At 41.8% G+C, this 71087-nt stretch overlaps 6 protein-coding genes across 8 annotated transcripts; 4 read left to right on the forward strand and 2 right to left on the reverse strand.

Moving 5' to 3' along the window:
- Nucleotides 1-2085: 2085 nt before the first annotated feature.
- On the forward strand, nt 2086-9867 carry LOC117594573 (putative pre-mRNA-splicing factor ATP-dependent RNA helicase DHX32). Its single transcript, XM_034292578.1, has 11 exons — nt 2086-2235; nt 2511-2592; nt 2875-3032; nt 3980-4228; nt 4713-4806; nt 5660-5809; nt 7478-7669; nt 7955-8089; nt 8280-8470; nt 8721-8911; nt 9228-9867. The coding sequence occupies exons 1-11, from the start codon at nt 2122-2124 to the stop codon at nt 9424-9426; spliced, it is 1755 nt and encodes a 584-aa protein (XP_034148469.1). The 5' UTR covers nt 2086-2121; the 3' UTR covers nt 9427-9867.
- A 4092-nt stretch (nt 9868-13959) lies between these two features.
- LOC105009333 (interferon-induced very large GTPase 1) lies at nt 13960-24040 on the reverse strand. The gene is given in 4 exon segments (XM_029120470.2): nt 13960-17480; nt 17483-19454; nt 20049-21081; nt 23845-24040. Coding segments are annotated over 3 exon segments (5694 nt in total). The 5' UTR covers nt 20985-21081; nt 23845-24040; the 3' UTR covers nt 13960-14694.
- Nucleotides 24041-36174: 12134 nt separating this feature from the next.
- Nucleotides 36175-39731, reverse strand: bccip (BRCA2 and CDKN1A interacting protein). Its single transcript, XM_010868758.5, has 6 exons — nt 39546-39731; nt 38725-38880; nt 38436-38528; nt 37823-38010; nt 36993-37161; nt 36175-36430 (listed from the first exon to the last, which is right to left on the reverse strand). Exons 1-6 carry the CDS (start codon nt 39681-39683, stop codon nt 36260-36262), a joined length of 915 nt encoding a protein of 304 aa, XP_010867060.1. The 5' UTR covers nt 39684-39731; the 3' UTR covers nt 36175-36259.
- A 204-nt stretch (nt 39732-39935) lies between these two features.
- On the forward strand, nt 39936-44072 carry uros (uroporphyrinogen III synthase). 3 transcript variants are annotated; one of them, XM_010868781.5, is made up of 9 exons: nt 39936-40101; nt 40687-40771; nt 41077-41160; nt 41259-41355; nt 41519-41593; nt 42490-42564; nt 42757-42840; nt 43042-43127; nt 43434-44072. In XM_010868781.5, the coding sequence occupies exons 2-9, from the start codon at nt 40709-40711 to the stop codon at nt 43653-43655; spliced, it is 786 nt and encodes a 261-aa protein (XP_010867083.1). In that variant the 5' UTR covers nt 39936-40101; nt 40687-40708; the 3' UTR covers nt 43656-44072. The 3 variants fall into 3 exon arrangements, with proteins under 3 accessions (XP_010867083.1, XP_034148426.1, NP_001297941.1); XM_034292535.1 differs by lacking the exon at nt 39936-40101 and adding an exon at nt 40137-40333; NM_001311012.1 differs by lacking the exon at nt 39936-40101 and having other exon boundaries at nt 40610-40771; nt 43434-44008.
- Nucleotides 44073-44275: 203 nt separating this feature from the next.
- mmp21 (matrix metallopeptidase 21) lies at nt 44276-51044 on the forward strand. The gene is made up of 8 exons (XM_010868769.4): nt 44276-44910; nt 45280-46807; nt 47048-47200; nt 47557-47696; nt 48313-48454; nt 48694-48957; nt 49582-49754; nt 50314-51044. Exons 1-8 carry the CDS (start codon nt 44755-44757, stop codon nt 50620-50622), a joined length of 2865 nt encoding a protein of 954 aa, XP_010867071.2. The 5' UTR covers nt 44276-44754; the 3' UTR covers nt 50623-51044.
- A 174-nt stretch (nt 51045-51218) lies between these two features.
- Nucleotides 51219-58123, forward strand: tex36 (testis expressed 36). Its single transcript, XM_029120504.2, has 5 exons — nt 51219-51359; nt 51451-51573; nt 51732-51809; nt 51998-52216; nt 58007-58123. Exons 1-5 carry the CDS (start codon nt 51294-51296, stop codon nt 58121-58123), a joined length of 603 nt encoding a protein of 200 aa, XP_028976337.2. The 5' UTR covers nt 51219-51293.
- The last annotated feature ends 12964 nt before the right edge of the window (nt 58124-71087 follow it).

The raw sequence follows: 71087 nt of genomic DNA on the forward strand, positions 1-71087 counted from the left end.
CACCAACTTTCAGTTTCACAATGAATCCTTTTCTGGGAAATAACATTGTACGTAGGCTTTATGATGACCGCTAAATGTCAACTACATTAACAACACGAGAAACGGTTATTCAAAGGCCCTCCAGTTTGGTTGCTTCCCATGCTTTAAATACATTGTTTCAGTAGTTGATACATTGAAGTTTATAATATTGTATCGTCTGGCGGGGCAATGTGGCCTTACCAAGGTCGCTACAATATAGCAAATTGGCTACTCCATTGTAAAAAAAGAAAAAAAAAAAAGATTTATTGGCAATATCGCAGTATTGCAACTGTCCCTGGTCTCCCCTACTCAATCGCCATAACATTCAAGGGCTTAAGGGGTTTCATGAAATATACACAGGTTGCAAAATGTATTTAAATACAGTCACTCCCCTTTTGCAGCCATTCCAGTGTACAGGGAAGGTTGAAACACGTGCCAGGGAGGATTGTAAACATGTCTAAAATATACATAATTAATCAATCAAATATAAAAAATGAGAAAGATGATTTACCATTCACATTATTCTGAGTATTCATTTCATTTTTTTTAAATAATGATAACCTTTTTCACACTACATGACAATATAGCCAAGAATATACAGTGAAAGAAAATGTGTTAATGTGTAGAGAAAGTTTTCAGATGAAATCAAAATGGTTGAGTTTGAGGACAACATCCCCAGATAGAGAGAGAGGGAGGGGGGGGGGGACTTTGTAGTCAACATTGATGGAATTATTCTGACTCAGAGATGTGGCACGTGTAGAGGTCACCTCCATCTGTGCAGTCCTTATGGGCCCAGGCTTTACAGGACCAGCACTGGAGCCAGACCTCCCTTTACCTGGCTCTTCAGATACACAATGCCTGCACAATGTACTGATTTGCCCTGTTTTATTTCATCTGAAGCCCTCCACCAAAGGAAGTGGGACTTCCCATATCAGCCTTTCTCTTTCTGATATTTGGCATGCTGTAAGCAAACATTTGTTTCCATAGATTACTAGCATGCAACTGATTATCATTAACTTAGCATGTGACCTAGTTTATGTAGGCCTTTTGGTTTGTAAAATCTAAATTAAGTAACAAGGCGCTACAACAGTTCTAGTATCACCAGCTTTTCCTTCAGGTAAACTAACCTGATGGCTAAACACATTTTAGTGATTTCTATTTTTAGCATAAAATAGTGATTCTAATAATATTTCTGTGGATTCTGAGACATTTGACATTCCTAGAGAGTATCAAAAAAATACATTTGATAGAAAACCTAATAAGAAATGTCACTCCGTTCAACACAATGGTTAATGGTTTCTAGCGACACATTCACACTCGCTACATACATGCTATACCAACTCTCAGCAGACATGTAGCTTCGTGGTGTCGTGGTTAAAGACAGGGAGGGCAGCCAAAATACCATGACTGGTTTTTACTGCGGGCTGGCTGAACTAGGCTTGCTTGGTTTCTTGTTCCTAAATATTTTTTAGTAATTTATAAATGCTCAGTCTACTGTTCTTATACTCTGTCCACTTTTCATATATATATATTTTTTTGTTTTGTACAAAATTGCTGCACTAACGGACGAGAACAAATTCTAAACTCTTTCTGAATCTGATTGGCCATACCCGCTGCAGGACTCCCGGGCCTGATAAGAACCCCGGGTTGCGATGGCGTGGTGTTATTCAGGAGTCCCCTGTGGTCATTAAACAAAATGCTGCAAGAATCTCAATGCACATATACATGCGTCCTCATTTTGCCAAACGGCGAACAGACCCAAGAATCTGAATGCACATGTACATGCATCCTCATTTTGCCAAACGGCGAACAGACCCAAGAATCTGAATGCACATGTACATGCATCCTCATTTTGCCAAACGGCGTACAGACCCGTTCTCTAGATGGGAACGTGGGACCCGTTTCCCCACGAAGTCCGGATTACCGCTGATACTCGGTTCTACTGGATAATGAGTTGCACCCACCATTAAGAAAGAAAAAACATTTTGTGGGTCTGGCTTTGAGGTCCGGCGGTGAATGTGAACGGACTAGAATGTGTTGACACATTGGCACCGTTAGTTAGCTCCGATCTGCCCTCCTCCGCCCAGGTACTGCACCGACGACATGTTGCTCCGGGAGATGATGTCCGACCCGATGTTGGAGCACTACGGGGCCATCGTGATCGACCAGGCCCACGAGAGAACTGTTAGCACCGACGTCCTGCTGGGACTGCTCAAGGTGGGAGTGACTCGGCCGGAGTGCTAAATGGCACCCTATTCCCCACGCAGTCCACTACTTTTGAGGTGCCGTTGTTTGTTCTGTGTGTCTGTACTGACTTCACCAAGTGCAGTCTTTCCCGGTCAAACGTGGAGCACTGCTGAGAGGAAAACTGAGGCCCTTACATTTGTTGTGTCATTTTGTCGTGTAGAGTGTAACTGTGATTGTGATGCAAGGCCGATCCTGGGTTTGGTGTTTGTCTCTGGTTCCAACTGACTGTGGCTGTGACCTTTCAGAACATCCTGGTGCGTCGGCCGCACCTCCGTGTGGTGGTCCTGACTGTGTCGTCCATGACAGAGCGACTGCTGGCACACTTCGGTACAGTGAGATTCCCCTTCATATTGAATGGTGTATGTATGGATTATTTCATTGGGGTGAGGCACGTTAATGCGATTCCACTTCTTTCCAGAGTGTATTATAATGATGGATGTGATGAATACTGGAAGCATTTCAGGGATGGCTACGCTGAGCTTTTCGTTACTTTCAACTCCAAGGCCGAACTGGGGCCAGAGTAAAACATGGAATGGAATCCCAAGTCTGCCCACCATCAGTAGGGTGACATTATGGAATGGACTAACCGAAATGTGCACTGCATTGCAGGTAGTAACGTCCCTGTGGTCAGTCTGGAAGCCGCCCGTCCAGCCGAGGTGGTCTTCAGCCCCAGTAAGGACTATTTGTACTCTGCCCTCAGGCTGGTGCTGAAGATCCACCAGACCAGGGAGGACGGAGATGTGGCCGTGTTCTTGGCTTCAGCTCAAGTAAGAAAAGTTGACGTTGTTGAATAGTTAAAAAGGGTGTACGCGTGTGTTTCAGTTTAGTGTATTATTATTATATTTTTTTTTGGGTCCTACGTGCTCTAAATGTTGACGCTGTCATTGCCAACGTTGTCTTTTCTGTTCATAGACGGCTAATATCCTTCTGGGTTGGGCAGAACGTTGTCTTTCCTGTTCATAGACTGCTAATATCCTTCTGGGTTGGGCAGAACGTTGTCTTTAGACCTCAGTAGCAGCGGGCGGTATCTTTGGCAAAATTGCCTCACGTCACCCCGAAACCTGACGTCTGACAATAGGCACTCTCAAATCTGGCAAGAAGACATGTCCAAATAAATAACGAAAACCATCGGGTCAGAACACTCTTCATTTAAATGGCAAAGCAACACTCCCAAGTCCTTTTGCTGTCACAGTCTGTTGGAATGAGTGTTACAAAGCCCTTTTAAAGGCCCGTTCTCCGCGACCCAATACATGACAATGACTTTAAAGCTCTGCCTTTCAAAGGAGGTGTCGATTCAGCATTTTCACACCAGTCCCCCGCCCCACCCCCTTCTCTGATGTCGACCTTTGACCTCCGTGGTATAATGGTGATTGGGCAGAAACAGTCCTCCACGTGGGCATTAGATCTGTGTGTGTGTGTGTGTGTGTGTGTGTGTGTGTGTTTCCTCCAAACATTGACCTGTTGCGTCCATGACCTTTGCCTGCCGTACAGTGCTGTCTACGTCTCAACCCCAAGATGAAGTCCTAAGCAGACAAGGCGCTGTATGTTAATATGGTCTCAGCCAATACAATAACAGCTTTTTAAATCTCTGAAGTGCCTGCTCATGGATTTCTTTTATGCCACATTTAGTATGTTAGACCTGTTATTACTGTGTAAGCACTCGTGCTATTCCCTTTCCATAAGAACCTCTGACACTGTGTTGTCCTTCCCACAGGAGGTGGTCTGTGCCCAGGCTGTGCTCCAGAGGGAGGGAACCAGGCTAGGAGCAGACCTCGGGGACCTGCTCCCTTTGAGGCTGTACCCTGGCCAGGTTTGGGGCCCCCCTCCCCTGGTGGAGGAGTTTAGGGGTACAGGCACAGCCAGGTGTCGGCGGGTCTTCCTCTCCACCCGTCAGGGCGAGGACCTGTTCTGGGCTGTGAACTCGGTCCGCTTTGTCATCGACGCGGGTGTGGAGAAACGATGTGTGAGTTTCAGCCTGGCAGAGGATAGCATTCACAAGCTATGTGTTAGCTTACATGCAGGCAGCACTTTGGCCAAATGTATGACACAGCTGTTACCATAGAGATCCTTTTAAGACAATAGTTATATGGTGGTTAAAGGTGCCGTCTGGGACCTTTGTGACTAGCTATATTTTTTTATATTTGGGCTAGTAGGCTAATCAATTTTTTATATGTGCCTAATATATAAGTAGAGTCACTGTCATAACTCAGTTAGCCATAAGCATTTCAAGTCTGAAAGCAGGAGGTCTTGATGACAAGGGGAAACATACATTATCAGCACAAATGGTAGTACTTTTTTAGGGACCCCTTTTTGGCTCAATGGCTCCACTTTTTCCAGGCAGTGGCCGAAAACCGAATAATGCAACTTTAATAATAAGCAGGTATTGAATGGTTCATAAACAGTTTTTAGACATAGTAATGCTATGACTGACCTTTGACCTCTGACAGGTGTACATCCCCAGGATAAGAGCCAACTCTGAAGTCCTTGGACCCATCAGTAGATCCCAGGCAGAAATCAGAAGGCAGCTCATTGGATCAACAGGTATCACATCTCATGTTATCTTGTCTGGTGATGATGTGGGGAAATATCTACATGCAGTCAGATATCGGGATGTTATTTATGACAGTGTATCGAATCGTTGTGGCGATACACAAGAAACAGGGTTGCTTGTTTGGTCTACCTGCACCAAAATTATTTCATCCATAACCTGTTCTCCATGTTTTCAAATAGGGAGCCAATTAGTTTTCAGTTAGTCGCTCTGGGGCATCTGCAGTAATGACTGAAATGTTAATAATGTAGTAGGAAGACCATTGTGAAACTGGCCACACATGTCATTACCAGCATCTAAGTATTGCAGTGATATACAGTAACTGTGAGGTCACCACCCATTGACTTGAGTCATCTACCAGATAATGCCTCAGTGTTTCTCAAACTTGTCCTCTGGGACCGCCGGAGATTCCACAATGTTGTTGTCGTCCATAAATTACCCCGCCTGATTAATCTGTTTAGGGCTTGTTGATGAGTTGAATCTGGTGCGCTAGCTGTGGAATAGTTGAATAGTTTTTTAGTTGTATAGTTTTTCTCTTTCGATGTTGGCAGTAATAACTATGGCTGTTCAGAAAGCCAGCCAGTCGTCTCAGAAATCCACCCCTCTGGTCTGCTTATTGCCTTGGCCCAGAGGGTGACGTCAGAGGTGATAATGCCTAAGACTATGGAATAAGCGAGACATGCAACTTCCTTTTGTTCTTTTTCTGTGGATGTCAATGAACTAGGTAGGCTGGAGCCAACTGCTACCAGTTTGTTGTCACCGTGTGAAAGCGACAGGAAGTGCGTACAGCCACTCTGAGCGTGCGGGATTCATTCACGGTCCGTGTGTCCGTCTGTGTTTTCTCAGGAAAGTGTTTCTGCCTGTACCCCGCGGAGACCCAGCTCCCCACAGAGATCTCTCCTCAGATCCTGGAGTCCAACCTCACGTCCACTGTGCTGTTTCTCAAGAGGATGGAGATAGCAGGGCTGGGACACTGTGACTTCCTCACTAGACCAGGTTAGACCACAACGCCAACAGGCTGTTTTAGACAGCCAGACCCCATTGAGATTTTTCTTCTTTAAATGGTCGAACTAGGAAGTGATAAATGGTCGGGTGGTGATAAATATCCTAATTGGTCAGTTGGTAAAAGCCCTCGTACAGGAGAGAGCCGGGTGGAGCTTCTGAGGGCCCTCTGTGCTCCGGGGGCGGCCATGTTTAAGTCAAGAACATGTTAAGTGTTTTCTAAAACAAGATTTGTCTGATACGTTATCACCCCTCTGAGCCTGGGTCCTCTCTAGGTTTCTTCCTAAAATTCGACCTTCTTAGGGAGTTTTTCCTAGCCACTGAAATTCAACACTACTGTTGTTTGCTCCTTGGGGTTTAAGGCCAGGTGTCTCTGTAAAGCACTTTGTGACAACTGCTGTTGTAAAAAGGGCTTTATAAATAAATTTGATTGAAATAGATTTGATTGATGGTTATCTCCAAAGGACTATGTGGTCAGAATATCCCTCTGAAATTGTGTAAATAAGTTATGATAATGCCCTGTGTGTGTAAGAGCTTTCTGAAAATGTGCCTGGAATTTCATGGTCCTTTCGGCCAACAATGATGTCACAAAGCTGATCTGATTTTTAATAGACCAATGGCTGTTGACCTGGGTAAGGAGGTGGGCTCGAGACCAGCCTATCAGCCACTCATGGCTGTGTAAATAAATATCTTCTGATTTGTTTCCTAAAGCCCCAATGATCGGACTGACTGAGCATGCCAAGGGAAAATGGAGGCTCAGGGAAATGCATATATTTGAATAATTTTCATTCAATAAATCCACAGTCAGTTCGTAGACAAGGAATCCCCAGGGATGTTTAAAAATAAAACCTGGACGGTTGGTACTTTAACACGTCTCACTCTGCTAAGACTGGGATATTGTCGGGTACAGAATGTGAACTGTATGTATTTGGATGAGAGAACTGGCCTGGGACACTGGGACTGGATGACTAGACCAGATTAGCGGATGAAGTAGGTCCAGGTTGGAGGGTGTATTTTGGCCAGGGTCGAGTGTTTCCAGAAGGGGTTCTGCTCTCACTGCACAGAGCTGCTTAAAGTCAGTCAGCCATGCGTTAGTGGATCTGACAGCAGCCCGTCGGGGACCATTGTCTGGATCCTGGCCGGCCCGGCTGTCCCTACATAAACCAGCCCTGCGTGGGGACAGCCACGTTCCAGGGCCAGGCCCAAACAGCACCCTTCTGTCGGCACAGAACGCTTCCTTTCAGCAGAGCCGCGGGGGACAAGGAAATGGGTCGCTGTTTGGGTTACAGACACGCCGGGGAGGCCAGCTCGTTAGCGATGAGACAATGGCGTCTGTTTAGGCCATCGGGCCGAACCGCCACAGTGAACCGGAAGTGGAATGTTGTCAAAGGTTCTACTGTAACACATTAACTGGGCTTATCTTACCGGCTGAACTTTCATGATACTTCTGTGTTTTGACCTGGCATTTACACTGATTTTATATAATTTTGCTGGTTGATTATGGAGTTTTAAGATTAAAGGCACATGGCATCTATTGAGGAGTTGAGCCATGGTCATAATACAGAGGAATCTAAACTTAATCATCAGTAAAATATGATCATCAAAATGTGTATGTGTTATCTAATGTATGTATTTTATTATGTAACTGATATATTCCCCCAGATCCTGAGGGTCTCATGCAGGCATTGGAGGAGCTGGATTACCTTGCGGCATTAGACGACGACGGGAACCTATCAGAGATTGGGATCATCCTCTCTGAGCTCCCATTGGAAGCTCAGATGGCCAAGGCTCTGCTGGCGTCCTGTGAGTTTGACTGTGTCACCGAGGTGGTGACCATCGCCGCTATGCTGTCAGGTATGGACACACCATTTGGACCAATCAGCAGCTCTGACCGAACTTTGTTACAGTCAAAGTTATTTTATTATTTTTTTATTATTTATCTGTAATGATTTGGATTTCTCTGGGACAGTGTTTTAAAGGTCACACTGGTAGTAGTTGTAGCTTTTTATTCAGTAACCAAGACCAGTCTGGTAGCAAATGTAGCTTTTTATTCAGTGATAATTTGTAAATAAAATAAAAAGCTACTGTGTATTTTCTGCAGTGCAGGTTTGATTGAATTGAGACCTCTGTCTGTTTTAGCACCGAGTTGCTTCCTGGAGCCACCTGTTGGCAGGGCCCAAGAAGCTTTGCAGTGTCACAGAAAGTTCCAGCACCCCGAAGGGGACCACTTTACACTCATCAACATCTACAATGCTTTCAAACAGAGAGGACCATGTAAGTTAGGTACTAAGGTCAACCGGACCGGTTTCTCACTGTCAATCTGCAAGTGTCGTATGTACCCATAGCTCTGTCCTCCCTTCTCCTCGCTCCTCCTCACAACCCCTTCCCCCCTCTCCTCATGTCTCCTCTGTTCTCGTCCCGTCTCCTGCACGCGGGTTTAACTGTTGTAATACCATTCCTTCAGACTCCAGCGTGGAGAAGTGGTGTCAGGACTACTACCTGAACCTCAGAGCCCTCCAGACGGCCGACACCATCAGGTCTGAGCTGACGGACATCCTGAAGAGGATCGAGCTGCCCGTCTCTGAGGGCTCCTTCGGGACCAAGAGCAACACGCTGAACATCAAACGGGCTCTGCTGGCCGGGTTCTTCATGCAGGTGGGTTGGCGAGGGAGCGGTAATGTTGTTTTTAAAAAGTATTACGTTACCTTGAACAAATGGCGGCTACCGGAATTGAAAAGGTACAATTTAAACAATTATAACTAAAACACTGTAAACTCAGAACAATATTCAAATGTTTAATATCACAGGGAGTGGTAAACAACACCACAGGCTTGTAGTCACTTGTACTATAAGCATTTGCTTAATTATACAATATATTAACTTGTGTTCTTATTTTTTTCTCTAGATTGCCCGTGATGTTGATGGATCAGGAAACTACTTCATGTTGACACACAAGCACATAGCCCAGGTCCAACCGTCCTCCAGCTATGGGGCCAGGACACACCAGCTGGGCCTGCCTGAATGGCTGCTGTTCCATGAATACACTCTCTCCGAAAACAACTGCATCCGAACGGTCTCCAAAATCTCCCCCGAATTGTAAGTCAGTGGCCTGCACCCTTCTAATGACAGCATTTTTGCTTATTTATGTTCCAAAAATACAAACTAGGCACAAACGTGTTTCTGACTTGTTAGGTTGTTGATTTTCTTTGAATGGGATAATCCTGTATTACAAGTCTGCTTTCGAGTACTCTTTCAACAAGACCACACCACCGGCCATTACTAGGCCATTCTTTTGGAATTGGAAAGTATATTACAAAAGTGATCTGTCAACTTTGCAGACGTACTTGGTAAAAGAACATAAAAGCATTTTATACTAGAAAATGGATCATAGTGTTTTTAATTGTCCCTTCAGGTTCATTCAGATGGCTCCACAGTATTTCTTCTACAACCTGCCTCCTAGTGAGAGTAAAGACATACTACAGCACATCCTGGATGGGGTTTTATCTGGACATGCCAAAGACAGGCAACAACAGAATCCGACAATTGCCAGTGAAGAGGTCAAAGACTGCAGCGCAGTGGCACAGTCCAATGACAGATGTGTGCTACAGTGACCTCTGGTGGAGGACCTCAGTACTGCAGAGATAATCTCAACCACAATCAGATAGTGGCTGTAGCGATGGCTTTCACCTCCGGTACTGTTCAGACATGAGCATTGTATCCCTCACCAACTTTCTCTTGTTTTTGCTTCGTAAATGTTGGTTGGTTCTCCTCAAGTAGCCTATATTGAGCACCTTGAGTAGTCAAGGAACACTGTGACTCACATAGTCTGGTTTGAACCCAGTAATGTACTCCTTTATTCTGGTTTTGGATTTTCTTTTTTATTGTGACTTTATGATCTTGTACAATATCAAATATTCTTTGTGTAAAATCTGTACCAAGATATTAATGTAATCATGTTTCCCTAATTCTGTAAATACAGCTCTTTGCTATTTGAAAAATGCCTAAATTGATGAATTTAACCAATTAAAACTTTTGGAAAACTGTTATATAAAGTGTTGGAAATAGGGGTGAGTGGTGTAATGTGAGGCAGTGGGTAAGTTGAGCCACCCCCTATCTAGACAGCTGTTCACAATTTTGTCATGTGACCATACATTCAGGAAGAACACCATTTCCAACTGGCAGTGATGAAGAAAGCCTCATGGGAAATGTGGTATGTTTTTTACCCCCAACATTTTTATTGTTTTTATGTCAAGTATAATGACTGTTAAAGCGAATTTATCCAGGTCTAAAAATATGACCACCTGCCTAATATTGTGTAGGTCTCCCTTTGGCCGTCAAAACAGCACGGACCTGCCAAAGCGTGGACTCCACTATACCTCCGAAGGTGTGCTGTGGTATCTAGCACCAAGACATTAGCAGCAGATCCTTTAAGTCCTGTAAGTTGTGAGGTGGGGCCTCCGTGGATTGGACTTGTTCGTCCAGCACATCCCACGGATGCTTGATTGGATTGATATCTGGGGAATTTGGAGGCTAAGCCAATACCTTGGCCCCGTTAGGTTCCTCAAACCATTCCTGAAAAATGTTTGCTTTGTGGCAGGGCGCATTATCCTACTGAAAGAGGCCAATGCCATCAGAGAATACCGTTGCCATGAAAGGGTGCACATGGTCTGCAACAATGCTCAGGTAGGTGGTACATTTCAAAGTAACATCCACATGAATGGCAGGATCCAAGGTTTCCCAGCAGAACTTTGCCCAAAGCATCACACTCCCTCCGCCGGCTTGCCTTCTTCCCATAGTGCATCCTGGTGCCATGTGTTCTCCAGGTAAGCGACGCACACGCACGCGGCCATTCACGTGATGTAAAAGAAAACGTGATTCATCAGACGAGGCCACCTGCTTTCAGCAGTTTGACGGGTCAGCATGGGCACCCTGACTGGTCTGCGGCTATGCAGCAGCAAACAGCGATGCACTGTGTGTTCTGATGCCTTTCTATTAGTACCAGCATTAACTTTTTCAGCAATTTGAGCTACAGTAGCTCATCTGTTGGATCGGACCACACGGGTCAGCCTTCCCTCCCCACGTGCATCAATGAGACTTGGCCGCCCATGACTCTGTCGTCGGTTCACCTCTTTTCCTAACTTGGACCACTTTTGATAGGTACTGACCACTGCAGTTTTGCAGATGCTCTGACCCAGTGTTATTCATTTCACCTGTCACTGGACATGTTATGGTCTTACGTTAGTGAATGGCCACTTTATAAAAATGTATGTCAAAGTTTAGCCCTCACTTGCTGATTTCCATAACATGAATAAGTGTTAAAACGTCGTGCTGATTTGAACTCTGCTCTCATCAAGATAAATACCAACTAACAATAGACTAAGTTGATCCTTCTGCATTTTCCTCCATTGTTTCCTCAGTGTGATGGTACAGACATCCTTCTGCATGGTGTCACTGGCTGAAGTGTAATGTTGGCTCCAGGGATCAGCCTATTGCCTCCCTGGCGCATCAGCACATACAACGGCTGCGATGCCTGCCCCGGAGGAAAACCTGGGGATAAACCTCATAGTGGCCCCCGGGATAAACCTCATCGTGGCCCTGGGGATAAACCTCATAGTGATCTCCCCAGCGCATCAGCATGACAACCGTCTGGATTGAGGTGAGCAGGATACATCACTGGAGTGGGCACCTTCCGTTCTTGGTGTTTCGTCGACTAGCCCATGACACCCCAAGAGGGTTCGACGGGGAATCTGGCGTCCCAGGACCCCTGTCGCCTGCTCACCTCAGCCCAACTTCCACATACACCAGCCAGATTTCCTTCCTATTGCGCCTGAGGACCCCACAACCAGTTGCTATTCCTCTGCTGCTTCTGACAGGCTCTTTACTGTGTGATGTAAGGCTTGACCACTGAACCCAACGTCTCTGAGAAACCGGGTTGTAGAATGTGCTACGAACCCTGGGCCTCCCACTAAGCTAGGGACTCACAGTCCAAAGTGGTGATTGTGGGGTAAATGAGCCGGATGCTCTGGGGTAAGTTGAACCAATGTTACTTTTCTGATGTATCAAATGTTATTTCATACATAATTTCTTACTTTAATTGTAGAAAAGCTATCATGCCATGAAACATTTGTATACCTGTGGCATGTCAGTATCACGTCATTGCATAATGTAATGGCATAGATGTCAGGAGATATTTCAAATTTACTGTATAACACACACATTTTACACAAAAGATAGGTTATTCTGGCTGCTTTTACAACATTGAGATCTTGGGCAAAATAGCTGATCTGATTGGTCAAAAGTGTTCGATCAGAATTGGGCTGTCTGTGTAAATGCATTAATAAAAATTACTGCTCTTGAACACAACCAATAACCTAGGCTAAACAGGAAATAGTTGCAGTGGAATTTACTTGCCCCATGATGAAGATATTGAATAGAGGTTATGCATAGACCTTGAGAGTGTGCCAAAAGCTTTCTCTCAAGAAACATTTAAAACAGCGCTGCCCAATACAGTTAAGGTATTTGGGATGAACTATTTTCTTCTAAATAATGAATTATTTCCAATTGTTTATAAGGACATGGATCAACACACCCACTGACTGGGATCAACACACCCACTGACTGGGATCAACACACCCTCTGACTGGGATCAACACATCCACTGACTGGGATCAACACATCCACTGACTGGGATCAACACATCCACTGACTGGGATCAACACATCCACTGACTGGGATCAACCTAACCACTGACTGGGATCAACCTAACCACTGACTGGGATCAACCTAACCACTGACTGGGATCAACCTAACCACTGACTGGGATCAACCTAACCACTGACTGGGATCAACACATCCACTGACTGGGATCAACACATCCACTGACTGGGATCAACCTAACCACTGACTGGGATCAACACATCCACTGACTGGGATCAACACATCCACTGACTGGGATCAACACATCCACTGACTGGGATCAACCTAACCACTGACTGGGATCAACCTAACCACTGACTGGGATCAACACATCCACTGACTGGGATCAACACATCCACTGACTGGGATCAACCTAACCACTGACTGGGATCAACACATCCACTGACTGGGATCAACACATCCACTGACTGGGATCAACACATCCACTGACTGGGATCAACCTAACCACTGACTGGGATCAACACATCCACTGACTGGGATCAACCTAACCACTGACTGGGATCAACCTAACCACTGACTGGGATCAACACATCCACTGACTGGGATCAACACATCCACTGACTGGGATCAACACATCCACTGACTGGGATCAACACACCCACTGACTGGGATCAACCTAACCACTGACTGGGATCAACACACCCACTGACTGGGATCAACTTAAGTTGGGCCACAGGACCACTTTTTTAGGAATCATATTATCAAGGCCCTTCTTTCATTGGTGCATTGTTGTCACCGCATCTGAAGGGATCTCCTGAAATATGTGTAGATGTAAAAGTTTAACTTCTGTCTCTTTTCCCCTTGTTTAGTGGACAACTTAAGTAAAAATTGGCTCAACTCATCCCACTCTCCCCTAACCCACATCACAGCTGTAGGGGGGGAAATGGTTTAAAATGCCTGATCAATATGATGTTGTCTTTGTTTTTGTTTTGTATGTTTTGAAATGTTCCATTTGTAAATATTTTGTTAATGTATATAAACATGTTTACAGTGGGCACAGCCGTAAAAGAGTTCCAGGTCTCAGTCTTTTATAATAAACGTTGCTGGTTTAACAAGGTATCTGGTAACCATTGATGATTGCAATTTGGTTAAAATATAATGTATGAGGGAAGTCTGGGCATCTCTGCTTAGACTGCTGCCCCCCCGACCCGGCCCCGGATGAAGCGGAAGAAGATGTATGTATGTATGTATGTATGTATAATGTATTCATCTTCTATAGCACTTTAATGAATAAATGAATCTCAAAACACAAACCTGCACAGTAGCAACATATGAGCAGCCTAGTTCTGGATTACATGGAACTATGTTTTTCCTTTATCTCTGAATATCACACAGAGCCAATCATTAGCCTCATAAATAAAAAAAGATCATATGTTACAGCATGCACTCAAGAATAAACAACACCAAACAGAATTGATCTTCTTGGATTTATTTTAATAACTGACATACAGCTCATGCAAACAGTTCATAATCAGCTATGAAATGTGGACTATGTTATAATCATTAACAAATGTTATATCTTAAACATAACATATCTTAAACATTGTATATTTCCTTTTTTTACTAATAGGCCAATCAACATTTTTCATCTGGGATCATAAAATATATCAGTTATTTCTATCTCTCAAAAAGTGTAAATGAACTCAACAAAAATTCCAAAGGACAAATAGTAAGCCTATATCTTTCCATCTCATGAGCAGTTGGTTGTTATTCTGTAGTCTAGCAGTTAAGATTGTTGGGGCAAAATTTTTGTTGTTGCTGAAACTAGATTATAATAGTTGTACAAAAGTCTCATAACAATGAACATTACTATTTTGGGAGAAATGGAAGATACAGGAGTACTATATGTAATTCACTTCTTTTCTTCAGAACCATATTTGTCAAGCCTGGATCATCTCAACTACGCTTATTTTGAATCACATTGCAACCTAGAGAAATACCAAAATAATGTTGTAAAATCCAGATGAAGCATTTACTCTCGTGCTGGGAATACATGACCAAAAAACAAGGAAAAACTGTTCAACTTTTGCTATATAAACAAATTTTGTTAAGATGTTAAGTTCCTATATAATTCATGCAGAACATAAGTTTTTCCCAACTAAATGTTTGCCTACTTCATGTTCCAGATTAGCAGGATGATGAAACTACATCACATGTTGCAATTAATTTTTTATTGATTGAAAAAAAGAGAACATTTGTTGGTTATTTTTTGGCTGAACATTTAGCTCTATTAGTGCATCTTCCTTTGTTATTTTTTTCCAATCGTCTGGAATTTTACCCCAGGATTCAAATCTGCACTTGTACCTTTTCTCTAGGTCTGACTGGAATGTACAGATGAACCACTTCCAGTAGCACTTTTCACTTCCATCTGCTGTGATTTTCCATTTGTCCAAGGGGTCGCCAGCCTCTTCGTATTTACTGTAGGGAATCGTTTTCCCAGATTTTGAGTGATAAAACCTCAAAGTACTTCCTACTGCAGTGGTACAGAAATCGATGAAGGCTATGTCTGTGTCCTTGTACTGCACACCAGACAGAATCCCACAGCGATGGAACTCCATACTGTGGCGACATGAGTGATCAGGGATTGTGTTCGTACAGATAGCTGCGCAAAATGGACACTGCTCCCAGCATCCACTCAACTGTTTGCATAGAATTTCCCCTGCTCTCTGTATCATGTCGGTCATGTCAGACTTCCCAAAGCCTTGCTTTCCATTTTTCTGAATTTCTTCAAGTGAATTTATCATTTTTCCTCTAAAGAACCCAAACCTCTTTATGTCTTTCTTTTCGTACCCTCGTCCTTTTTCTTCAAGATCTTCTTTTTCTATGATTTTGAAATCTTCTCTTGATAATGTCATTTTCCTGCCGAGTTGTGAACACAGCTCATCTAACCACATTGAGGGAGTTCCGTTTTTCTCATTCACAGAACATGTTACCTCATCGCATGTCTTCAAAGTGTCATCAACAACAGATGACAAGTTTGAAAGGAGCATTTTCTGTGTTTCCTCCGAGTCACAACAGTTCTTCACCTTTTCTTGTATGAATTTCTCATGAAACTTTTTAGGGAAGTGTATGTATGTCATGTAGTCATTAAACTTTTCATTGCATGCAAGATAATCCAGAATGTGGTTTTCCAGGTTGGTCCTGTTACCATTGAAAGCAGGATAGTCACTTTTCATTTTATCAGCAATGTGCACACTTACATTTTCAGGTACAACCTTTAGGATTGCTGACTTAATGTGATTGCACAAGAAGTGGACGAAGAATTCGACAGAGGAGGCATTCTCACAAAAGCTCTTAAATATCTGAAAAGAATCCTTTTTTTTGCTGTTAAGATAAGTGAGTAAATCATTATTTTTCTTGAATGTGTGGTGCATTCTCTGGAAGTGGTTCACTGCTTCAGAACAAGCAAAAATTGAAAGATCTACAACATAATGCATTGTGAGCTCAATGTTTGGATCATTTAGAAATTTGGCATTTTGTTTGATCAGATCCAAAATTTCATGAACATAAGACTCATTGAAATCAAGTTCTTTATTCTCCTTTTGTTTAATGTTTTTTTCAACATCTTCCAGGATGCTCCTTGTGAGTTCTTCACCTTTTTGTTTCAAATCATTTTTTGATGACAAGGGTGTCTTTGACCACATTCTTTTCCAAAATCCTTGATTAAATTGGACATATTCCTCTTTGAACTGAAATGTCACCCTGTCATTTTGTACCATTTCCATTATGTTTTTTACCTTTCTGAAGTGGTTGAAGATAATTGTTTTCACTTTGGTCTTGATATCCACAGCCTTTTCCATAGGCTTCTCTCTGGACACCTTCTCTTCCAATTCCCTCCATAAGATGTTAAATTGCTCCTTCATTTGTTGATCACTTAATTTGCTGTCCTTATCCTTCAACCTTTCTGCCAGAGATCTGCTTTTTGTTAACAATTCTGCCTCATATTCTGTCCTTTTTGAGTCTAATTGGGATTTAGAACGATTAATGTTGAGCATTTCCTCACAAAGCTTGCATGTCTCATTAATAAGTTCATCCTTCAGGTTCTGGATTCTTAAATCAGTGTTGCTCCTCCAGTTCACCAGGATCTGTGTATGTTCTTCATTCTTGAAATATGTCTCCATTTCTTCTGTGACGGTTTTGTAAATGTCTTGGAAGTCCTCAGTTAGCTGTGAAACTGACACGTCAGCTACCAAGTGGCTTTTGATTTCATTTAGCCATCTCTGTTGTGTCTCCAGGGCATGTTTCCGCAGTTTCCAGGACCAGTCTGCATAGTGATTCTCCAGCTTGTTGTACACCATGACCTCTAAGGTGTTTCTGAAACTGAAAATGAAGTTCTCTCTGCGCAGCGCCTTCCAGAGGTCTTCAATTCTCAACTTGAATTCGGACAGTGTGGACAGTTTGCATTTAGTTTGCCACTGTTTTATGTGGAGTAGTTGGGTTTTGAGCTCCTGGACGTTTTGGCTGTAGGATGGATTGGGAGGTGCCATTGGAGGATCTCCTTCCAGGAGGTTTTTGAAGTAAAACACTTGGGTGTTTATGTCAAATTGAATGATGTCACTGAAACATTGAGCTTCTCGATTTTCATCTTTGGCAGCTATGCGAGCAATTTCATTAAGTCTCTTTTCAAGAAGTCGTCTTCCCTCTTGGTTTTTATCATTTGCTGTTGTTTCAGCAACGTTCTGGTGGACAAATATGCAACTTGGTTTAATTTTTACGGATGCCATGCGCAGAAAAGCCTGAGCACAAATCTGAAGAATGTCCTGCATTTCAGATGGGTTTTCTCCCATGATGTTGATCAGGGTCAAGTCACCTATCCCTATAATGAATGTTGCCAATTCATTGTCATGTGTCAGTGTTGCTTCAGAACTGAGCTCTGGTGATCTTAAACCTTCTGAATCGATCACCAGGACAAAGTCATACTGCAGCTGGTTTTTCATCTCTTCATCTACTTCAGTAATTGCATAAATGCTCCACTTGTGCATCGCCCAGCACTTACTGCAAACTGAAGTCCAAACATTGTGTTCAAAAGAGTTGACTTCCCAGAGCTTTGCACCCCAAGAACTGAGAGAACAAATATATTCTTGTCCCCAAGCTTTTGAATCAGTTTGCCAAAAACAGCCTTAAGCCATGTCAGAGGAACATGGGACACATCTCCGTTCATCAACTCAAGTGGATAGCCCAACATAAGCATATCAGCTCCAATAGAAGGAAGGTTGTCAAAAAAAGATTTGTGTTCCCCAGTGTACTTCATGTCATGAGGAGCTTCATATAGCTGAGATATTTCTCTCATGATATCATTAAGAGTAAAACCAGAGGCCTTTATCTGTGCTGAAATTTTGCTTAGCTTTTTATCTAGCTGAGCTGAATTTTTGTCCATTTTGCTCCTCTGCGTCATCCATATTTTGTGGTATTTCTCCTGTAGACCTGAGAGAATTCCTGCGGTGTGCTGGTCAAGGGACATGCAAAGCCACTGTAACATGTACAAAATCTCCTCGTCCTCAGAATGAGACAAACTTTTTAATAATTTTAACAAGAAGTTGTTCAAGGGGAGAGCAGCGTTTAGTTGCTCTTTCCGACTAGATTTAAGAGCCATCTTTATTTCACTTGCATGCTGTTCTAGACTGGTATCTGCTTTATTTGGTAAACGACACAGCAGTTTATCATTTTTACACCACTCCTGCCACAGTTTGCCTTGTAATGGCAAAAGTTTCTCCTTCAAGGTTGAATCCAGAAATGGTTCCCCAGATGTTTCCTTCAACAAGTACATCAACAGTTGACTGATCTCTTTCCCATCCTTACAGCTTTTCTCATCCTCATCTAATTTGAAATTGTTCTTTTTCACAATGTCCAAACACATCTCCAGGCTGCATGTTTTGGTTTCACTTGAAATAAATTCAGAAATCTTTTGAACAATCTCTTCTGTTAGTTCAGCCTCATTTCTGTTTTTGGCTGCAATTTTAAATTTAATGTTTGCGTTGCTACTGTTGGTCACCTTCTCAAGCTCAGAAAACAGCGTTATCAGAGGAACTGGGACTTTGTGCAACTTCTGTGCGACCTTTAGTTCTTCACTCTTCAGAGGTCGATCAGGGAGCAGGAGAATCATGGCATTGCTCACTTCCTGTAGAAACCGCACCTGTCTGGGGAGTTGGCAGGCATCGCCGTGGAGGTTGACAAATGCAACGCATCTGTCAAATACATCGTCATCTCTCCCCCCTGGACAGTACCAGGATATTTCAGCAAGCCCGTTTACAAGTAGGCTGTTATTTGTGCTTCCAGTGCAGTGACGATTGAAGAACACTGGATGTTTCTTCTTGTTGATAATGTTACTCATAATTTGAGACTTGGAGTTGGGAGATGATCCCAACCTCATGATGGTCACAATAGGCACAGGCACATTAAAAATGTGTTCCGCAACATTTTTGTTTGTCTTCTTGATCTTTCTCAGAGCCCACGCAGGAAATTCTATATCCTCAGTCCAAGGGTTGGGAATTAACAGAGGTAAAGCGAACTGACAAGTGGAGAGTTTACCGTTGAGGTACTGTCTCACAAAATTGTCAGAGCAGTGAAAAACCGCCATGTGAAGATCCATTGGATGGATGTGGGTCTGAGGTGGGACTGCCTCGGCCGCTTTAACATGTGAAGTAAAGAAATCATCATCATCATCTTGTACATCCTTATCATCAGCATGGGCTATATTTGCAAGGTCTTCAGGTGATCTTAAGAACAAGTGACGGGCCCTGCAGTCTAACATCATAACCATATTCACATACTGAAACCATAGATCTTTTTCAGTTAACTCCTGACTTTTAGGAAGCTTCTTTATGAGGAGTATGTCTTTCATTTGTATCTTCTTTGGATATGAATCCCATAGCCCTAGTCTCTGAAATAGGTCCTTAAACGCCACGTCTCGGATGTCTTCCCCCTGAAAAAAAATCATGTTCATCATGTTAGTCAGGTCTTCCCGTAAGCTTACGCTCAAGTTAGTTATATTTTCCCACGTGGTGCCACCACGAAAACAGATTAATCCATTGTTTTTTGTTAAGTTTATTGATGTCACCTGCACTTAACCAGTTTGTTTTTCCATGACTTCAAGAAAAACAATTGATTAATTAAATGAAACCTTGATGTACTTTATTAATAGATATATTGTTAACCTAATTACAACGTGAACAAACCTGGTGGGTGCAGATGACATCACTGAACTTCTGGTTGAGAAAATGAACTGTTTTTGTAGTAGCCAGTTGAGGATAAGAAGAAATATTCAAAACAAAGTAGGGTAAGTTGAGTGCATAGAGATAATCCACATACCTGAGTTGACGAGTAATGTGTTTTTGACAAAACCATAAGGGTGTCGATATAATTAAATTGAGCATGAATGCTTATAAAACTTTATGCAACTACAATTATTGATACATTACCCGTAGTTGTGGTCAAAGCTATTATCTATTGCTATCTGTGCGTTATTGCAGTGCATTATAGGAAGAAATGCAGGATATTGCGTTTAATCATATCATACCCTGTCTGAGATTACGTCGATGATCCCTGGATTGGTGGCGTCAGGTACGGTGACATCCTCAGGAACCTGCTCACGTCTGCTACATGTTGGTGTGTCTGAGAATTCATTGTCTGTTGACTCCTGTCGAGACGGATTCTTCTCCCTGGTCGTTGTGTTGCTGTCACTTTCCTCCAGCATCTTGTCTGTTGACTCCTGTCGAGACGGATTCGTCTCCCTGGTCATTGTGTTGCTGTCACTTTCCTCCAGCATCTTGTCTGTTGACTCCTGTCGAGACGGATTCGTCTCCCTGGTCGTTGTCTTGCTGTCACTTTCCTCCAGCATCTTGTCTGTTGACTCCTGTCGAGACGGATTCTTCTCCCTGGTCATTGTGTTGCTGTCACTTTCCTCCAGCATCTTGTCTGTTGACTCCTGTCGAGACGGATTCTTCTCCCTGGTCGTTGTCTTGCTGTCACTTTCCTCCAGCATCTTGTCTGTTGACTCCTGTCGAGACGGATTCGTCTCCCTGGTCATTGTGTTGCTGTCACTTTCCTCCAGCATCTTGTCTGTTGACTCCTGTCGAGACGGATTCTTCTCCCTGGTCATTGTGTTGCTGTCACTTTCCTCCAGCATCTTGTCTGTTGACTCCTGTCGAGACGGATTCGTCTCCCTGGTCATTGTGTTGCTGTCACTTTCCTCCAGCAGGTTGGTGATGGCATCTTGCAGAAAAAGCAGCTGACTGACACATTCAAACTCTGGTTGATTCAGCTGTTGACTCTTCATTGATCTCAGAATGTAGTCAAACAGTTCTGCTTCGTTGGATCCTGTAAGAGTTGGGGCTTTTTCAGGCATTTCCAAACTCAGGACATCTGCCAGGATGCATAGCTGCTCTTCATTGAGCTGCATTAGCTGTTTTTGGATTTCCCAAAAAAGCTTTTGATGTGCTTTAGTCTGAGCCATTCTACTCTTTTTGTCTGCATCAAGCACTCCTTGAAACTTGTGGCACCAACTAGCTGTGGGGCAAAAAGCAGACCTTCAGAATGGAGCCCTTTGTAACCTGAAATTCAGTGGAAATGGGAAGTACCTGCAATTAATTTAAATCTATCAAACATGTCATAAATCATAATTATTATAATATTCATTTATAAAAATAACAGCATAAAGGAAATGAATATCTGATGTTCACTAAATAACAATAAATTTATTATTATTATTATTAAGTATTTAAGTTTACAATATAACAAAACAATAATTTGTATTAAAATCACATGCACTCCAGCATTCACACAATATCCCCATTTTGTAAAGCAAATGCCCAAATTTTCAAGACATTTTGTCTTGGCAAAGTGACAGGGCACAAATGCACGGATGAAAATATCACTGGAACACCATTCTCTCGTCTTTTCACTTGACGAAAACGTCAGTTATCTTCACCTATATTGATATTCATTGTATCAATGTCATTCACGAAGGAAATTAAAACGAACAGTGTTGTGCCATGAAATGAAATATCTTTGGCAGTTTAAAGTTAATCATCAGTCTCGCTAGCAATTGCTCGATTCTTATGACTATTTCAATTAGAAGTTAGTAGATACTAGTAAGCCCATTACTGGCTAATAAGCTGTTAAAACGGCAACTGGCAAAAGCCATACAGTTCATAGATGCTATTTTTGGAGGAGGTAAACTTGATAAGAAACGTTAGTCAGTTTAACACAATGCTTAATTGTGTCTAGCAAAATACTCAAACTTGGTGTAATGTTAATGCGTGTCAATATGATCAAATGTCGAGATGCTATACCGATACTCACACACTTGTAGCTCTGTGGCGTGTTTGTTAATTGGGCAATTTTTTTTTTTTTCAATGTATCCCAAGTGTTTTGAAAAATATGTTAACTATTTTTGTTGATGAGGATACCTATTAGCTGTCTTTAAACCATCATCTAATGCTGGGTTGCCACACAACAAAAATGACAATATCCAGAAAACACAATATAGTTTGACGAGACAAAGAGACAAGAAACATCATCTTGTTTAGCAAGAGTAAACTGGGCAGTATTTGGAAGTGTTCACCTGACCATACAACATGATAGGATGAAACCAAAGCATACAGAATCCGGGCAAAGCTCAATACACAGCACATAAAGAAAAAGTTTAGTTTTGTCCGTGTTGGAATGTAATGTTTTGAATATTTGATCGGGTGATTAAATGTTTAATTTTCTAACTGGCATATCATTTCAATTTTGTATTTTTATGTTATGCCAGTAACTTCATGCTTTTGGACTACATTAATAGATTTTCAGTAATGTCTGTTGTGTTCTTTTGGACCTGTTCTACTGTTCTTTTGGACCTGTAATTTATGCTATTGAATCAACTTTTAGGATAAGGGTTAAATTAGATCTAAGATAATAAATTGCAAGACATGTAACACTTATATTCCTCTCAACAATGTTTTAAGTCCATAACCATGTCATTACTCCAGAATTAAAAAGGGGCTTGTTCCAGGCACCCCTGGAAAAAATTTAATTTTCTGTATACTGGTTGACCTGACCTCTACATGATGCAAATCGAAACTTGCTACCTTTCTGCAACAGGCTATAGAAAATTAAACACTTCCAGTTACCAATTTCAACTTTCTAGAACAATGCTATTAAAATGAACAGTGCAAGTCAAAGGAAGGAGAAACCATTAATATGATTTGTATGAAAACTGGTCAGATCTACAGAGCAAAACCCACAGGTCTCTGCAAAGGACCTTCAGAACAGTTTAGCTAAAGAGAAGTTGTTGCTCACAGATCCACCACACAATGTACCTTACACAGCCTGTTCGCATTTGTGTAATGTGTTTAATCTATGGAAAATACATAAATGGTAATCCTGTATAAACTAGTGCAAAAGGGTGACCTGCTTCACTTTGTAACATGTAGAGCTCAGATAAACAATATTGTAACTGCAATAAGCAGAATTCTCAACCATCAGCCTCATAATGAAGGCACTCTACTGTATCACATATAACCAAGCAATGGCTCCTCAAAGAAAAACTGACCATGGCAGCCATAGTGAGTATGACTGTGCATGTGTATGTATGCATGTGTCTGTATTATAACTGCACTCAGCAGCTTTCTAAACCACCAGTGTCTCATTCTTGAATGTAACTAAAACATTTAAAACTATTTTTAGAGGCACTCCAGTCTTCAAATTAATATATTTCAGTTGTGTTATAAAACAATCTTAATTCTGAAACAAAATACAATTAAATGGTTTTGGAAAATACTATTCAATTTTACATAATTGGTACAAGCATAATCAGACTTGAGCGCCTTTTCAACATGTAGTCAAAGCAAATCACGTTTGTTTTCTATATCAATGTTATATCTTGACAAAAAATATTGAATGAAATCACATAGTTGTAACGCCAGTTAACTCTTCTTTGTCCATTAGCACACTCAACGCAATGACATCATGCCCATATATGACACCTAGCGTCGAACCGTGTGTCAAGCCAGGATGTCCCAAAACTGACCAACGGCGAACATTAGTGGACATAACTAATTATTTAGGAACGTAACTTAATATTCAGGACCCCCCATATTAAGGGTATACCTTATTGTAGGAAAACAGGACCTGCTGTCGGGTTTTGAATATCCAATGTCGAATATCAAAACAACTTTACCTCGGTTTTAATGTAGCTACAGGTTCAGTCTTAGGATAGGCTACGGTTATAGACATGTTTTGAACTGAAATGTGTTTTTCTCAGGCGCACCAATTCATCTACGTAGGCCTATCTGTCGCAAAAACTCAAATCCGTCCCTTAATTCACTTACCTTGAAACCACAGTTCACAAAAAATATTTCTTCATGAATCCGGTCTCAGTGTTCTTATCCCTCCCTAAACGCATTCCTTTAAATCTCATCCTTTAGTGATGAGATGTTCGCAACGAACGGCTCTTTTCAGTTCAAATCGGAAACCGAAACCGTTAAAAGAGTAATTCAAAACCCAAGAGTCGTTAGGGAAATGATTTCCCGGAAACTATGGCCACCAACTTTCAGTTTCACAATGAATCCTTTTCTGGGAAATCACATTATACGTAGGCTTTATGATGACCGCTAAATGTCAACTACATTAACAACACGAGAAACGGTTATTCAAAGGCCCTCCAGTTTGGTTGCTTCCCATGCTTTAAATACATTGTTTCAGTAGTTGATACAGTTTATAATATTGTATCGTCTGGCGGGGCAATGTGGCTTTACCAAGGTCGCTACAATATAGCAAATTGGCTACTCCATTGTAAAAAAAAAAAAAAAAAAAAGATTTATTGGCAATATCGCAGTATTGCAACTGTCCCTGGTCTCCCCTACTCAATCGCCATAACATTCAAGGGCTTAAGGGGTTTCATGAAATATACACAGGTTGCAAAATGTATTTAAATACAGTCACTCCCCTTTTGCAGCCATTCCAGTGTACAGGGAAGGTTGAAACACGTGCCAGGGAGGATTGTAAACATGTCTAAAATATACATAATTAATCAATCAAATATAAAAAATGAGAAAGATGATTTACCATTCACATTATTCTGAGTATTCATTTCATTTTTTTAAAATAATGATAACCTTTTTCACACTACATGACAATATAGCCAAGAATTTACAGTGAAAGAAAATGTGTTAATGTGTAGAGAAAGTTTTCAGATGAAATCAAAATGGTTGAGTTTGAGGACAACATCCCCAGATAGAGAGAGAGGGAGGGGGGGGGGGGGGCTTTGTAGTCAACATTGATGGAATTATTCTGACTCAGAGATGTGGCATGTGTAGAGGTCACCTCCATCTGTGCAGTCCTTATGGGCCCAGGCTTTACAGGACCAGCACTGGAGCCAGACCTCCCTTTACCTGGCTCTTCAGATACACAATGCCTGCACAATGTACTGATTTGCCCTGTTTTATTTCATCTGAAGCCCTCCACCAAAGGAAGTGGGACTTCCCATATCAGCCTTTCTCTTTCTGATATTTGGCATGCTGTAAGCAAACATTTGTTTCCATAGATTACTAGCATGCAACTGATTATCATTAACTTAGCATGTGACCTAGTTTATGTAGGCCTTTTGGTTTGTAAAATCTAAATTAAGTAACAAGGCGTTACAACAGTTCTAGTATCACCAGCTTTTCCTTCAGGTAAACTAACCTGATGGCTAAACACATTTTAGTGATTTCTATTTTTAGCATAAAATAGTGATTCTAATAATATTTCTGTGGATTCTGAGACATTTGACATTCCTAGAGAGTATCAAAAAAATACATTTGATAGAAAAGTTAAAATTTTACCTTAAAAAAATATTTGAAACTCTCTCTGGGAGTTTCAAATATGTCTCCTTTTTTGTAAGCAAGAAGAACATCTAACTGAGCATGTGCAGAGTGAGTGTTATCACTCTAGCTTGTTTCTGATTGGAGGAATTCAAGGTTTTACAAACTACCCATGTTACAACTGTACCAGAGCTGAATCTCAAGTGGATGATGGTAAAGTACTTTTGGTATATAATTGTGGACATACTAATCTTCTCACATACTAATCTGACATACTTTATAGTATGCAAGTATATGATTTGAGATTCAGCCCTGGTCTACCCTAGCTTTGATGCCACCGGTCAGCCATCTTGACACCACTATTATGAGCAATCCCTCGTGTTTGTTGTTGTGGGGAAAGTAAAAATTCATCATTTTTAACAATGCATAGTTTCATTTCCTATGCAGTCTATTTAAATGCCTTGTCACTTCTTTATATACTTGGATCGCCTGCAAGAATGCAGCGGAACACAAATACACTCTCTCCCAACGGATAATTTATTCTGCAGTGCGGATAAGCTACCTTTAGTGTAAACATTTACAACTTATCTGCAAAAGAAATTGTTTACGCTTAAGCAGCCAAACGAATGGCAGTTTTGACAATGAGATTCAGTCCCCAAGAAGAGCCATTCATGCACAAACGAACCATCACCAACCGCATAGGTTTGTATCATATATTGGGGGGTTCAGGGTCAATAGATCCCAGGATTTTCACTATTTTCCAGGTGGGGTAACATTGACCTGTCTTTAATATTGTATAATATAGTAGAACCTCGGATTCAGGAGGAACAGTGTGGTTTTCGTCCGGGCCGTGGAACACTGGACCAGCTCTATACCCTCTATTCCAGGGAAGGTGTTCCGGTCCCGTCCCACCGGGAGGAGACCCCGGGGAAGACCTAGGACACGCTGGAGGGACTATGTCTCCGGGCTGGCCTGGGAACGCCTCGGTGTCCCCCCGGAAGAGCTGGAGGAAGTGTCTGGGGAGAGGGAAGTCTGGGCATCCCTGCTTAGACTGCTGCCCCCGCGACCCGGCCCCGGATGAAGCGGAAGAAGATGATGATGATGATGATGATGAATATGATCAAATGTCGAGATGCTATACCGATACTCACACACTTGTAGCTCTGTGGCGTGTTTGTTAATTGGGCAATTTTTTTTTTTTTTCAATGTATCCCAAGTGTTTTGAAAAATATGTTAACTATTTTTGTTGATGAGGATACCTATTAGCTGTCTTTAAACCATCATCTAATGCTGGGTTGCCACACAACAAAAATGACAATATCCAGAAAACACAATATAGTTTGACGAGACAAAGAGACAAGAAACATCATCTTGTTTAGCAAGAGTAAACTGGGCAGTATTTGGAAGTGTTCACCTGACCATACAACATGATAGGATGAAACCAAAGCATACAGAATCCGGGCAAAGCTCAATACACAGCACATAAAGAAAAAGTTTAGTTTTGTCCGTGTTGGAATGTAATGTTTTGAATATTTGATCGGGTGATTAAATGTTTAATTTTCTAACTGGCATATCATTTCAATTTTGTATTTTTATGTTATGCCAGTAACTTCATGCTTTTGGACTACATTAATAGATTTTCAGTAATGTCTGTTGTGTTCTTTTGGACCTGTTCTACTGTTCTTTTGGACCTGTAATTTATGCTATTGAATCAACTTTTAGGATAAGGGTTAAATTAGATCTAAGATAATAAATTGCAAGACATGTAACACTTATATTCCTCTCAACAATGTTTTAAGTCCATAACCATGTCATTACTCCAGAATTAAAAAGGGGCTTGTTCCAGGCACCCCTGGAAAAAATTTAATTTTCTGTATACTGGTTGACCTGACCTCTACATGATGCAAATCGAAACTTGCTACCTTTCTGCAACAGGCTATAGAAAATTAAACACTTCCAGTTACCAATTTCAACTTTCTAGAACAATGCTATTAAAATGAACAGTGCAAGTCAAAGGAAGGAGAAACCATTAATATGATTTGTATGAAAACTGGTCAGATCTACAGAGCAAAACCCACAGGTCTCTGCAAAGGACCTTCAGAACAGTTTAGCTAAAAGAGAAGTTGTTGCTCACAGATCCACCACACAATGTACCTTACACAGCCTGTTCGCATTTGTGTAATGTGTTTAATCTATGGAAAATACATAAATGGTAATCCTGTATAAACTAGTGCAAAAGGGTGACCTGCTTCACTTTGTAACATGTAGAGCTCAGATAAACAATATTGTAACTGCAATAAGCAGAATTCTCAACCATCAGCCTCATAATGAAGGCACTCTACTGTATCACATATAACCAAGCAATGGCTCCTCAAAGAAAAACTGACCATGGCAGCCATAGTGAGTATGACTGTGCATGTGTATGTATGCATGTGTCTGTATTATAACTGCACTCAGCAGCTTTCTAAACCACCAGTGTCTCATTCTTGAATGTAACTAAAACATTTAAAACTATTTTTAGAGGCACTCCAGTCTTCAAATTAATATATTTCAGTTGTGTTATAAAACAATCTTAATTCTGAAACAAAATACAATTAAATGGTTTTGGAAAATACTATTCAATTTTACATAATTGGTACAAGCATAATCAGACTTGAGCGCCTTTTCAACATGTAGTCAAAGCAAATCACGTTTGTTTTCTATATCAATGTTATATCTTGACAAAAAATATTGAATGAAATCACATAGTTGTAACGCCAGTTAACTCTTCTTTGTCCATTAGCACACTCAACGCAATGACATCATGCCCATATATGACACCTAGCGTCGAACCGTGTGTCAAGCCAGGATGTCCCAAAACTGACCAACGGCGAACATTAGTGGACATAACTAATTATTTAGGAACGTAACTTAATATTCAGGACCCCCCATATTAAGGGTATACCTTATTGTAGGAAAACAGGACCTGCTGTCGGGTTTTGAATATCCAATGTCGAATATCAAAACAACTTTACCTCGGTTTTAATGTAGCTACAGGTTCAGTCTTAGGATAGGCTACGGTTATAGACATGTTTTGAACTGAAATGTGTTTTTCTCAGGCGCACCAATTCATCTACGTAGGCCTATCTGTCGCAAAAACTCAAATCCGTCCCTTAATTCACTTACCTTGAAACCACAGTTCACAAAAAATATTTCTTCATGAATCCGGTCTCAGTGTTCTTATCCCTCCCTAAACGCATTCCTTTAAATCTCATCCTTTAGTGATGAGATGTTCGCAACGAACGGCTCTTTTCAGTTCAAATCGGAAACCGAAACCGTTAAAAGAGTAATTCAAAACCCAAGAGTCGTTAGGGAAATGATTTCCCGGAAACTATGGCCACCAACTTTCAGTTTCACAATGAATCCTTTTCTGGGAAATCACATTATACGTAGGCTTTATGATGACCGCTAAATGTCAACTACATTAACAACACGAGAAACGGTTATTCAAAGGCCCTCCAGTTTGGTTGCTTCCCATGCTTTAAATACATTGTTTCAGTAGTTGATACAGTTTATAATATTGTATCGTCTGGCGGGGCAATGTGGCTTTACCAAGGTCGCTACAATATAGCAAATTGGCTACTCCATTGTAAAAAAAAAAAAAAAAAAGATTTATTGGCAATATCGCAGTATTGCAACTGTCCCTGGTCTCCCCTACTCAATCGCCATAACATTCAAGGGCTTAAGGGGTTTCATGAAATATACACAGGTTGCAAAATGTATTTAAATACAGTCACTCCCCTTTTGCAGCCATTCCAGTGTACAGGGAAGGTTGAAACACGTGCCAGGGAGGATTGTAAACATGTCTAAAATATACATAATTAATCAATCAAATATAAAAAATGAGAAAGATGATTTACCATTCACATTATTCTGAGTATTCATTTCATTTTTTTAAAATAATGATAACCTTTTTCACACTACATGACAATATAGCCAAGAATTTACAGTGAAAGAAAATGTGTTAATGTGTAGAGAAAGTTTTCAGATGAAATCAAAATGGTTGAGTTTGAGGACAACATCCCCAGATAGAGAGAGAGGGAGGGGGGGGGGGGGGCTTTGTAGTCAACATTGATGGAATTATTCTGACTCAGAGATGTGGCATGTGTAGAGGTCACCTCCATCTGTGCAGTCCTTATGGGCCCAGGCTTTACAGGACCAGCACTGGAGCCAGACCTCCCTTTACCTGGCTCTTCAGATACACAATGCCTGCACAATGTACTGATTTGCCCTGTTTTATTTCATCTGAAGCCCTCCACCAAAGGAAGTGGGACTTCCCATATCAGCCTTTCTCTTTCTGATATTTGGCATGCTGTAAGCAAACATTTGTTTCCATAGATTACTAGCATGCAACTGATTATCATTAACTTAGCATGTGACCTAGTTTATGTAGGCCTTTTGGTTTGTAAAATCTAAATTAAGTAACAAGGCGTTACAACAGTTCTAGTATCACCAGCTTTTCCTTCAGGTAAACTAACCTGATGGCTAAACACATTTTAGTGATTTCTATTTTTAGCATAAAATAGTGATTCTAATAATATTTCTGTGGATTCTGAGACATTTGACATTCCTAGAGAGTATCAAAAAAATACATTTGATAGAAAAGTTAAAATTTTACCTTAAAAAAATATTTGAAACTCTCTCTGGGAGTTTCAAATATGTCTCCTTTTTTGTAAGCAAGAAGAACATCTAACTGAGCATGTGCAGAGTGAGTGTTATCACTCTAGCTTGTTTCTGATTGGAGGAATTCAAGGTTTTACAAACTACCCATGTTACAACTGTACCAGAGCTGAATCTCAAGTGGATGATGGTAAAGTACTTTTGGTATATAATTGTGGACATACTAATCTTCTCACATACTAATCTGACATACTTTATAGTATGCAAGTATATGATTTGAGATTCAGCCCTGGTCTACCCTAGCTTTGATGCCACCGGTCAGCCATCTTGACACCACTATTATGAGCAATCCCTCGTGTTTGTTGTTGTGGGGAAAGTAAAAATTCATCATTTTTAACAATGCATAGTTTCATTTCCTATGCAGTCTATTTAAATGCCTTGTCACTTCTTTATATACTTGGATCGCCTGCAAGAATGCAGCGGAACACAAATACACTCTCTCCCAACGGATAATTTATTCTGCAGTGCGGATAAGCTACCTTTAGTGTAAACATTTACAACTTATCTGCAAAAGAAATTGTTTACGCTTAAGCAGCCAAACGAATGGCAGTTTTGACAATGAGATTCAGTCCCCAAGAAGAGCCATTCATGCACAAACGAACCATCACCAACCGCATAGGTTTGTATCATATATTGGGGGGTTCAGGGTCAATAGATCCCAGGATTTTCACTATTTTCCAGGTGGGGTAACATTGACCTGTCTTTAATATTGTATAATATAGTAGAACCTCGGATTCAGGAGGAACAGTGTGGTTTTCGTCCGGGCCGTGGAACACTGGACCAGCTCTATACCCTCTATTCCAGGGAAGGTGTTCCGGTCCCGTCCCACCGGGAGGAGACCCCGGGGAAGACCTAGGACACGCTGGAGGGACTATGTCTCCGGGCTGGCCTGGGAACGCCTCGGTGTCCCCCCGGAAGAGCTGGAGGAAGTGTCTGGGGAGAGGGAAGTCTGGGCATCCCTGCTTAGACTGCTGCCCCCGCGACCCGGCCCCGGATGAAGCGGAAGAAGATGATGATGATGATGATGATGAATATGATCAAATGTCGAGATGCTATACCGATACTCACACACGTCGAACCGTGTGTCAAGCCAGGATGTCCCAAAACTGACCAACGGCGAACATTAGTGGACATAACTAATTATTTAGGAACGTAACTTAATATTCAGGACCCCCCATATTAAGGGTATACCTTATTGTAGGAAAACAGGACCTGCTGTCGGGTTTTGAATATCCAATGTCGAATATCAAAACAACTTTACCTCGGTTTTAATGTAGCTACAGGTTCAGTCTTAGGATAGGCTACGGTTATAGACATGTTTTGAACTGAAATGTGTTTTTCTCAGGCGCACCAATTCATCTACGTAGGCCTATCTGTCGCAAAAACTCAAATCCGTCCCTTAATTCACTTACCTTGAAACCACAGTTCACAAAAAATATTTCTTCATGAATCCGGTCTCAGTGTTCTTATCCCTCCCTAAACGCATTCCTTTAAATCTCATCCTTTAGTGATGAGATGTTCGCAACGAACGGCTCTTTTCAGTTCAAATCGGAAACCGAAACCGTTAAAAGAGTAATTCAAAACCCAAGAGTCGTTAGGGAAATGATTTCCCGGAAACTATGGCCACCAACTTTCAGTTTCACAATGAATCCTTTTCTGGGAAATCACATTATACGTAGGCTTTATGATGACCGCTAAATGTCAACTACATTAACAACACGAGAAACGGTTATTCAAAGGCCCTCCAGTTTGGTTGCTTCCCATGCTTTAAATACATTGTTTCAGTAGTTGATACAGTTTATAATATTGTATCGTCTGGCGGGGCAATGTGGCTTTACCAAGGTCGCTACAATATAGCAAATTGGCTACTCCATTGTAAAAAAAAAAAAAAAAAAAGATTTATTGGCAATATCGCAGTATTGCAACTGTCCCTGGTCTCCCCTACTCAATCGCCATAACATTCAAGGGCTTAAGGGGTTTCATGAAATATACACAGGTTGCAAAATGTATTTAAATACAGTCACTCCCCTTTTGCAGCCATTCCAGTGTACAGGGAAGGTTGAAACACGTGCCAGGGAGGATTGTAAACATGTCTAAAATATACATAATTAATCAATCAAATATAAAAAATGAGAAAGATGATTTACCATTCACATTATTCTGAGTATTCATTTCATTTTTTTAAAATAATGATAACCTTTTTCACACTACATGACAATATAGCCAAGAATTTACAGTGAAAGAAAATGTGTTAATGTGTAGAGAAAGTTTTCAGATGAAATCAAAATGGTTGAGTTTGAGGACAACATCCCCAGATAGAGAGAGAGGGAGGGGGGGGGGGGGGGCTTTGTAGTCAACATTGATGGAATTATTCTGACTCAGAGATGTGGCATGTGTAGAGGTCACCTCCATCTGTGCAGTCCTTATGGGCCCAGGCTTTACAGGACCAGCACTGGAGCCAGACCTCCCTTTACCTGGCTCTTCAGATACACAATGCCTGCACAATGTACTGATTTGCCCTGTTTTATTTCATCTGAAGCCCTCCACCAAAGGAAGTGGGACTTCCCATATCAGCCTTTCTCTTTCTGATATTTGGCATGCTGTAAGCAAACATTTGTTTCCATAGATTACTAGCATGCAACTGATTATCATTAACTTAGCATGTGACCTAGTTTATGTAGGCCTTTTGGTTTGTAAAATCTAAATTAAGTAACAAGGCGTTACAACAGTTCTAGTATCACCAGCTTTTCCTTCAGGTAAACTAACCTGATGGCTAAACACATTTTAGTGATTTCTATTTTTAGCATAAAATAGTGATTCTAATAATATTTCTGTGGATTCTGAGACATTTGACATTCCTAGAGAGTATCAAAAAAATACATTTGATAGAAAAGTTAAAATTTTACCTTAAAAAAATATTTGAAACTCTCTCTGGGAGTTTCAAATATGTCTCCTTTTTTGTAAGCAAGAAGAACATCTAACTGAGCATGTGCAGAGTGAGTGTTATCACTCTAGCTTGTTTCTGATTGGAGGAATTCAAGGTTTTACAAACTACCCATGTTACAACTGTACCAGAGCTGAATCTCAAGTGGATGATGGTAAAGTACTTTTGGTATATAATTGTGGACATACTAATCTTCTCACATACTAATCTGACATACTTTATAGTATGCAAGTATATGATTTGAGATTCAGCCCTGGTCTACCCTAGCTTTGATGCCACCGGTCAGCCATCTTGACACCACTATTATGAGCAATCCCTCGTGTTTGTTGTTGTGGGGAAAGTAAAAATTCATCATTTTTAACAATGCATAGTTTCATTTCCTATGCAGTCTATTTAAATGCCTTGTCACTTCTTTATATACTTGGATCGCCTGCAAGAATGCAGCGGAACACAAATACACTCTCTCCCAACGGATAATTTATTCTGCAGTGCGGATAAGCTACCTTTAGTGTAAACATTTACAACTTATCTGCAAAAGAAATTGTTTACGCTTAAGCAGCCAAACGAATGGCAGTTTTGACAATGAGATTCAGTCCCCAAGAAGAGCCATTCATGCACAAACGAACCATCACCAACCGCATAGGTTTGTATCATATATTGGGGGGTTCAGGGTCAATAGATCCCAGGATTTTCACTATTTTCCAGGTGGGGTAACATTGACCTGTCTTTAATATTGTATAATATAGTAGAACCTCGGATTCAGGAGGAACAGTGTGGTTTTCGTCCGGGCCGTGGAACACTGGACCAGCTCTATACCCTCTATTCCAGGGAAGGTGTTCCGGTCCCGTCCCACCGGGAGGAGACCCCGGGGAAGACCTAGGACACGCTGGAGGGACTATGTCTCCGGGCTGGCCTGGGAACGCCTCGGTGTCCCCCCGGAAGAGCTGGAGGAAGTGTCTGGGGAGAGGGAAGTCTGGGCATCCCTGCTTAGACTGCTGCCCCCGCGACCCGGCCCCGGATGAAGCGGAAGAAGATGATGATGATGATGATGATGAATATGATCAAATGTCGAGATGCTATACCGATACTCACACACTTGTAGCTCTGTGGCGTGTTTGTTAATTGGGCAATTTTTTTTTTTTTTCAATGTATCCCAAGTGTTTTGAAAAATATGTTAACTATTTTTGTTGATGAGGATACCTATTAGCTGTCTTTAAACCATCATCTAATGCTGGGTTGCCACACAACAAAAATGACAATATCCAGAAAACACAATATAGTTTGACGAGACAAAGAGACAAGAAACATCATCTTGTTTAGCAAGAGTAAACTGGGCAGTATTTGGAAGTGTTCACCTGACCATACAACATGATAGGATGAAACCAAAGCATACAGAATCCGGGCAAAGCTCAATACACAGCACATAAAGAAAAAGTTTAGTTTTGTCCGTGTTGGAATGTAATGTTTTGAATATTTGATCGGGTGATTAAATGTTTAATTTTCTAACTGGCATATCATTTCAATTTTGTATTTTTATGTTATGCCAGTAACTTCATGCTTTTGGACTACATTAATAGATTTTCAGTAATGTCTGTTGTGTTCTTTTGGACCTGTTCTACTGTTCTTTTGGACCTGTAATTTATGCTATTGAATCAACTTTTAGGATAAGGGTTAAATTAGATCTAAGATAATAAATTGCAAGACATGTAACACTTATATTCCTCTCAACAATGTTTTAAGTCCATAACCATGTCATTACTCCAGAATTAAAAAGGGGCTTGTTCCAGGCACCCCTGGAAAAAATTTAATTTTCTGTATACTGGTTGACCTGACCTCTACATGATGCAAATCGAAACTTGCTACCTTTCTGCAACAGGCTATAGAAAATTAAACACTTCCAGTTACCAATTTCAACTTTCTAGAACAATGCTATTAAAATGAACAGTGCAAGTCAAAGGAAGGAGAAACCATTAATATGATTTGTATGAAAACTGGTCAGATCTACAGAGCAAAACCCACAGGTCTCTGCAAAGGACCTTCAGAACAGTTTAGCTAAAAGAGAAGTTGTTGCTCACAGATCCACCACACTATGTACCTAACACAGCCTGTTCGCATTTGTGTAGTGTTTAATCTATGGAAAATACATAAATGGTAATCCTGTATAATATCATATATTGGGGGGTTCAGGGTCAATAGATCCCAGGATTTTCACTATTTTCCAGGTGGGGTAACATTGACCTGTCTTTAATATTGTGGGGGTCATGACAGCCCCCCCCCCCCCCAAATTCTATACCCCTGCCCATGACTAGTTTTTTTCAAAGGCAATCCCTTGTCTTCACAGAGACATTTTTTATAATTGAAACATGAAGTTGTTCAAGGGGACAAGTGTTTATTTCACATACAGCTTATCAGTTTTACACCACTTTTGCCACAATGCCTTGTAACAGCATTGGAAAATAATGTTTTATCATGAACTTATGAATCTTTTGGCGAGTTACATCGCTTGGTCAGTTGCATCTAGTATTGCATATTAGGTTTGCTTTATGCTGTGCTTGTGACTTCATTTTTTTTGGCATAGGCCTAATAGTGGAACGCTCTATATACGCACTTAGAGTTAAACAAATGAGCCTATCGGTCACCGGCCTAGATTCACATGTAGGGGCAAAGGGATCGTTTAATGCCAAATGAGATGTGATTTACATAAACATTAATGGAGATAATACAATTATATAATGTGATTCTGGTTTTGTGAGACAGTCAAGGTGAATGGGTCGTTTGTCATGCCATATCTGTGCTGGACGGACCAGGGTATGAAAGTTCCTGGTTTCCACTCATGACTAAATTTTTTTTGTCACCCTCAGCACCTTTTTGTTTTTGATCTTGTTAAGCGCACTATTCAACACTAGTCTCACATTCATCCATGCACCTCACCAATGATGTTGCCTCAGTAACTGTGTTATTTTTTTTTTTTTCAATGAATGAATGGTTTCTTATTCCTTTGTGTAGAACTTGTACCTAGACGTGAATGTGTTCATGTTTATCTGAATATGGGAGTCCAACGCTTTACAAAGCCCAAAAAGATTTATTTAACCAATGACACCTTTCTGAAAAGTGCTTTATAAACCGTTATTGACAACCCTGTCATCTACTTAATGCAGTGATATTCAAATGTTCAGAAAAAAGGTATACACGTATTGAACATTAAATTGCACATGAATCCAGGTGTTAAAGACATCAGTCCTGAGTTTCATAGTTTATTCATCATCTGTGGTTTCATGGTCACACGGTCAGGTACTCTTTGAGCTTATCCATGACGGCGGAGATTCTGTCTGCCGGTATCACCATCACGGTGCGCTGTGGCTTCATGGGAACGTCTTCGAAGGACCACCGTCCGCTCAGAACGGTGTCCGTCTCCTCCTGGACAGAGTAGTGGAACTTTATGGTGGCTTGCTGTAGTGGGGCGATTAAAGAGGGAAATCAATCAATAAAAACAGACGATTGTTGCAGCAAAGTGTACAGTTAATTATTTACATGGTGCACAAATACAGCAGAGAAGGATGAGGACATTAGAAAATACATGCCACAAATACAAAATGAGAAATGACTTAAATACTATTGAGCAGACAGGGTAGTCATGAACAAAACATGCATGAACAGAGAATAAATCATTAACCAGATCAAACAGTATTCTATAAACACATGCTAATAAGCGGTTTTAAATTAACATTGTTTGATAGGGTAGTTTACCCAAATTACAAATTAATTAACCAGTAAGCAATTTGACAAGGTCGTACAACACATTCCGATTTAGTTTCCCTTCGCAGGGTCTCAAATTTACTTTTCTAGCATTTGTGGCACAAATTAAATTCAGAAGCAGATATATATATATTTATGTCCAAATCACACTGAAATACCTAAAACTGACCGTGAAGCTCAATCAAGTCTGTTGCCACAAATGCAGGGTAAGAAACCCCAAATCCCTTTTAAATGGTTTCTACGTTCCATGTCAAACCTCATAGAAGAACTCCTCTTCTGCGTTGACAAACATAAGCTGGTCTTTTGGCGCCGCCCCCCGGGCGGGGACTGTGTTGGACGGCTCCTTATAGGTCTTACTGATCATCAGACAGTAGTGACACCGACCACTGGGCTTATTGGTCCTCTGGGCCTCGGCCATTTCCTCCCTGGAACATAGTAACATCCAATCACCAATGGCATTGTGCTTTTACAGCTGTTAGCATTCGCTGTAACTTCGAAACATCCTGGGAGATATTGGCATACACAGCCTTGATTGGTCAATAGATTGACCTAGAGCCCGCCCACTTAACCAGTGATCTACTTTGTGACACCCTAATGTCATGTTTTCAACTGCATTGGGCCTTTAAAAACACCGCCCCACCAAATATCTGCATTTCTAATCACCAAAGTCCAACTGGTCTGAGGTGACTTATCTGACAAAAGCACTGACATAATGTCAAGCAGCAAAACAGTCAATAATCAACATGATGAGAAGGATTACTCTGGGATCAGACATATAATGCATTGCAGGCCCCTGACAGTGAAAACACAGACTATGATATCCTAAGTGATGGTTGGGTTCTCTGATTGGTAAGAAGCTGAGATAATGTTCTGTTCCTTAATTAACACTGCATTATTAAATTGGTTAATAAATGTTTTTATTAATGCTAACCTAGAACCCCACTCGTATTTACCATTTGGAAGACATTATCAAAATGTTTTGGTGTCTGAATAAGACAATGACTGAAAGCAGCCAGACCTCAGGTCAGCCACAGTGGTGATCCGTGGGTGTTGTGTTCATTAGGAAAGATAACATGTTCAACTCACTGTAACTGTTTATGGAGCGGCAGGGCGATCTGCGGGGGCACATTGATGAAGCGCTCGCTCAACAGCAGTCCTACCGGCTTACTGGTGTCGTCGAGGACCTTCTCCAGCTCGTCTGTCACACTGTGGGGACAGCTCTTCTCACACTGACCCAAGATCAGATCCTTCACCTCCTTCACACACTGGACACCCTGTCAGAACACATTTCATCACATAGCACAATATACTCAACTGAGAGCCATGACTGTTTGAAACCCAGGTTAGTGAAGTGAATCAGAAGTAGGCTACTGCACTGAGGACTAATTCAGACAGATTTAGTCTCCACACATCTCATACGTTGATTAAATTTAAAGTTGAGAAAGTAATTTTAGAGGACAGGCAGAGTCTGACTGTATAATAGTCTTTGTCTCACATTTTTCTAGGAGACAGTATTACTGTGGATGTGAGGGTCTTTACATACTCAGGATCAGTGCAATGTTTTTAAATGTATTGGTTGAGACGTCCGGCATCAGACCTTCACCAGAACCCAAACAAACCCTCTATAATAACACCTCAGGTTGAGTGGAAGTGAAGTTTAGTGTTTTCACACGTCAGTCTTTCTCTGAAGTGTCTTTACCTTTCTCTCGGTGAGATTGAGCATGCTGATAAAACCGAACACCTCATCAGCTGGATCTCCCTCGTCATCACTGTCTTCGGGAACCTCTGCTTGCTGGTTAAGACAAAACAGACATCAGTTGTGTAATATGATTCATTTTCTGCACTGGATGAAAGTTTTGGAAGGTACTGGCTGAGTGTATTCATACTTTCAAAGGGTCATGTATGAAGAATTGACAGTGTTTATTGCGCATGCATTTTTAGTAATGGTCAGACCTGAATGTTGCATGGCACAAAAAACAGTTTCTTACCCTGATGACGCTTCCAATATAGTTTTGTTCAATGAGGAGATCGGTCAACTGTGATGTATTTACATGGGCCTTCAGAAACAACTGTTGCAGGAGCTTCTTGATCCCATTATGGTCATTGTGAGTAATGGTATGCGCCTCAAAGTCTACAATTACCTCCTGTACAGTAAAGAAAAAAAACATGGTTTTAATGTCCTGAACAAGGTTGGTCTGTGTGCTTGTTAAGACTAAGTATATACACATACTGTAAGGGCAGAATACAGACATGAACTATTTTTGTTCCTAGCTATGAACACATTTAAACCCTGCAAGGTAAGTAGAGTCCATAGAGAACGGAGCCTGTTTGAGTTTCTAATGTTTACTTTTAATTTGAGCATATAGAAATGTTGGTATCTACTCTTGTCAACAAGTGAGTATCCGATAACAAGAATCAAAACAATCCCGTAGTGGCGGTCGAAAATAGTATGTATTAGTAAAACTGTATGTATGAGTAACATATACATGCGAGTGTTTACCCGTACGACATTGACTTCGATTGGTTTAAAACTACTCTAGGCTTTAAGAAATGTTTGTTCATTTCAGTGAACAACATAGCGTGACCTATCTTCCTGTGCTTTGAGTTACATAGCCGGGTTATTTTCAACTCGTCCCCCGTACAGTAGATACTTAAACTAGTTACATGTGGATAACAAATGTAACGAACCTCAGCGTTATATGCTAACAAACTGGTAGCTAGCGAGTAAACGTGCAATGCAGCTAGCTAGTAAATGTTAGCTAGCCTTCTAGGCCAAGGATTAAGCCCGTTTTTTATAAATATATCGTACTTCATTGATATCCTCTTCTGATCCGCTGTCATCTCCAGAATCACCTCCGTCTTCTAGTCCCTCATCCGAGCTGTTATCCTCACTATCGTCAGGGTGGTCTTCCTTTCCAACCGCACGTCTTTTCGCTGAAGAAGCCATGCTGCCAAAACAGATACCACGCGTACGGGAAAGAACAGGGGCGGGGCATTGGTTTAATTTGAGTTGGACCATTGCGAAACTGAGATCCATCAGATGCCATCTTGGATTTATTTCAGCATTCTTCGCCATGCTGTCTATGAATGGTTTGAACCACAATGGTGTCCCAATTGTCATTCATAGGGCTGTCATTTGACATCATTTTGGAATAAACCATTATGACGAAATGTATATATACATTGTATTTTAAAGGTGTTCGAATATTTTTAGTAAATTGTATTTGGAGTGCAAACATTAGAATAGTTCTAATCTTTAGTTATCGAATTTATTGTTATGGTTAACGTATACTTCTAAGTAGGATCATTCTTTGTTTTGCCCGTTACTAGAAGAAGCGATGCACCAGCTGGAGGAAGTGCTGGAGGTACAGTGGTTGTGTACATTTTATAATGATTTTCTATTGTTTCTTTTTCATTTCAACACACTGTAAAAGTTGAAATAGTTTAGCACGATAGGTCTTGTCAGTTCAGTTGTTGTTGATTTGTGAAAGCGCCAATGATTTGTTCGCACTTCCGACCTTGTCTTACAAGACGGCTCTACATAATGCACTTCATACCAGCACAAACTCGTGTCTGCTCAGATATTTAGCTAGCTAGGTAGCCAACAACTGAAACTCTTTTCCAAATGTCATACATATGCATCAAGTTGATTTAAGCCTCGCTAACGTCACCTATAACAGTTACATACGGGGTTACAAAAAACACTGATATACTAACTGTGTAACTGGCCAGTTACGAAAATAAAACTGTAGCTGAATCATGACTTAACAGTATTGTTATCGGTAGGGAACACACGACAGCTATGGGTGTATCTTAGCTATGATTACACACCCCTCAACTTCAAATACTAACGCTTCTATGAGTCCATGTTTTGCCTTTGAATTGACCGATTTCATAATTGAACGCTTTGCAAAAAAAAAACCTATACGTTTTTCTCTGGTCTTCCACAGCGGTCTGTCTCATCAGTCAAAAATGCATGTACTGCTTCTGAAAGAACCAAGAGAGGGAGGCTCTGGATCTGATCCTTACATCAAGGTAGATTAGAGGAATATATTTGGATATCTGATCATGTACATTTTATTTCGGTACTATTCTATCCTATAGAGTTACATTTAACAGACCCTCTAATCCAGCTGAACCTAAAGTAGTATGTTAATTTTTTTTTCTGGCCCTCAGTGTGAATTCAATATAACATGTTGTACCAGCTGAGCTAAACTTTGTTCTATTTCATACTATTTAATTTAGTTATACACTATTGTAATCCGATACATAATGGCAGGCTGTATTACATTGAAATGTATACATTGTTTGATTTACATATTCCTCAACTTCCTTTACAGGAGCTGGCGTCACATGGACACAAGGCAACCTTAATTCCTGTTTTGTCTTTTAAATTTGTGTCTTTAAACGTCTTGTCAGACAAGGTAAATGCCATTTCAGACATTCTAAAGGATCCATTGTGACGTTAAAATGTAAAGTACTGTTTAGTGGTTCTTATACAACCGTCTCTGTGCAAGTACAGCTTTTTAGACCGGATAAACATGGTGGACTCATTTTCACAAGTCCAAGAGCGGTGGAGGCTGTCAAAATGTGTCTAGAAGAACATGGCCAGATGGAAGGTGGGCAAAACGTAAATGATGTGAAAGCATGTGTACAGTAAATGTTGCCTGTCTTTTAGCATAAGGACATAGTTTTATTTTAAGTCCTTTAAGACGGACAAAATCGTCTATCTACTACACGTATGCTACTCCTTGTCATGTTGGCCTACATTTTGTGTTCAAGAATGGAACAGTAACATGAGAGACAAATGGAATGCCAAGTCCGTATATGTTGTTGGGAAGGCTACAGCAGCCTTAGGTGAGTACCTATACACTTCCATATTAAAGAGTTACCTGTCAGTGTTTAGGTCTATGGTGGCACCTTTCATTAGTTTGAGTCATACAGCACTTCAAAAAGGTAACTGTTTACAGACCACCAAATTAGGTCAGTGTTTTAACATAATAGGATGGTACCAAACCAGGACTGGTGTTAATCCTATTTTCAAATCTAAATTACTTCATAGTCAAATAGTCAGATATTTTAAATACATTTTTCAATATTTTTATGTTGTGGACATTTATTGGAAAATACTTCAATAGTCAGATATTTTAAATAAATTTTTCAATATTTTTATTTTGGGGAAATTTATTGGAAAATACTTCAGTAGTAAATCATAAATTCCCATGGATTTAACTGAGATATTTGTAATACGTTTTTGAAAACACCTTTTTTTTTTATCAAATCAAGGTGTTAGTTTCGTGGCAGCGCATTTGAAAACATTACAAAACTAAAATGCTCAAATGCATATGTATTTTCAGTCCAGGTACGGATGAACCCTGGGTGACTGACACCTGGATGTCACAGCATTGTGTCAACGATGTTTCCACAGGCTAGCATCCAGGCGTAAATACCTTTTCCACAAGTGACAGTTTACTGCCAACTGGCTGCCTGTCTTCATGGACTGGGCAGGTGGCAGGTGTCTCACTACTGGCACCATCACTATTCTCTTTACCGCTAGGCCTTTAAGAAATGGTCTTCTATTTGAGTTAAGTGCAAATCAACATATTGATTTGAATGGGGACTCACGTAGCATTCACAATACTAATATATGCGTTTAAACCCATACAATTGATTACTTGGGGAAAGATGGATCAGGATCACTGAAGGAGGGAGGACATATTTGTTTAATGTTGGCTGCACATTTTCTTTTATAGTGGAAAATCTGGGTCTTATTCCCCTGGGAGAGGATACCGGGACTGCAGATGTTCTGTCAAGGCTCATTATTGAAAGTATGTTTAATGTTCTACTTAAATATACAGTATACTGTACTCTACTGCTCTTCACATTCATTACAGACCTTTTTGGAAACTCTGGTGAGGGGGGTGGGGTAGTAAAGAGTAATGTCTTCATGCTGATGATAACCTGACAAAGATCCAGTTTGGCAAAATTGGCTGTTGTAGTGTTTATGTCTTTGGTTTTAGGAGAGGACACCAGTATCTTACCGCTTTTCTTCCCCTGTGGTTCCATTAAAAGAGAGGTTTTGCCTACAGCTCTAAAAAAAAATGGTATGACTTGATTATTGGTTCATAGTAGTCAGTACATATGTGAAGCAGTTATTCTAGGGTAGCGTTGCACACCAAAGCATTAGAACAGGACTCCTGCAATCCTGGTCTAGTTAAATAGCAGGTAGAAACAAAAACAAAAAAGTTGTTTTGACCCTTGAGGACTGACTTGATTTCTGTATAAAAACATCTCATGGTTTTCAGGAGTGCCTCTGGAAACACTTACGGTCTACCAGACAGTTCAACATCCAGACTTGGAGAAGAACTTGAAGAACCATTTCACAGAGCAGGTATAGGGAACATAACTACTAAAGCAGATTTTCCTCCTGAATGCCTGCTACGGTAGCATCATGGGTAATGTAGTGCAAATGTACACATTATACTGTGATTTTTAAACAATACTTTAACAATAACCTAGGGGTTAGAGGGTTGGACCAATAACTGAAATGTTGCTGGTTTGAAACCCTGGTGAGTGATCTGTTGGTTATGCCATCGAGGAAGATACTGAACCCTAATTGCTGCTGTAATTCACACTGGACTCAATGTTTGTCAAATCACATTTACTGTATTATCAAGGTCTCAATATATGCACACAGGGTGTTCCAGCCAGCGTAGCTTTCTTCAGTCCATCGGGAGTCAAGTTCTGCCTGGAAACTGTGAGAAGACTGTCAGGTGAAAGATTGAACCAGATAAAATTTGCAGCTATCGGGCCCACAACAGCGGATGCCATGATCGAAGCGGGATTGTCAGTCAGCTGCTCAGCAGAGAAACCAACAGCTGAACACTTAGCCACAGGGATAGCAAAGGCTTTGCAGTGAGCCGGACGCACTGACATAAACAGACATTATGGATTTCCGTCCAAACTGAAAACCTGATCCATCCCTATCACTTTCTCATTCAGCTTGGTGTTATTGCTTTAGGGATTGCTCATGAAATAATCTTCTGTTTGTAGCTTTTTTTCGTTTGTTTATATGGTCCCTGTTATCTTGTGTTTATTTAAATATTGAAATGTGTTGTTATTCAGCACAGAGAAATATAATGCTCTGTGTTAAAACTAAATGTATCAGATCATGCACTTATGAACTTGTGAATATACTAAGCGGATATGGAGTAAAATGGAAGCATGTAAATAATATAAATGCATCAATAAATGTAGTTACACATTGCATCATTTAAGATAATACAGCACGATTATTTTAAATAAATGATGAATAGTTGAGTTAATGGCTCAGACATTCATGTTTAAAGCGTGATTACATCTTTTATTTATGGTGATGATCAGAGTCGTCGGGACAGAAAGTACATGGTTTTGAATGTTTCGATGTACATGCTAGCGGCCTACACCTCGACATTGTCATAATGCACGATCGGAATTATAGATTAATAGATCAGGGGCAATTTTTTTATTGTTATATTTTTTTGGTCAATTTGAGATCCGGGGCTATTCATAAAAGGTCCGGGGCTATAGCCCAGGCCTAACGACGCCACTGGTCGTGATGTTGAGTTGATGTGCGACAAGTAACAGCATTCATCTTAGGAGAAACGCGTGGCGTGCGTTCCACACAGCTGTCATAGGGGGTAGGAGTCGCGTGGCTGTTCTCCCGCCCCAGTTTCGGGATGAAAGTGAAGGCCATTAGTTAAATACTTTGCATCCATTTGTAGCCAGTGGAGCGGTACATCCTTTTTCATTTTGTAGCCATATACTGTAAACTTGAACACGTGTTTGTTTGCCTTTCGCAGGTGAACGCGTATTTGTGGTGGGGCTTCTGCCTGCTTCATTTAAAGCTTGTTAACGTTCATATCTTAAAGGGCGTGGCTAAGGGAAAGGTGCTTATATTTTGGAGGAAAAGATGCGGTCTTCAGTAGACGGTTATCTTCATTACAAACTCACCCTCACCAAGCTGCAGTTCAACCACGATGCTGACTTTGATCCCGCGGATAAACGTCTGGTTGTTCTTGACGAGCATTGGCTCCACTTCTGCAGAAAAACTCTTCCACAGTCGGGATCGTTCTGATGTTAAGATTTCCTACTCTCATCAAGCAGAACTCGTTACAGACAAGAATAGTGCCGAGGTAAGACTAAGCCTACTCCGTGTTATGGTTGTGTTTATTTATAAATCAATTTACTCTTTCAACCAGATGTGATGAGTGTAATTAACTTGAAGTACCCGTCAGAATTTTTTTTTTACGTCCTATTCCCAACTAGATGTGAAATATGTTGTTGTGTTGACACGGTGACATATTACAAAATGTTTACAGACACGTTTTGGCTTGACTGCTCCACTTGTACAACCAGTTGCCAAAAACCTCAGAAAGCTTCTCTAGTTAAATTTTGTTTATTTTGTCACTTTGTCTACCACTAAGGGCACCAAGTTAAACATTCTGAATAAGTGTACATTTTCAAAGCTAATAAAGGGGATTCTGATTCTCTCACGTCTCCAGATTTTCCTCTCCAGATATGGCTTCGTACATCCAGTGAACTGGGGGGAGGTCCAGTTTAAAGAGACGCCAGGTGACCCCTATAATGAAGACTTCGCTGGCGAGGAGGACCTCCTGTCTTGGATTCAGGAGGGAGACTCATCAGTGTCACGTGCCGAGACTGATAGTGACGCTAAGGTTGTCTCTATGACTACTGAAAGCCCAGCCTTCATTTCAGCTCTCAGGGAGTTCCAGGAGATGTCCGGACTGCCTGTCACGGGTCTGTTTGATGATGCCACCAAAGCAGCCATGAACACGCCCAGATGTGGGGTACCGGACAAGGAGACAGGAATGGACACTGCTGACGATCCACAGGACAATGTCTCTAGCTCAGCACCTGAAATGGATGCCACTGATAAACCTCACAACCACTTGACTAGCTCAGCGCCTAAAATAGGTGCTACTCGTGATCCACACATTAGCACCTCTAGCTCAGCACCTGAAATGGATGCAATTGATAATCCACATTACAATTTAACCAGCTCATCACCTGGAATGCGTGCACTTGACGATCCTCAAGTCCCTGGCTCAGCACCTGAAATGGATGCCAACGGTCATCCACATAACCACATTAATATTTCTGTCCCTGAAATGGATGCAATTGATAATCCCGGCAACAGAACAACTGGCTCAATGCGTGTTAACAGCTCTGCCACCGTGCAAAACAGTGACAAAGAAATCTTACTCAGTGGTACTGTCGGTGCTTTAAATGGCTCAATCACCAGCAACCATGTAGGGAAAAATAACACTGTTAATAAGGCTTTTATAGGTCTGGGTGGAAGCAACATGGAAGACAATACACTCAGGCAGACTGCTAATGACACTGATGGTTACATGGAAGACAACACACTCCGGCAGACTGCTAATGACACTGATGGTTACATGGAAGACAACACACTCAGGCAGACTGCTAATACCACTGATGGATATGTGGAAGACAACACATTTAATATGACTTTAAATGGCACTGATGGAAGCCTCACCGATGATGATAAAAACACATTCAGAGAGATTCTCACTGGTGCTTTCACAGACTATAACCTCACATCTTTTGAAACTTCTAATGGCAGTGACATTAACTACACTGACAGTAACAACACTGACATTAATTACACTGACATTCACTACACTGACAGTAACCACACTTACATTAACTACACTGACAGTAACTACACTGACAGTAACTACACTGACAGTAACTACACTGACAGGGACACAGATTATTATGATGCATTTGGTAACAATGTTAGCATCACTGCTGTGAACAACTCGGACCATAACAACGACAAACACATTCACAAAGTCAACGACCCCGCTGACACTAAGAGATCCCATCAGCATCAGAGCCTTCCTCCTCATTCTCCTGCCGTCGTCCGTAAGAAACGCCACCTGGCCTCCCTGCTGTCCAAGCGGAGACAGCGGAGAGAGGTCAGAGGTCAGGAATGGGGACACATGGCCTTCTCCAAGACTGTGTTAAAGTGGAGGCTGATAGGTAAGGAGGATCACAACAAGTTGATGCTACGTTGCAATGAAAACACTGACATACCTGTAAAAGATGAAAATGAATACAAAGCTTCACTTTAATTATAAAATGCAATTTAACATAACATTTATCTAAAGCGGTTAACTCAAAAGAACCAAACCCAGAGAAGTCAGGCTCCAACAAACGAATCATAGAGGAACAACTGCACATATCTCACTGAAGTGGGTGCTGGCCTCTGTTTATTTCTAGGAGAGGGCTACAGCAGTCAGCTGACCATAGAAGACCAGAGGCAGATCTTCGGGGTGGCCTTTCGGATGTGGAGCGAGGTGACTCCGCTGGAGTTTGTGGAGGACACACGCTCACCCCTGGAAGACGTAGACATCCGGCTAGGCTTTGGCACAGGTTGGTCTTGCGTTAGCACGGGCACAAGTCTGTTTGTGCTAACATTCCTGACCAGTCTTTAGCGGTGGTGTTACCAGTCGTAATGCAGTAGCACCGACTACTCAGAGTTGGAGGTCAACATCCCCACCATGGCCGGACTGAACCTAATAAACAAATTGTCTCTATGGTAGCCTGCTCCCCGATACTTTTGTGCTCTCCTTCTGCCAACTCCCATTGTCGCTGTAGGAAAGCACAAATCCAATGTGCTACCAGGCTGTGTCCAGTGTCCCCTCTGATAATAGCGATTTTGGCAATTGTTTGGAATTTTGTTGAGGCAATAAAGACAGTTCTCTATTCCCTGTGCGCCAACGACAAAGGGAGACATTTGGGCTGCAACCAGAAGTTTGATGGTACGGGGAGAGAATTTGCCCACGCGTGGTTCCTCGGAGACATTCACTTTGATGACGACGAACATTTCACTGCGCCCAACACTGGCAGCGGTATCAGCCTTCTCAAAGTGAGTGATATTAAGAAAATCAGAGAGTATGTGGGTACTACTTTCTACTTCATTCTTTAACAGATGACTGTCTAAGTTCAATCAAACCTCAGTTCGCTGCGTTTTTCACAGTTGCTCCATTTTAGGATTTATAGCAAAGGAAGAATGATTAAAATCAAAGAAACATTGCTATGGCAGGTTTAAATGAGGTTAAGAATAAACATGTGCTGTTTCAGGTACAGTAATATTCTTGACAGCAAAATATGTCAATACAGAAAATGTGTATTTTTCTGTTGAACAAGTATGTATCACAATGCATTTTTGGGGCCAGGCCATTTTAAACATACAGCTCTGGAAAAAAATTAAGAGACCACTGCAAAAAAGTTGAAAAGGAACATTTTGAGTGAGGAACAGAAACATTCAATTTGCAGTGGTCTCTTTATTTTAACCCTTCGGTTCCTCACTCAAAACATTCCTTTTCGACTTTTTTGGAAAGGAAAGAAAAAGGTGCAGTGGTCTCTTTTTCCAGAGCTGTATGTATTCTATTTAGTTATTTTCTACTCCGTCTTTTAATGAAGTTTTATTGCAAGGATGTTAGAGTACTATAAACATATGACATTACTCCTTGCCCTGTCAGGTGGCAGTGCATGAGATAGGCCATGTTCTGGGTCTACCACACATCTACAGGACCGGCTCCATAATGCAGCCCAGCTACCTGCCACAGGAATCAGGCTTTGAAATGGACTGGACAGACCGGAAAGCAATACAGCACCTTTATGGTAGTAGAACTGTGAACGTTTTTGAAACATGGATACTGCAGTTGTCTGCACAAAACTGAAATAGACGGTTTCCTCTGACAATATATTTATGCAGTGCCAGTCAAAAGTTATGATGCACTTAAACACTTTTGACTGGTACTCATATTTGTTTACACACACAGTTATACTAAACCAAACTCAAACTAAACCAAACTTACTCTAAACCAAGAAACCATATTCTCTCATCTGATTGTGTCCAGGTGGCTGTAGCGGTCGGTTCAACACGGTGTTCGACTGGATCAGGAAGGAGAGGACCCAGCACGGGGAGGCGGTGGTTCGTTTCAACACCTACTTCATGAGGGACGGCTGGTACTGGCTTTACGAGAACAGAAACAACCGCACGCGTTACGGGGACCCGGTGGCGCTGCAGGTCGGCTGGCACGGGATCCCCACGGACGGAGTGGACGCCTGCGTTCACGTGTGGAACCGGAAAGCAGACACGGACGCTGTTTACTTCTTTAAAGGTACCGGGGTTAACCTCCATCTCTGTCATACGCACATTGCTATTATATGGCGATTTAATATTGGTTATTACGAGAAAGGCATTAGCGTCGTCAAGTGCATTTAGTTTATCCCGACATTGTGATGGAGGGGGACAGTGCGTGAGACGTTTTTGTCTGTTAGACAAGGGTGGAATATTTTCACATAGGAAACTTTTTAGTACACGATGAGTGAAAAATTATTCTCCATTTAATATGCGGGGCATTTATTGTCATGTTACTTATAAACTTTACTCCACATTTAACTCTTAATTCCTAGGCTACTTCTTGCTAAATCAATTAGTGTAACTACACAACAAATATACCTTTGTAAGATAGGCAATTGTCTTGACTTCCAATCGCAAAAGTTTCACCATCCAATAGTTTCTGTTCTGTTGGCCTACATTGGTGCAAGTTACAATGGCAAGGACCATAGCAATAGTTAGACACATTTTATCAATGCTGGCTCTTTGTGGGCTACATCAAGATTATACGTTGGTGAGCTCTTATGCTTCTGTTTTTGCTTTTCACATTCTTTGAGATTCGTTATGTAATAAAAAAAAAAAAAGTGTTGTTTATTATTTGTTCATATCTCCCTGTGCACTGAAGGGACCCAGTACTGGAGATATGACAATGACAATGACCGGGTGTTCACAGTCGACCCTGAGGGACATCACTACCCTAGACCAATCTCTGAGGGCTTCCCTGGGATCCCCAGTCCCATTGACACCGTCTTCTATGACCGCAGGGACTCACACATGTACTTCTTCAGGGGTACTAATGTAAGTTCGAACTTTCAATTATGTACAAAATAATTTAGAATTATATAAATTCCTTTTTCTTTTTTTTCCCCCATCTCTACCATTCTTCCTGGTTGTTTTCCTTTTGTCTCATTATTTTAGGGTTTTAGTTTAAATTCCCTTTAAATAAATAAAACTTTTTTTTACGTTATGTATGCTAAGAACACATTCTTTTCACAGCAAGAATCAGGGAGCAGTTAAGGTTAACTTTCTTGCCCAGAGTTTTTTCAACTTGTTGACTACGGGAACCTGCAATATTTTGATTTACTGGCCTAATTTTCTAGACCAATAGGCAATCTTGCCATAGTTTACAGTGTTTAATAGGACTTTGGCAATGAGGCCCTATATTTACTTCCCCTGAAAAACTAATCTTTGTGTGTTCAGTTTGAATGAAGGTGCTTTTGTAATTAGGTCAGGTGCTGCAGAGTCTGCCAAAGATTGGTCCACTAATCTAACTAACCTTCCTCGTTTTTATTGGAAGATTTTCAGCAGTGCTTTGTATATTTAAATCATAATTTGAACACCTACATATGTTCTACAGGTGTACGCGTTCAGCGTGGCAGCTAACCGGTTGTCTCGAGGCTTCCCCAGGAAGATCACGGCGGTGTTCCCCGCGCTGACGTCTGGTGACCACCCGGGCGGCAACATAGACGCCGCCTACTTTTCCTACACTCACAACGCTGTCTTCCTGTTCAAGGACACACGTTTCTGGAGGGTTGTAGGGGGTAGAGACCGGCAGAGGAGGCCGTTTCAACCACGCAATGGCCTAATGCCTCATAGGGAGGTGGAGGAACAATGGTTTGATATTTGTAATGTTCACCCCTCGGCCTTAAAGGTCGCCCGCCGCTGAGCTAGCTGGTTAGAGGGCACTGGGGTTGACGGTGAAGTGAGATCTATTTGGCATCCACTCGAGGACAATATTTTAATTCCAAAGATTTCTTACACAACTTGACTCCAAAGATTTGTTAACAAACTGTTTATTCTGCACAATTTTGCACATGTGTGGACAAAATGTAGTTGTAAAGTGGATTAATTTTTATTAAGCTAGATTTACGACAGATTGGAATGCAATTGTTTGTGTTGTATGTCATTTTAATATTTATTTATAATTAGTGATATTTATTGTATTATTTAACCTTTTACTAAATAGGGGGAAATAACGTAGAAATAAAATGTTATTAAGCTATGAGAAACATCCTGTTTATAAAGTCGATACGTTGTAGGTTACAGTATGCACTCGCAACAACTGTTAAGTCGTTCTGGAAAATTGTTTCCGCCAATAAATAAACGTTGTTCAAACAAAAATTGTGTTATTTGATCTTTTGATATTTTAGAGATTAATATATAATGGTAGTCAATAATTATATTTCTGGAATATGTCTCATGTCTCCATGGTAACATCAAATTCTAAACAAAGCCACTTTATTTTAGTCGATAGTGTGCTAGGTTGTTACAATAGGCTGTATTTTAAATACTTTATAACTGTTAACTACGATTTTGGGGACACGAAAGAGATTGACCATGATTAACCAAAGGAAATATGAAAAGCGTCACACCTACAATTCTATGAAGAACGAAGGTATCTGGGTAAGGTGTCTGCTTAATTCAAAACATTTCTATTTATAGGCGAAATATTCTCATCACAAATGTGCCGCTGCAAATTTTAATTTATTTCTAGTACTCTCACCTAGGACTACCACAAATCATAAAAACTAACACGGTAAATAAGAAAACAAGCACTGGACGCGATTTAACGTTTTGTACAGAGACGTGTCCTATGATCTTCAAAAACACAGAGCAGGTAAGTCGTAGGCTTTTGTCCAGCTTAAAAATAAAATATCCTAAAAAACATTTAGTAACTCTAGTTGTTTTCTCTTTGGGGTTTAAGGCTGGGTTTTTTAAAAGCACTTATAAAATAAAATTGATTGATTGAAAGCGATTGTTCCTTTTTTCCACTAGAAAACAGGAAACAGACAATATCCCTATTCAGCCCATGACAATCGTGATACTATACACAGCGTGGAGACGTTTGATGCTGTAGGTATCTATATTAACAAAATAATAACAGATTAATGAATGTCATCTGTCGTGAATGATTGTTTAATTGACTCACCTAGCATGCTAACTGTAAATGCACAGACTGTAAGGCTACTCTAGATAAGAGCGTCTGGTTCAAACTACAATGTAATTGTAAATTATTTATTGTTTGATAAACAACCTGACAGGGTTTGGGGCGTAAAAAGTATTACAGTGACGGAAGAACGAACTACTCCCGCTTCTTCCTGTGGTCCCCTAGTAGAGCGGACGAGGACCTAGCTGGGCGCTTGTCGTCCTATCGGACAGATTACCTGGCCATCCAGGTGTTACACACAGACACCTGGAACCACCGCCGCTTTCCCAGAAACCACCTGGAGAAAGCCAGCGCTGCACCGACTGTTGCCCAGGTAATCTTTCCATTTTCGTTTGCCATTATCCCCGCTATCTGACGCCATGCTGAAAGCTAGCATTTGTGAGGTAAATACACACAGCATACCCACAGAACCAACCACAGTCATAAGATCTTACCCGCAACATTACAGGTGGAGAGGAACCTCAGTTTTGGGAGAAACGACTCTCTTCCTGAACAAACAACTCTTGCGGTTAACAACCAGCCCTTACCTGCCCAGCGGTCAATGCCAGGGGTTCTGCCACTGTGTTAGCTTGGGAGAAAAGGTTTTGTATTCGTCAATAAAGGCTGGAGTTGGTGGTGGCTCTAGAAACAGCCCGTGTCATACAGCTTTTTACCCTTCTGTCCCTGCCTTTAAAGATCCTGATTGTAAGTAAGGACAGACTTCATCAGAAATGACACCGCCCCCTATTGATATTTCAGATTGAACAGCGAGAGAGGACAGACTGAACAAGGGATGAATCTTATTTTTAACATCGTTCCATTGCACCCCATCAATTGAGCTGCGGTGGCAGTGCAAAATGAGAGGCTAACATTGATTCTGTAATCAATATGTTACTTGAGAAGCGCTCTGCCATTAATTCACCAGATCTTGACACATTAAGCTCCTGGTGGAACCTGGATGGCTGGCTGTGTGCTGCAGGCAATGTTTCATCCACAGGCTTCATTAATAAATTGTAGTAGAAATCAATTATAAAACATGCTAAGTAAAAGCTGAAGAAGAAAAACAAACTCACTCTCTCTGGCTGTTTTCCCACCAGCAGATCCAATCAATATAGGTATATGTAAGTTTTTTCTTATAAATGTTTGCTTGTATGAGTCTATTCTGAGGCAGTACTCTGCTTCATGACATTCATTGAGTTTGCCAACCTTACCCAAACAATACCCTAACCTTTATGCCTAATTGAAACATACCCATAGTGTCTAACCCAGTTCCTAACCCATAATGGCAAAACCTAAAAGTAACCCCAATTTTATAACTATGACCCTTAAGCTGAAATTTCCCCCCCCCGGGTTTTGCTACCTTTGCAGAGACCCTTTCAGTCACAAATGGACCTGGATCTCACACGCACTCATACACAGGCTCCCATTACACAAGCCCCGGGTAGAAGACATGAGCTCAGTCTCACTGATGTACTGTAGCCATTGGTGGCTGTTGCCACATTACCAAAAGGCTCTTCGTGCCACTGGCCTAGGGTGGGCTTGTGTGTGTGTGTGTGTGGTTGTATGGGTATATGTGTGTTTTCCTTGGTAGTTACGCATCACACCAGGCAGGGGCCCACATGGGAGAATCTCAGGGAGAGCAGGACTGGGTCAGAAACTCCTCCAGCACATTCATGTAAAACAGCCACACCCCATCGGAAACCCAATTATCCTCCTGGGGAGAACGCTGACGGACACATTTTCTCATCTCAGCCTAATTAGTCCTGTGTTACATGACACTGGTAAGATAATACCAGGCATGTTTATGCTTTCCCACATGTCTACTGTGCAAATGTTCCTTGTGTATTTCATCCACATGGTTGGTTGATGCACATTGTTGGCTGAGGGGTTATTTAAGAACTCTGATCCAAAGGTCTGTTCACATGCATCAGAGTATACCAGAGTGGTGATTTCATTTGTTTTGTTAGGGCAAATCAAGTCTTTATTGTGTTTTAACCATCAGAATACTTTTTTAAACCTTATGTGCAAAAGTTTAACGTTTCCTGCATTAAGGGAATGTTCTTCAGCAACTAGGTGATCAAATGAAGATCCACCGTCTGTTGAAAATATTGATGTATCTAAGGTGCCATTGTCATTTCAGTGTCATCTCCCTTGGCTCAATAAGAAGGCAGACCAGCAAGGCAGAAATGAAGTGGCCTCCTTTTATTTCCTTTGCGTGCATGATTGAATACAAAGGAACAGTCAGAGATAAAAGCAAATTACATGTTATTAGGATCCCATGGTTGTGTTCCAATGTGTAATTCTTCTGGAGCAATCACATATCTTCTAGGGTGGTGATCTGTTGCTATGGGCTAGAACGGGTGGATTAGGTCCCTTTCCTGTTGCTGTCATCCCACTCCTGGCCTGATGGTTCAGACATCTTGAAGATATACCTGGCCTTTATGGCTGTATGCACTTTTAAATCTCCACCTGGCACCACCAGAAGAGGACAGGCCACTCCTCTGAGCCTAGTTCCTCTCTAGGTTTCTTCATGCCTTATAGGGAGTTTTTCATAGCCTTCAGACTGGGGATTTTTCAAGCATTTTGTGATAATAGTAGAGGTACCAAAATCATAAAATACATTTGATTGATGGACTTTTGACAGGGACAGTACAGGACTTTCTGTGGCTGTCCTATACACATCTGTTTGATGCACGCACGCACACACACACACACACACACACACACACACACACACACACACACACAGTAAATGACCTAATTTGAACAGCAGAGGGCAGTCAAGCTGCATAGAATTAATCAGGCCAAAGACTTAAACAAGAATTAAGCAATAAAGGCTATATCCTGTACTATATCATCAAGCCTGATATAGACAGAATGTTGTCTCCAATAGTTCATATGTAAGATAAAACCCCATTATAGTTGCGCTAGTTTGCTATCTGCACTAAAATGTTATCTTCATAAGGAGACAATTTGTTTTTCACACTTTAATTTCCATGACAGACTTAAATGTTGTTTCATGTCTCTTTCAAGCCAACCACCCTGGGCATTGTAACTGCCATGGTTCTACCAGCTGAGCCATATACGACCACAAGTATTGTCTCATAAATTAGTTTCATTTTGGTAACTACTGTGAAATGGCATACTTCACTTCTTTTTAAGTAGATTTGGGTAGATTTGGGCTATAATATGTTGCTTACCACAATCAACACCCACTTAAGTGATATTTTTTTGATATTCAACTCTTGCCATCAGCAGATTGAAATTAAAATATTATTTAGGGGCTGAGGTTAGGGTACAGACATACTGAAGATCCCAGTTAGGGCCTGAGGTTAGGGGACAGACATACTGAAGATCCCAGTTAGGGCCTGAAGTTAGGGTACAGAAATACTGAAGATCCCAGTTAGGGCCTGAGGTTAGGGTACAGACATACTGAAGATCCCAGTTAGGGCCTGAGGTTAGGGTACAGACATACTGAAGATCCCAGTTAGGGACTGAGGTTAGGGTACAGACATACTGAAAATCCCAGTTAGGGCTTGAGTCCCCCTCTGATTTAACCAGATTCTTGTGATCTGTACTGATACTGCGAATTAAATCTTAATAATAGTCAGCATGAAGAAACCCTGTTAAACACCACCGCTAGCCATGTCCTGGTGAGAAACCCTGTTAAACACCACCGCTAGCCATGTCCTGGTGAGAAACCCTGTTAAAACCACCGCTAGCCATGTCCTGGTGAGAAACCCTGTTAAACACCACCGCTAGCCATGTCCTGGTGAGAAACCCTGTTAAACACCACCGCTAGCCATGTCCTGGTGAGAAACCCTGTTAAACACCACTGCTAGCCATGTCCTGGTGAGAAACCCTGTTAAACACCACTGCTAGCCATGTCCTGGTGAGAAACCCTGTTAAAACCACCGCTAGCCATGTCAAGTCAAGTATATCATTTCCCACAGGTAGTTGCAATGCAATTTGCATTCAGAATGTGTTTGTGTAATGTACGGAGCATGTACACAGCCCTCTGTGGCTTGTCCTTGTACGTATCCATGTTTATGATTTATTCTGTAGCTAGTAGCAACCCTTTAGTGACTAGCTCGTTACTATGATGGCTCATGAATTTTTAAAGCCAAGTTGTCAAAAGAAACGGGGAAATTAAGATGTAGCCCACAAAAACAAGTCTGTTCTGTGCAGTGACAATTGGTTGACGAAGGATTTGACGCTCTTGATGGGATCTTAAAATAAAATTAGTGCTCACAGCATAATTTTTTATTTACCATTTGAAAGTGGAGTGAAAGGAAAATAAAATGTTCTCAGTTGTATCAATGCAAAAAATGGTGCTCTCTTCAAGAGCATCTGGTTGTCTCAATGACTAAAATGTAAATGTAGTCAATAATTTAAACAAAATCGTCTCGTCCTGCAGTAGAACTGAATGCTGCCTGACGCAGCTTTGATGATTTTGATGGGATCTGAACCATTTATTTAGTGGTTTTGAGATTATATTATGTTTACCAAAGGATCATATTTGCCTGTGTCTGAATGGCAGGTTCTGAAGACTGAATGAGTCGAAGTTGCGCTCCAAATGACACCATCAACTAATCCCTATGCCTGCCGCAAACAGCGCTACATATGGTACGCTGTTTCTGGATCAGCCATTTGTCCCTGGTGATCACTAGGGAATTCATATTCCTGAAAGGAAAATGATTTAGAGTTAAAGGTTGTTTTGACAGCGAATAACTGTTGGCTTGTTTACTTGTGTCAGGTGTTCTCTCTGTTCCTTGTTATTCTTCTGTGTCTCTCCCTTTTCCAACTCTCACTCTCCCATTTTCTGTCCCTTTCCACGTTTTCTCTTTATCGCTCTGTCTGTTGTAGCTCCACTCTCTCTCCCTCGCTGTTCAGTTGAATTGACATAGCCAGGGTTGGTTCCTCCCTCTGCTTCTTTCCAGTGCTGCCTGATCTATAGTACAAGTTGGGATTAGAAGAGAGGAACATTGACATGTTCTTTCACTGCTGACTGATGCTCAATTTTAAGTTCCAATCAATATATTTTTTTCTTCAAATGTTTTGTAAAGTGTTTCTTCTTGAGAATCTGTAGTGCTGCTTGTAGGTGTGTGTTTATATGTGTGTGTGTACACTTATAAACACAAATCCCACCACTTAATGGAAATCTGAATTGCTTTTGAGAAGTGAATGTGTTGGAGGTGAGTTTTGTGTGAAGCAATGGTATCCAAACGTATCCGACAAGTACAGGTATTCACTAATCACAAGACTGAACACAACTGTGGACTCTGCTGATACAGGAAGAGGCAGACAGATGCTCCTGACATTGACGCTGTAACCATTCTCAGATTTGACTCTGACCTTTGACCTCCGAGAGGAGGGGAGACCAAACGCTGGGCTGCTGGTGTCGTCAGACAGGTCAGGGGAAGGGGTGTGAGGAGGCTGGTTTAGGGCTGTTCCAGGCGTGGTCACACCGAACAGACCTAGCGACAGGAGGGAGCAGCCATTTTGTGCCTGCCTAGGCCAGTGACAGTTGGTAACAATCAGAGTAAAAGCTTTTTATAGTTGAATGTGCTGATTTCACGCCGTGTTGTATGTGACACATTTAACATGTTATTCTGTGATATTCAACCGAACGGAATGTATTGGATGAGGAGGGCAGACCAAAGGGGATCGTCGTAGATTCGTATTGGATGAGGAGGACTGATCAATGGGGATCATCGTAGATTCGTATAGGAGGGGGAGGACTGACCAACGGGGATCGTTGTAGATTCGTATTGGATGAGGACTGACCAATGGGGATCGTCTTAGATTCGTCTGTAGCACCTTAACAACCATGGACCAGCAGAGAGGATTACCACAACACTGACAAATATGGTTATATGTCAACTAACTGTCTCATAAAGAAATCCAACGTTCAGAAGGAGCCGCCGATCTCTAACTGGTAACCACATATATATATATACTTTATGATACAGACTCCTCGGGAAAAGCATGCGGTGAACCTGCCTATATGGTCAGTATGAAGATGGAATGCACCACTTCAGAGCAGATCAGCATGAGTAATGACAGTAAGCTTTTATCTAAATCAACACAAAAACATTTTTCACGTACATTTCTCCCGTTGCAGGTGGATACCCGAGCAACACCGTTACACCCTCAACCTCAAGGGCCACTGGCAGCCCCTCACTGGAGCACACTGGGGTTTTTACTGACTACAGGGCCCACTGCAAAATGGGCCCTTTGATTCATCGGTGCTCCGCTACATGTTTTCTGGTTCCAACAGGGAAGAAAGTGTCTTTGTTTTTATGTCTGAGCGAGAGAAGGGCCTCCAAGAGACGATCACAAGGCCACCGCTGTTGTACCTACTCACCATATGGCAGGTTTAGGTTTAATTAATCACCTTTTTCATGAGAACATCTTTGTTATGACTCCTACATACTGTACATATGTTTCACTGCTAGCCTCCAATCTAACCAAAGAGTTCTTAGTCTTTACATCCACACCTTATACACACACGTGCGCACACAAACAAACAACTAACCCACACGCACAAAACACACGCGTGCATGCGCGCACACGTCGCAGTCAGATCTGCTGTGTTTTATATAGATCCCAAGACACACACCTGCTTCTTAATCTAAAAGCCCATCGGCTTACAACATCAGTGACTTTAGGCAAGCAGTGCCTCACGGGCCACGTTGTCTTTCTGTCATTCTACTTTTATCCTTCCACTCTCTCTGCATTTTACTTTTCTACTTCAGTCCTGCTCCATCCATCCCATCTACCCAAATCTCCTCCCCTCTCTCCTCCCCCTCTCCCCCTCTCTTCTCCTTTCGCTAGGTTTCCACTTCTCTTTTTATTCTCTTTGCGTGTCACTGTCTTCCCACTCCTCGTTCTCATCCTATGAACCTAATTAAGGGTTCGACTCAATCAAACAGACAGAATATTTGACAAAACCCAGAGAGCCTTTGTATTTATTTACCCAAAAGCCTAATTCAGTGAGTTGTTAATAATTTAAATGGATTTTCTACTGGTCCTCCATTCACCCTATTTAGAGTCTAAATGCACAACAATTAAGAGTTCGACTGCAGCTACTAGTTAGTATGTGTCCCAGTCCCTGCTCCGAAAAATGCAATTTTATGTTTAGGAATGATTAAGATTGCTGAGTTAGTGTGTGTGTGCGCATTTGCGTTTGTCATTCTCACAGTAAAGCCTGGTGGGTCATAATCATGTTCCTTTGTTCAAACCACTGGTCTGAAATGGCTGCAGTCCTTTCTCATAGCCTAACCTGAAAAAGAAATGTCAGGAAATGGATCCAACAAACATCGAAACCCGTTTCTTTAAATATCTTCACCACTGGAGTCCGCAGTGGGATGATCCTGTTTCCTGTGACACGTGGACCTGCATTTATGGATGTATTGTGTTGCAGAGGCAAGTGACCGTCACCACCTTGATGATAAAGAACGAAGGCATCACAAGGGGCTACTTCTTTCTCCACACTGCTTGAGCCAATTACAGCGTTACTATGAAGAGAATACACTGAAACAGCCAGGCAGTCTGGAACCGAAGGGGGCAAACGATGTCCTGCAGAAGATCTGATCCCATACACACACACACAGTATATGCATAGAGTGCCTTTGGAATGTATTCGGGCCTCTTCACCTTTAGCGATCTTGCAAACTTCTTCCATCTCAGAGTGATGGAATCCACTGCGCTCCTGGGCCCAAAAGTGAATACCTACGTACATGAGATATTTATGTTTAAAATGTTTACTCAACTGGCACATACTTCTAAAAACGGGTTTTCTATTTGTCTTTAGAGGGTATAGTGTGTAGATTAATGACAAGAGTCTGAATACTTCACGAAGGTACCATACCACCACCCCCCCCTCCCAAAACACATGCTGTAGTACCTAGCATACTGTAGTTGTTTTGTAACCCAATGGCCCAGAAAACCTATTTGAGAACAGACCTCAGAGTTACTCCTGAAAAACACTCATTATTCCTAAATGTCAGTTTAGCAATCTGTTTTATAAATCAGTGTCACAGATATTGCATTATGTTACCGCATCCCCATTTTAGATAAAACAGTGTATCAATGAAAAATAAGAAACATTGCTTATGAATGAAGATCTTGATAATCATTATTACACGGTTTGGATGATGTGCTGCATCCTCTTATGTGCACGCGTGTCTGCTCAGGCGCACATCTTTGTGTATGGGTATGTGCACGGCGCCGCCTCCACAAGATAATTCGTACGGTATTTTGAGCTGAACTCTCCTCCTCTTCAGAATTTTTGCATTACATTTAGGAATGTTGAATATTGGAATCTAGCTGGAGGCTTCTGGAAGCTGACAGAGTTTAGAATGTTGGCACGCTGCCATTTAGGTCAACTTCACTACTTGATGCTGCTGAAGTCTTTCCCATCCCCTGAGTTTAGTCAGAAGAAACACTGGGAGGGAACTTGGTTAACGATGTCCATATCTGTATTCCACCTATCCACAACCCTAACCCTAACCCCTTTACTGGCTGTGAACAGCAGAAAGGTGTACTGTAATGCTAAGTCTGTTTTCTGAAAAGGAAATAAGTTTATCAAGAAAGAATCCAGAAGTTTGTACACAGGATCTGTGCAAAGCCCAGCTCACACACACCAGGTAGGAGAATTCACCTGAAGCGGAAGGAGTTCTGCAGGAGCAGTCTAGATACAGAGATAACATTCTGAACGTACAGGATCAAGAGTGGGGTTGTGTCTGAAGGAACATTGTGGAAACAGAATATTTTCTGAAGTTGGAATGATTTCTGAATGTACGGCCTGGAAACTGATGCTGTTGAGTGAAGGCAGTGGGCAGAAAGGGGAAGCTGTATGAAATCCAAGCTGACAAAGCCTTCTCAGACCCCTGATAGTTTAGAGTGGAGGTCCGATTCCGGTGCCAGTTGTTATATTGTTATGTTTGGCTGGTCTTTGTTATTGATTGTGAATTACTGTGGGAGAAACGCTAGCCAAACTGCAGGGGAACATGTCATTACGTCAGACAAATACAGACACACACATTCAGACCTTCAGCACACACAGGCAGCTCCACATGGAGGAGTAGCCCCAGATATAATGTTCACACTGACTCACAGATAAAAAAACCTGAGTCCGGGTCAAGATTCTTTTGGGTGTGGGTGACATTCTTTGCAGAGATGTTCACAAGTCATATTTTGGAAGTTCAAGTCGAGTCTCAAGTCTTTTGCCAAGAGTCCAAGTCAAGTCTCAAGTCTATCTTGCCATCTGATCTGTCCCCAACACTGTATTGTTAAATCTTGTGAATTCAAAGCATGCCCTGTAGCTACCATCCATACAGTACACTATCAAAATCAGTTGTAGGATAACTCTATGGGGTATACTGCAATCACATCATATGGATACAACTGTAAAGATACAATTTACCTGTTCCCAGCATTAGCACAACACTTTACGATGGTTAGCTTGTTACCTGTGACGATACATGCTAAATGTAACGTCTTTTTCACATTAGCGAGTGACTGACCTATCTGGGTGCGTTTTGAGGTGCCTGATTAAGTTCGACGTTGTTGATCCGGCATCATTTATGTTGGTGCCACACACCTTGCATGTAGCTGTTCGCTTACCGCCATTGTTTACGAAGTTATTGAAACCAAAACTAATGACAGAAGGACTTGGTGTCGCCATCCCCAATGAATATTTGGATATGTGAGTGTGAGCACATAGGCTGGGTTCCGCGTTACGTTGCACAGTATGGCAAAAGGCAGGGGACATGCAGCTCGTCATACGCTTCCCCAACGTATATGCGCCAATAGAATAAAATAGAAATACATGAATGAATTCAGATTTAAAAAGCACTAATTGCATGACAACAGGTTGTTGATGAGTCTCAAAGCTCGAGTCTAAAGTCTTGTGGGTCGAGTCGCAAGTCAAGTCTGAAGTCAGCTGTTTGTGCGACTTAAGTGCGATTCGTGTCTCAGACTCGAGTCCCCATCTCTGCATTTTTTAGCCTTAAAGTGTTAATAAGGTTTATCTGATTCACTGAAAGATTGGCACCACAGAACTGCGGTTTAAGGAAGGATGGTCCCTGTGTCACAGCTGGCTGCAGTCAGTGATGCCAGTTCGGTCACTAGATTCAACAGGTTTTCTGACCCCTCCTGATCAGCGCATGACGTGGGATAAAATTAGTACAGGAACTGACAAATCGCACATTAGACTATGTTCATCAAAATGTATGAGTTAATAAGGCTTGTTCCATTAAAGTAGCCTATCCCAGACGATCATTTTCCCTTAAATAGGAACCGGAACGCTGTTTGCCTAAAATTAGACGTACCGGAACGGCGTTCCAGCCCAAGTCAAGCACTGCTCCTGATATTTTTGTTGGTTAAATACACATTTTATAAGGCTGCCCCAGTAAATGTTGGTTCCCTGTTGGTGAGTGTCTCCCTGCATCTGCTTGTGTGTGCACCTGTTTCAGTGACCCTGCCCTCACCTCTCCATTCAGGCTTCTCACCCACTGCTAAACACAGGGAGCAGAAATTGCCGATAGATAGCTTTGTTAAAGAGCTAACAGCAGTGAGCGGTGGGCTTTTATTTTGCATATGTTTTTCCAATCACAGATAATGATTTTAAAATGTTTACCTCAACCACAATGTTTTATTTTGAATACCTAAACCGAACTGTATTAACGACATTTAACTAATCTGGCGATGTTTACATTCACTTCACCCAAACTAGACTTCCATCTTCCAATTTGATGGGCATTGTAAGTTCTGTGAGATTTTTTTGGACGTGTGTACTTCAGCAACCTGTTGTTTTTTTTTGTGTGTTTTTTTTAATTGGTCGTATTAACAGAATGCTGTACATGACAACCAAACAGCTAGAACATTTGTCTTGGTTCCTCCTCCGCAATGCAAAATGCCTAAACATTTGAATAAGTGTGTGTGTGTGTGTGTGTTGTCTCAAACTCTGATTTAGGAAGAATCCCTTTCCTTCCTTTTCCTTGTGCTCTGTCGCATATTTTTAATGGGCCTCACAACTCCCTGCATTATTCACCGGTTGGCACACACACACACACACACACACAAGCACACTAACACACATCTAGTACACAGTTGGCCGGAAACATGAAGCCCATGAATAAAGCAGCATGGTGACGGGCCAGCCCTGGGCCAGAGTACGAGGCCTGCCCAGCAAGAGGCCTGGCCGCACGCGCCTGACAACAGGAAACACTGTGTTAGCTCTAATTTCATCTGTTTGTCCTTGAAGAGACAACGCCGTGTCTTTTCTGTTGGAGGCGTGGGAGAGAAACACTGCGGCATTGAGCGGCCTCCGCGAACGTGGGGTTTGTTAACTACGCTGGTTTTGTCCTGGCTTGAGCACATGGATGAATCGCCTGTAACATTCAATCTCACAGCAGATGGGAGAGCGGGGTGGGTGGGTGTGAGGGAGGGTGGGTGTGAGGGTGGGTGGGTGGGTGTGTGGTAGGACAGGCAGGCAGGGCCCATGGCATTCTGACTCCCAGCCAAACCCCCGGAAGCTTGTTTCAGTCAGATTATTGCTGCTTATTACTGCTTGTCAGGTCAGCAGTGCGGGTCTCTCTCCTTATCTCTCTCTCGTTTTCTCCCCGTCTGTCTGTCCGTTCCTCGTTCTCTGTCTTCCTGTCGACTCCGCTCTCTTTCTGTCAGTGTCTCCCTCTCACTGGCTCGTGTCTCTCGTAGAACCTGTCAAATCTATTTTGAAAGTTGCTGTCTCCATGACTTTGTACAAAAATGTGACTCTCCAAGTCTCTCTCTCCCTCTCACTGTCAGTTAATGCTGTCAAGTATTCCCTGCATGGCACCCTATATACAGTCCATTTGGGGCACATCAGTGTCCTGCACTTTCATAATGAATTAGTAGATCTCGAACATCTGGGTTTTGACCACGCTGACCTAAAGAAGTTAGTATATTTGGAACCTCTGGGTTCTGAATATGATGACCTAAAGAGGTTAGTATATCTGGAACCTCTGGGTTCTGACTAGGCTGACCTAAAGAAGTTAATATATCTGGAACCTCTGGGTTCTGACTAGGCTGAACTAAAGAAGTTAATATATCTGGAACCTCTGGGTTCTGGCTAGACTGACCTACTCTGGGTTCTGACTAGGCTGACCTAAAGAAGTTAATATATCTGGAACCTCTGGGTTCTGACTAGGCTGACCTACTCTGGGTTCTGACTAGGCTGACCTAAAGAAGTTCGTATATTTGGAACCTCTGGGTTCTGACTAGGCTGAACAAAATTAGTTAGTATATTTGGAACCTCTGGGTTTTGACTAGGCCTAAACAAGTAAGAAGATCTGTGTTCTGGCCTGGGTCCTGGTTCTGGCTGGGCTGCAGTCTGTTGGACAAGCGACTATAATTACAGTGGACGGAGGTGAAGAAAACAGAGATGGGAGATGGTGAGGATTAGGAGGAGCAGGTAGCTTAAGAGGAGAAGGAAAATGAAGAGGAGGTGAAGAGTTTTAACAGAGGGATCAGGTGTTGCTCCTCCAAATTATATATGCTTATCATTCTTTGAGCAGCTGCTTGTCTTTCCCACATCTGCACCTGTCCACTGTTTTAACAAGACTGGGCTTGGGTTCAAAATGGTGCTCTAGACCCATTGATGCTCTATGTTTATAAAGCATTGCTTTTGACAAGGGCCCTGTGACCACAGGGTAGGACACTAGAAAGGGAGCAGGGCGCTGTTCGGAACACACTTTTTCTGCTCCTGTGTTGCTGCAGTGTGACTGAATGGAGGGCTCTGTGCACTAACTGCTCACACACACACACAGTGATGATAGCTGCGTCTGTGTGTGGGTGTGTGTGTGTCTGACTGTTGGGCTTGGACAGATTTAGTCGGTGGTTGGCTGGCTGGCTGGCTGGCTGGCTGGTAGCCTCCGTGGAGGAGCAGCAGTGTGTGTTCCACGACGCGCCCTTTCACTGTTCCGTCCTGCAGTGCGTTTCATTGTTGGATGATTTTAATCTCCGTGGCAACAGACTGTTGATGAATCAGGTTCACGTGAAGGTCAAGGACGATGGAAACGCCCAAGTGGCTCCACCCATCCCTCTCTCCCCTCCTCCCCAACCTTTCTCTCTATCCTCTCCACCTCTCCACTCCTCCTCAGCTCCCCTCTTCCCCCACCTCCTCTCCCCATACCCTCCCTTGCCCTCCTCTCATCATCCCCATAAGAAACTGACAATGAAATAAACTGAGGAATAGAGACACTTGCTTTTCAAGAGGCTTGACATTCTTTCTTCTTGAACCAGTTTTGTGTTAATTAGCTCAAACCTTAAAACCGCCCGATTATTCTCAGATTCCCATGAAAAAAAGAGCCTTTGGTAAGACAGACAGAGAGACAGAGACAAGCAGACTTCCATCCACCATTAATATTAACAAGCTGATATTCCAGATAAATGATACATCCTCTCCTCTTCTTGAGGGCACAATTGGAGATGAAACCATGTCACAGTGTGTTTCAGTGGCTCACTGCTACGCTGTGTCTTTCATGTGAGAGGTGCAAGATAAGGCTGGGCACCTGTGAGAAGAGAGGGGGGGTCTGCCCACTTGTCTGTCTGTCTGCCTGTCTTCCAGCCTACCTGTCTATCTTCCTTCCTGTCTGTCTGCCTATCTTCCTTCCTGTCTGTCTAACTGTCTGTCTGTCTCTCTGTCTGCGTCTCACCGTAACCACCCAGTGGGGGTGTTGTAAAACTGCCAAGGCGCTCTGTTCATTTTCTAGATAAACAAAAGCTCAACACATTTCTCTTTGTTAAACCTGTAGAAGAACGCCATAGCAGTGAGCCAGGACTGAAAGAGAGAGAGGGAGAGAGAGAGAGAGAGCGAAGCAAGGGAGGGAGAGAACTAAAGAGTGAAACAGAGAGACACTAAGTGTCTGGTCAGCCATAATGATTCCCTACTCTGAACGCACAATGAGAGAAGTGCTTTCATACAGATGCAGACACTCTGGTCCATGTGTGTGTCTGCCTGCCTGTGTGTGTGCGTGTGTGTGTGGGTGTATCTGTGTGTGTCTGCTCGCCTTTGTGTGTGTGTGTGTGTGTATCTGTGTCTTCTCGCCTGTGTGTGTATGTGAGTGTATCTGTGTGTGTGTGTGTATCTGTATCTGTGTATCTGTGTGTGTCTTCTTGCCTGTGTGTGTGTATGTGGGTGTATCTGTGTGTGTGTGTGTGTGTGTGGGTGTGTATCTGTGTGTGTCTTCTCGCCTGAGTGTGTGTATGTAGGTGTATCTGTGTGTGTGTGTGTGTGTCCCCGACCAACCCAACCCAGTAGTCCTGGCTTTGACATTTGCATGCCGGCCGTCCTATAATAAACAATGTGTGCGTCCCAAATGCCGCCCCACTGCCTACACAATGCCTTACCTCAGATGGGGAAGTAGTGTGGCGTTTGGGACCCCTCCAGGCACAGTCACTCCACTTGCTTTGCTTCCATTACCCTTGAATATATTCATGGCATCATATCTAAAATTCGCCACAGCCCAGAGCCTCGCTCTCTGCCTTAAAATGCACGCAGATTCATATTTGACTATTTCTCATCAGCTACATTGAAACCACAGCTGATATTAGAATTTTATTATGCCCCGCAGTCAGTCCCATTCTGTTAAAGAAAATAGGAATAAGGAAAAGTATTTTTGAGCGACTTGTTCTTAGGGAGAGTATCACCCCCCCCCCACCCCCCCACACCCCCCCCGCACCCGTTTCTGTTCACCCTAAACACCAAAACAGATGAACTCATCTGGGACTGTCTAACTGACTGACTGAATAACTGACTGACTGACTGACTGATTGTCTTACTGACCGACTGATTGACTTACTGTCTTACTGACTGACTGACTGATTGGCTGACTGGCTAAACGGCTGGCCGACGTCTACTTATTGACTGTACGACCAACAAAGTGGGGTTGCACTACAGTGTGAATACAGAAGACAAGGAAAGAGGGTCAAAAAATGTCAAGTGTTTATAACATGCAAAGTCCAGACACGGTTCTGGGGTGTTCAGCATAGTCCAGGAGGACTGGCTCAACCCGAGATGTCCTCTGAGTTTTTGTCCCCACCCCCAAGTCCTCATTATAGCCCAGATTAAAAACATCGCTCAGAACATCATGCGCATCGCCGCAACGGCTCGCACAGCGACCAGATCACAGGATGGATCACAAGGTTATGCCGATAATGAGAACAGGACGAGGGAGAAATTATTTCTCGGCAGAGGTGGACTTTCCGTTCCTAAATGGCCCCTGACTCCCTTCGTAGTGCACTACTTTTGACCGGTTCATATGTACGCGTATGCCACTGTGTACTGAATAGTGGGCAATTTGGGACGCACACTAGGATGCAAATGCCATGTGTATTTACCTTACAGGGACGAGACGCCGGGTCACGTCTCGTTTTCCCCGGGTCGACCTCTGGCTGGGGCCGCGTCCAATTAAACAAACAAGATTAATGTCGAATTCCCCTTGCCGTGTGAAAACATGCCAAGAGCCTTCTGCTACCTTGAGAAAAAGGCCCGGAGCAAGTCTCCAAAGGGATTTGATCATTGGACTTTTTATTTTATTTTAACACTCGAATCATGCATAGTGATGTCTTCCTCTGTCAAACGTGTGTGTATATACATACACCAATCGGCCATAACATTATGACCACCTGCCTAATATCGTGTAGGTCCCCCTTTTGCCGCCAAAACAGCCCTGACCCGTCGAGGCATGGACTCCACTAGACCTCTGAAGGTGCGCTGTGGTATCTGGCATCAAGACGTTAGCAGCAGATCCTTTAAGTCCTGTAAGCTGCGAGGTGGGGCCTCCATAGATCGGACCTGTTTGTGCAGCACATCCCACAGATCCTTGATTGGATTGAGAACTGGGGAATTTGGAAGCCAAGTCAACACCTTGAACTCCTTGTTGTGTTCCTCAAACCATTCCTGAACAATTTTTGCTTTGTGGCAGGGTGCATTATCCTGCTGAAAGAGCCCAATGCCATAGAATACCGTTGCCATGAAAAGTTGCACATGATCTGTAACAATGCTCAGGTAGGTAGTACGTGTCAAAGTAACATCTCCATTAATGGCAGGACCCAAGGTTTACCAACCGAACATTGCTCAAAGCATTACACTGCCTCCGCCAGCTTGCCTTCTTCCCACAGTGCATCCTGGTGCCATGTGTTCTCTAGGTAAGCGACGCACACGCACCCGGCCATCCACGTGATTCATCAGACCAGGCCACATCCTTCCATTGCTCCGTGGTCCAGTTCTGATGCTCACGTGCCCATTGTCTGCGGTTTCAGCAACAGAGGGGTCAGCATGGTCACCCTGACTGGTCTGCGGCTACGCAGCCCCATACGCAACAAACTGCAATGCATTGTGTGTTCTGACACCTTTCTATCAGTACCAGCATTTACCATTTCAGCAATTTGAGCTACAGAAGCTTGTCTGTTGTACTGGACCACATGGGCCGGCCGGTTCACATCTTTACCTTCCTTGGACCACTTTTGATAGGTACTGACCAGTGTAGACCGGGAACACCCCACAGGGGCTGAAGTTTTGGCGATGCTCTGACCCAGTCGTCTAGCCATCAAAATTTGGTGCTTGTCAAACTCCCTCAGATCCTTACTCTTGCCTATTTTTTCTGCTTCTAACACATCAAGGTTGAGGACAGAATATTCACTTGCTGCCTAATATATCCCACCCACTGACAGGTGCCATGATAACAAGATTAGCAATGTTATTCACTTAACCTGTCAGTGGTCATAATGTTATGGCTGATCGGAGTATAGAGTTATATGTATATATTATGTACTACAGTCCGATTCTGAGCTGATTGAGTGTAAACGCACGACTCACAGATGGAAGAAAAGTATCCCACTCACAGTATACCACTCACAGTATCCCACTCACAGTATCCCACTCACAGTATCCCACTCACAGTATACCACTCACAGTATCCCACTCACAGTATCTCACTCACAGTATACCACTCACAGTATACCACTCACAGTATACCACTCACAGTATACCACTCACAGTATCCCACTCACAGTATCCCACTCACAGTATCCCACTCACATTATACCACTCATAGTATCCCACTCACAGTATCCCACTCACCGTATACCACTCACAGTACCCACTCACAGTATCCCACTCACATTATACCACTCACAGTATCCCACTCACATTATCCCACTCACAGTATCCCACTCACAGTATCCCACTCACTGTGTCCCAGTCCTGATTTGAACAGTGCTCCTTTTGTGATCTAGGAGGCAAAAAAAATAATAGAATTAGGAAAGATTAGCCGGATCAAAATAGTGTGGTTTGAACAGATTTAGCTTTAATCCATACATCATCTATGTGTGCTTAACAGTTCAATGCTGCATTAAGAATTTAAGATAAATAGTATATCAAAAATAGTGTGTTAATCCAGTAGCTTTTGGGCCATGAATTGGAGGGGTAACAGAATAATGGAACATTTTAAATATGTTTCCATTAATAGGCAGGATAATACAGCTTAAAGTGATACTGCACAGAGGCTCCTGAGCTTCTGCAGGATTTCAGCCAGTAGTTTTGAAAGCAGTTGCTCTTAACACTTTTGCACAACTGCGTACTATGTCGTCAACTCTGAACGATATGTTACACACAGTTAAATATATTATGCAGTATATATACACATACTGTGGTGCAAAACACAGCCCTACCCCACGAAGCAGCGTTGGACCAACGCCAGCAACAGAAAGCATTGGTAGCTTCTGGAAGATTCTGGTTGTCTACTTTGTAGTCGAAGGAGCTGAATTAGCATGTGAAAGTGTGAGGAATGGGTTTTACAATTATATATAACTTTATGAATTTGTTTTAAAATTAAATATAATTATTACCAAGATTACTCCCCCAATGTGTAATTTACTTTTTCAACTTGGCCAAAACCTACTGAGATGTTAATTCCACACCTGTGTGAGAGCACTTTCTTTCAACATCCTGTGAATTACTAATTTAATCAAATGTTTTTTGTATCTTATTTTTCCCACACTGCATCCTGAGCAGAACACAATGCACTTTTCACTCAGATATATTAATGTATTTACAGTGTTTAGTTACAGTATTTTATTATTATTATAATATAATTATGTTTTTTGCTTTTTCCGACCAGAAAATCATGTAGTTATGCATAATAGCTAACATACTTGTGAATGGTGATGGGGAAAAACTTACTGTCATGTTTCATAACAGTTTAGAAACAATTACCAATAATTACCAAAATTCATTTGAGAGACTGATGAACAACTACAGGAAGCGTTTGGTTGCAGTTACGGAAGGTAAGGGATGAATATCCAGAGGACAACAACTTTCTCCACAGGGTGAACATCGGGTGTTGCATAACATGCTACATTAAACAAATGTAATAATTAAATAAGCATTCAAATCTTGGGTTATTTGTTTAATCAGGTTCCTTTGAAAACTGTGCAGAATTGGAGAAAATCAGAAACAGGCAAACATTTTTCTTCCTGACGCTGTAGGTGAATATGTCATAATTGTAAAAAACAAGACATGTTTTTCATTCAGCTTTGTAACACACCAACACTCTGGTTTAAGCTCTGACTGACTCACTAATAGCCGATTCGATTCATTGTCCCTGATCACCGATTCGATTCATTGTCCCTGATAGCATATTTGATTCATTCTCTCTAATAGTGTTTAATAATACTGTTCAGTGTATCTCAACTTTTGCTTACCAAATATACAATTTCTCTGTCAATCACACAGGGATACTGTTTTACTTTCATGTAATTGGATACACTCTCCACCAAGAGACTTATTGAGTACATTCTTTTTTTTTTGTAGAATGTTTGTACTTCTACGTAGTGTAAATATTTTTTGGGTCTGGTGTACATTTTTGTACCTTTCCAAGGTACGGTATGTGTGGAATATGTGATTTTGTGTTTACTAAAATTCCCAGACCAATTGGTCTGAAAGACAGAGAGAGCAGTTCACCTTTTTATATAAATAGCCATTCTGACAGAAATTAATGTCAGCAAGTAACACATTCAATTATATTTCTTACTTGTAGAGGCATGATAAAAATAGGTTGTTTCGTGTTCCATGGCAATCGTTTTTAAAACACTAAATGGTTGGATCAATCTCTAAAACCAACCAGTGTGTTTTTTTTTTAGCTTAGCCAGGTTAT

The sequence above is a fragment of the Esox lucius genome, chromosome 6 (assembly GCF_011004845.1).
Source record: "Esox lucius isolate fEsoLuc1 chromosome 6, fEsoLuc1.pri, whole genome shotgun sequence".
Classification (NCBI taxonomy): Eukaryota; Metazoa; Chordata; class Actinopteri; order Esociformes; family Esocidae; genus Esox; species Esox lucius.

Excerpts from the sequence above, each read along its gene's own strand:
- LOC117594573 (XM_034292578.1), top strand. The coding sequence starts at position 2,122 with ATGTTGCTCCGGGAGATGATGTCCGACCCGATGTTGGAGCACTACGGG. Across the intron at positions 5,810-7,477 it reads TGACTTCCTCACTAGACCAG|ATCCTGAGGGTCTCATGCAG; the intron begins GTTAGACCACAA and ends ATATTCCCCCAG. Across the intron at positions 8,912-9,227 it reads TCCAAAATCTCCCCCGAATT|GTTCATTCAGATGGCTCCAC; the intron begins GTAAGTCAGTGG and ends TTGTCCCTTCAG.
- bccip (XM_010868758.5), bottom strand. The coding sequence starts at position 39,683 with ATGGCTTCTTCAGCGAAAAGACGTGCGGTTGGAAAGGAAGACCACCCT. Across the intron at positions 38,529-38,724 it reads ATATTGGAAGCGTCATCAGG|CAAGCAGAGGTTCCCGAAGA; the intron begins GTAAGAAACTGT and ends TGTCTTAACCAG. Across the intron at positions 38,011-38,435 it reads TCAATCTCACCGAGAGAAAG|GGTGTCCAGTGTGTGAAGGA; the intron begins GTAAAGACACTT and ends GTGTTCTGACAG.
- uros (XM_010868781.5), top strand. The coding sequence starts at position 40,709 with ATGCATGTACTGCTTCTGAAAGAACCAAGAGAGGGAGGCTCTGGATCT. Across the intron at positions 42,565-42,756 it reads GTCAAGGCTCATTATTGAAA|GAGAGGACACCAGTATCTTA; the intron begins GTATGTTTAATG and ends CTTTGGTTTTAG. Across the intron at positions 43,128-43,433 it reads AGAACCATTTCACAGAGCAG|GGTGTTCCAGCCAGCGTAGC; the intron begins GTATAGGGAACA and ends ATATGCACACAG.
- mmp21 (XM_010868769.4), top strand. The coding sequence starts at position 44,755 with ATGCTGACTTTGATCCCGCGGATAAACGTCTGGTTGTTCTTGACGAGC. Across the intron at positions 47,201-47,556 it reads CCGGCTAGGCTTTGGCACAG|GGAGACATTTGGGCTGCAAC; the intron begins GTTGGTCTTGCG and ends CCAACGACAAAG. Across the intron at positions 48,455-48,693 it reads AGCAATACAGCACCTTTATG|GTGGCTGTAGCGGTCGGTTC; the intron begins GTAGTAGAACTG and ends GATTGTGTCCAG.
- tex36 (XM_029120504.2), top strand. The coding sequence starts at position 51,294 with ATGATTAACCAAAGGAAATATGAAAAGCGTCACACCTACAATTCTATG. Across the intron at positions 51,810-51,997 it reads GCGTGGAGACGTTTGATGCT|GGTTTGGGGCGTAAAAAGTA; the intron begins GTAGGTATCTAT and ends ACAACCTGACAG. Across the intron at positions 52,217-58,006 it reads CTGCACCGACTGTTGCCCAG|GTGGATACCCGAGCAACACC; the intron begins GTAATCTTTCCA and ends CTCCCGTTGCAG.